Here is a 72,089-nt window from a genome sequence, read left to right on the forward strand (position 1 = left end):
AGGACTGAATTGTGGTCTACATTTTGACAGGACTTGGGCACTGCTGCTTTATGATGTTTGAAGAAACCACCGCCTCTGTGTGCACAAAGAATAAATTACCTTCCCATGACTGACTGATATGATTACATCCCATTTGTGCAGTACATGTGAGAATTTTGCACTTTTTGGCCTAATGTTGCTCCTGGTTTGTTGAAGCAGTAACTCTCTGGCCTTTTTTGTAAGATCTTATGGATATGCTTCTTAAAGGACAATGCCCTCCTGCCAAAAGATTTTACTCTAAATAAAACATACATTATGCTTTACCTTGCAATACTTTTTACTCTAACATTTAGAAGTCACCATTAAGTTAGCAGAAGTAACAAAAAAGTTTTCTTGAGGTGGGGGACTGTGCTGATGTGCAAGCCAGAACAAAGCTCTGAAAGAGGCCAGTGATTGCTTTTAACTAATCAGATGTTCTGAAAAAGAAAAACTATTGTTGCCAAAGAAATAACAACAATGTAGGAGGAAGGTGGGGGGAGCTACATTAAAAAAATGGAAATTGGAAAACAACAGCTCTCTTTCCCCATAAAGCAAGAGAGAACTCAGATACCTGTCTTTCCTGAAAGATAGGAGGTTGCTGGGTGCTAATATGAACAACTGAAAGAAAATTTAATGAAGCTCCACCTTTCAGGGACCCTGCCATCAATGTTTTGTTCTCATGCCAAACTCCTGGACTATAAAAATCTGCCTATAAGCCAAGAAAAAACACTTCCCTGAAAGGATTTTCAAGTTACTGCTCCATGGCAAGATGGAAATAAAAAAAGGGGTATCATTTTGGATCTTCTGCCTCATTTGGAGATGTTGCAAGGGCAAAGAACCTGTTCAGATAGGTAAGAACAAAATCTAATTCTCAGATTACTTACTCTCATATTGCTCTCCATAGGTGAAAAATAGAGTTAACAAATTAAAATGTGTAATATATTCATGTAAAAGCTGTAGATATGTCAGACACTGTTTAACATTGAACATTTTCATCCTTATTGTCAGCCCTTTAAGTATTTCACTTTTTTTACTTCCACCACTAGGTAGTGCATCAATTGTTTTATGTCCTAAGTGACTAATCTTTAAGAGGAGACCCTCTGGATGCAGGTTGCAGGTTGCAAATCACACACACACAAAAAAGGTGACACCCTTTTCAACACATGTCACTTATATTCTTTATAGAAGGAGTATATATCATAATGCCAGCTAGACTTGATTGGCCAGTAAGAAATGTTGCATTAGCAATAATCACATTTTTTGTGGTCTTCTGCACTCTTACCTCCTGGTTTGATTCTGAATGTCTTACACTTTTCCCACTATGCTTAATACACAACCAATTGATGTAACAGTTATTGCTGTCCTAGTAATTCTAGCAATTCCAAGAATAGCCAGACTTTCTCATTTGCCCTCATTATTGTGTAGAAAAGTGCTAAACTGCCCTACTCTACTTTAGTGCTGCGACAACCTATGGCAAATAACAGTCCCTTTAAAAAGTGACTGTTTCTGTAAGGACTTCATGGCACTTGAGTTTGTGTTGCACATTTCAAGCGTTAAGATCTGAATTTCTCAGTTTTCCCCTGGTAATTCTTAGGTAGGAATATTTAATAATATTTTAGAGTTCACTGAGTGCATTAATTTTTTATTACTTCAGTTTTTTTATTTGATCTGTAATGGATGTTACTCTGTTGATATTCCTAAACAGGCTACCTAAACAACACAAAGAAATTTGCCCATTTTCATTTGTCATTCTTTCAGATGAGCCTACAAGAAATGCTAAACGCATTTTGTAGCAAGCATATATGATTTCATTCAGGATAATTCATGTTGTCTTTGTGAAGCTCAGTGGCATGAAAACTTCTTTCTGAAGTGATATCTTATATGCACTTAGGGTACGTATCTGATTGACAGAGTTACAACTCAGATGTCCAAAACATGAGTTTTGGTAGAGAAGAAAGAACAACTAACTCTGAGCTGACTGCTGAAGGTGGTAGCATCCTCAGCCATGAGGCTGAGATCAGTGGCTGCTGTTTTGCTGCAGAGTCATGCCACCTGTGATATCTCCTAGAAGGGACTCAATGAAAGACTTTGGATGTGTCTACAGTGTAAATATAGACACAATCTCTATAGGCAATGGAGAGATGCATGCAGTTTTGAGAATCTTGCTAGGCAGATATGTAAGGTAGGGAAGCTGAACCTGTTCTGCTTCACTGTTAACCTAAAGGAGCCAGGGCTAATCTGCTTACACTGGAGGTATGTCTGTCATCAACTTCAAAAGATCGGGGAGATGAAACTCCTTCCCACAAGCTACTATCTTCCAGGAGTTATTATTTTTTGCCTTTGAAAAATCTTTCCTTTAATGTTTTTCAAGAGAAAATGGGCAAAGCACCTCATATGGGTGAATTTCTAAGCTCTCTTCCTATGACTTTTTCTTTAGTCCAGGTCTCTACTGTCAGTAGGAGTGAATGTGCCACCTGGGGCAATTTCCACTTTCATACATTCGACCATGTTAAGTTTACTTTTCCTGGAACCTGCACATACATCTTCGCTTCACACTGCAATGACAGCTACCAGGACTTCAACATTCAGATCAGACGCAGCGACAAGAATAACTTCCTGATCTACTTCACTGTCACCATTGATGGAGTGATCTTGGAGGTGAAGGAGACAGGCATCACCGTGAATGGGAACAAGTGAGTAAAGACTGTACTGTTGTTTTCTTGTGCTGCATTTTTACTGCTATGTGTCAGCAACAGGTGGCCTATCTAGGAAGTGGTCCTGTTCTGCAGAGGTGCAAGTGGCTGTGCGTGGTAAGTTCACAGCTCTTTGAATGAGGTATTGTGAAGAGTCCACCCCACAGTGATGGAGGAGGCAAGAATTCTACTTCTTGAACTACATCTCTCAGGGATCAACAGCAACAAGTTAAGCAAAAGGCAATGTATATGTTTTAAAAACAGAAGGTGTAGGTTTCCTAAATATTGCTTTGATTTGGGAGGCAGGGTTGGAGGGAAGTACATAAAAGCCAACAATTTATTTATAGAAAGTTAAGATTTTGTAGAAGCTTTGTGGGTTTCTTTTCTCAAAACATTATTTCTGTGGTACTAACCCTACTGCTGTATGTTGCTATTCAGGAACAGATGGTCCTTTCATGTTTCTGTTTCCAGATAGATCCAGTTTCCAGATAGATTCCAGTTTCTGTTTCCAGATAGATCAGTCTAGAAAATTGCACTGCTTTGCAGATCAGAACTTGCTCTGGGATGTTCTTATACAAGAGAGAGAATTTTAAGTCAAAATCCACACCTTTAATTCTAAGTCAAAATGAACCAGAAAGTAAACTGCAAACAGAGTGATAAAAATACTCCATAAGTCAAAAATCATATGCAAAAGTAGTTGAAAGTTGGGTACAATATTAAGGGCAGTCCCTGTGAGAAGCACAGCATATAACTAAGCCACTAGCATATAATTATGAGGGGCCAAGGCAATCTTTGACTCTGGGAAAACCCCACACAATCTTGTTGGAGAGAAAATTGCCAGCATATGGCTGTCTTCTCTTGACAGCCTTCTAGAAATAACCAAATAGAGAATAGCATCTGTCACTAGTTGTAATTATAGTACCAAAGCCCATATGTGTCTTCCAAATCGAAGGGACAAGAAATCTCCTAAATTTTAGCCATTTTCTGAATTTCTAATTTTTTTAGACTGTGGGAAAATGAACGGCAATTGTCCTGATAAGAGGGAAAGCTAATGTAGGTCTGAGTCACATCTGCAGGTGAGTTACAGAACAGAGCTCTTTTCACATCTCTTTGAATCCCAAATGTCAAGGAAATCCTGAAGGGATGATGATAATCTGCAGTGTCCTCATGTGGAGGGCATTTTCCCGATATTGTCTTCTTGTTCCTTATAAACTTTTGGGTTAGGTCCTAGGATATATAATCAAGCAGAACTCCTTTGGTATCAGTTGAGTGGGTAATGTAGTCTCAACAAATGACCAAGATACATTGTGTTGTGGATTAAGGTGGGTAAAAGGTCACAGTGGACAACGTGATCACACCTAAATTCAGTACATTCGGTGGATGAAGACTGACTTTGAAAAGAAGTGTTTCCACATCTTCTTTAGTTCCTTTGGACTCTAGGTTTTCTTTCCATATCTCTGAGAATTACATCAGTTTGGTTTTTTTTTTTAATGCAATCTGTTTTGTTCCCTCCGATTTCCAGGATCCCCACGCCCTTCAGCTTGAAGAGCATCCTGATTGAGGACACCTGTACTTACTTCCAAGTCACTTCCAAGCTGGGCCTGACACTCAAGTGGAACTGGGCTGACACTCTCCTAGTATGAACAGCCAGTTAGTTGTTTTTCTCCTGGTGAAACTCATCAATGATGAAAAGCAGAGCTGGATGCAGGCACTGTGTTGATAAAAGAAATTGTGGGAGGGCAGTGTCACTGTATCCATGAGCTGATAGGGAAATACCAAACTAGGTAATAGTTTCATGGGGCAGGGTCATGGAGTTCATGGAGTCACAACCTCTAGGCATTTCCAGCTGATTTTACGTGACGAGAATTGCCACTGCTAACTCTGGATGTAACGCATCTGTAGTTACTTCTCTGCTCTATGGGGCACTGGCAGCAACACAGCTCGTCCCTCCAGCTCTGACTTGCTGGTTACCCTCTGTCTCATACACATCTTGCATGGGAAACTAATCTGTGTGACCTTGTTCAGACCTTGGCCTATGTCATTTCAAAGCCATGCTATGAGGGAATTCCCCTCTAAAGATCTACCCTGTAGTATCCTCTTGTTCAACAGTGTATTTACACTTTTGTGTGTGAACACTTATCCTTCACTATCAGGACTGAGATTAATTAAGTGGAAGTTGTATGACATGTTTTGTGGCTCAGAGATCGAGAGAGGATAAAAAGCGACTAGAGAAAAAAAATATCAGGAAGCACTCAAATGATATTGAAACTCTGATTTATTGAAGTATTTGCTTCCCCCCTTCCCCTATACTAATTAATACCTAAAATATTAAATGCAGTACCTGTACATAACTGCAGACTGGACACAATTTTAGGGTGACACACTTGTAGGAAAAGCACCACCTTTTTTTGTGGACCTCAGTGATGCCATTACTATCCTCCAAGTACATAGGAGTGATTAGGTGCTGTAGTTTTTTATCTTTATTTCCCCTAAGTATGGGCACAACAAGCAATGCTGGGCAGATCCATTCCTAGAAGTGCTATAAAAGTTTCCATTTACCCTATGGACTGGAAAAACCCTTAGATATGGCTAAAAGCTAACTAGAGGCTGCTTCTTTGCAGCATCCATCATTAGAGCACAGTTATCTGACCTGCCTGGAGAGGAGCTGTGGTACCATGCAAGAGGTACAAAATGTCTATATACCAGTGTCTCTGTACTGGGAGGAACTGGTCCAAGGATTAGTCCAGTATTCAGCATGCTTCACTTAGCTCTTTAGTTGTTTGAATGGCAGCTGCTAGAGTATTATCTTCCTTATCTTGAATTCAACCTGTCTACAGGTGAGTTTTATGACAAAGCTGTAAAAGAAAAGGAGACTGCTACAAATTGGGAATGAGTATTTCTACATGAACGACTTTATAAAGTGTGCTGCTGATGTGGGGAAAAGCCTTTAAACTCTGTGTTTCCTCTTCTGTAGCTGGACCTGGAAGAAACATATAAAGGGAAAATATGTGGCCTGTGTGGGAACTATGATGGTAGTGAGAAGAATGATTTGATTTTGGATGGTAAGTCCACAAATACAACATATTCCACACAGAATAGACCTCTAAATACATGACATGAATCTTGATATCTGTATATTTAGCAGGGTTTTGGATTTCCTGTCAGGCACATTAATATCTCTATATACAGGAGATGTATTTTAAGAGTTTCTGTGATGATTTGGGCTTCCCTGCTGTTTTCAAACTTGCAAGAGTCTCAAACCACTTTGACCCAAATGAATTGCTTGGCAATCGTGCAGCAAACACTGCCAAGTTTTCCACTGATAATAGTTTAAGGAAATGCACAAGTGCATTTTCTGTTCTTCCATTTTAATCATTCTACATGTGATTATTTTCGTCTCTTTAATGAGATGAAAGTATCAGAGAAATCACAGAGATTTCACTGAGCATCTTGGAAGAAATTGTGGTGCCATCCACTGACACCTTGAGATATTACAAATAGCTGAGGCTACAGTCCTGCAGCAGGTTGTATGAGTGAAGAGAAACCTGCATCCTGAGATATTCACTGCAGGACTGGAGCCAAGGTAATAACAACATCCCTTAATATAAAACTGGGCTCCTTAAGTCACCAGAAGAATATTGCCATCTACCTCACCCATTCAGAAAGAATCCTGGGATTTGATTACAAATACCATTTGTAGTAATACATTTGGGTGTCATTTTCATATTTTGTATTAAGTATTGGAAACATTTTAATCGTGTTTGTGCCCTATACTTCACAAGTGCAATACATGAAAACTGAAGATGGCTCAATTTTTTCTGAAGAAACAGTTTTCTACTGAGAAGCATTGCTCTTAGAAAACCAAACTCTTCTCATATGCATTTTGTTCCACACAAAACAGGTTCCCATGCCTGAGGACCACATGTCCTCCCACATCTTTCCTTTCTGCTCTGAATGCATGCTTCTCTCTGGGATGAGCAGGCAGAATTCAGTATACTTGTCCAGGCTAAAATCCATTGCATGTAAGGGTCCAAAATTTCTCATTACCTACAGACTCTTTCCTCTTATCAGGAAGAAAAATCCCATATCTGCATGAAGTAGTTCTTCTTGAAACTTTGTTCTTTATGTTCTTTAATGTCAGTTGAGATCTTTGGAAAATCACATGGCTCCAAGAGCTCAGAGCTTTAAAAGACCTTCTGTTTCCAAAAACATTAGTGGTAAAGCACATGAAAACAATGATTTAGTAGAAATAACTAATATTTAGGGGACTGAGTTAGTATAGGAGAATAGATCTGGTCAGAAGTCTATCTATTAAACATGGGGGCGGGGGGGAAAGGTAGAGAATGTTATAAAACATATGCACCTAAGGCTTTACATTAGGTTCTGATAGTAGGAGGCAAGTTAAGATGTATGACTGTTATACATGCAAATACAAAACTCTGTAAGATCAAATACACCCTTAACAAACCCAAGTCTTTGGAAATGATGAGATGCAATAGAAAGGTCAAGAGTTTCATATGACTTTAAATGCCCAAGCTGACAGCAGACTTTGATACAAGTGTGCCATATTCCTGGCTCTAGCTCAACAGAAGTTATATCAAGTTTTCATCCTCTATAATATGGATGCTGGTTAAATTTGGGCATTTAATGAAGTGCATACTGCCTTAGAGCCCAAAAATTAAGTGCATCTTTATAGCCCATTAACTGATCTAAGGAATTGCAGGCAGTTACTGAGATGCATCTGGGGATTTTGCAGGGTATAAAATTCATCCAAGACAGTTTGGGAACCTCCACAAAGTAGAGGATCCATCACAAAAGTGTGCTGATGTGAGTCCAGATGACCACACTGGAAGACATCCTAGGAGGAAAGATGACAGATGTAGCATATATGTAAGTATGTGTGACCAAGAAGTACAACCCCTCCTGAACTACAGTGCTGGAGAAACTGTGTTGAAACAAGTGCTAGTTGCAGAGCAAGCACTAAACTGATTTTTTCAGAACTTTACACAGGAATTTGAGCAAAATGCTGATCTTATAGCTGAAAGAATATCCTATTACAGTGTTAAAGAAATAGATAGTGGGGGAATGCACAATTGAATGACAGCTTCCAGTCCAAGACCTCATGACACAAAGTTAGACTGGATAATCTCCTGAGGTCCCTTCCAATTTGAACTATCCTGTGGCTGTGGAATTGTGTCATCAAATCTTGTATATCCATAAACCTGAAAGGTTGTTAAATGTCAAGTATCGCTTTTCTTCCCTCCCCCCCCCTCTTTTTTTTTTAACAGAAAAAAAGATGCAAGAAACTTATGTCCCGTTTTGGAAACTGCCCTAAAGTGGTTGCATTTGATGACTACATAGAGACCTGTGCTGAGGATATGTGCCACTGTGCGGCTAATTCTTCTCACTCTGATCTGGTTTCCAGCTGCATATGCAGCACTTTAAACCAATACTCTCGAGACTGTGTCCTGAGGAAGGGAGACCCTGGGGAATGGAGAACCAAGGAACTCTGCTGTAAGTAACTACTGTTCTGGAGATTTCTCTCAGGTTAGACATTTATGCAAGTATTCTGATTCTAGTGGAGCAAAGTTAGGGTCTCTATTAACTACTGTGAATCAATCTGTAGAAATACTTCAGCAGAAACATTGTTAATGGGAAAGCTTCTACAAATTTAATTTGATTTTGCCTCTTAAATTAGAACGACAGCTTGATGTAGCCCCCCTCCTTCTTACAAGTGAGTTTTCTCCAGTCCTTTTTTTCAATTTTACCATGCACAGTTAATTCATAAATAGCCTTGGTTCAAATGTTGACAACTAGACAGAAGTAGTTACTCAGAAGTACAATGTGTTTGTACTTAGCTTATCCTCTGCTTTCTTACTCAGTAGTCCAGATAGCGAGCAGGAAATCAGTGTAAATCCAGGGGGAAAGCTGCAGGTAGTTCACCCAAACTGCTGGTGTGGATTGGGATAGAAAATTCATGCCAGAATGACTAATGCTTCGGGCAAAAATAAACTATTATGACTCCATAAATGAATCTGGTGTTCCTTGCTTGCATCATGGCATCAGCCAACCTTGAGCTAGTAAGAGAACATAAAATAGCTCATATTTCCCAGCAGTATTGTTTTGTCCACAGATAAAGTAAAAGTGGCCATAAAAAGTTCCTTTAGAGGTTAAACAAACATGACACATCTGGACAGAAGGTCTTGCAAACAAGATGAGGAAAGGAGGAAGAAGGAGTCAGGTAGTGATACAGTGATTTGAGAGATCTTATAAGTACATCGTTAACAGACTCCATTTTCATTTGATCCTGCAGATCAGGAATGCCCAAACAACATGGAGTACATGGAATGTGGAAACTCCTGTGCTGACACATGTGCAGATCCAGAAAGGAGCAAGATCTGCAAAGCCCCATGTACGGACGGGTGCTTCTGTCCTCCTGGTAAGGCAGTTCACTTCTCCCAGTGGTCACACACATCAGGGGACAAAGGGGTGGTTGTTGCCAGGCAACTACCAGTAAGACAAGAGGGTATGGTCTAAAGCTCTGCCAGGGGAGGTTTAGGTTAGATATTGGGAAGAAATTCTTTACAGAGAGGGTAATCAGGCATTGGAATGGGCTGCCCAGGGAAGTGGTGGATTCTCTGTCCCTGAAGGTTTTTAAGATGAGACTGGATGTGGCACTGAGTGCCACGGTCTAGTAACCACGGTGGTAGTGGATTAAGGGTTCAACTTGATGATCTCAGAGGTCCTTTCCAACCCAGCTGATTCTATGATTCCCTTTCATTTTACACAAGAAATAAACTGTTTCTTCTAGCATAATTTAAAAACTTTCTTCTTGGAAGAACCAGATATCTAAAGATTCAAGATCCTGACACTGGAGGAGGAAATGGAAAGATTTCTAAGGTCTAGACAGAAAAAAATTGTGCAGATGTAGAAAGTAAGAATGCAGATGAAGATGTCTGGTGGGATGACTGCCTGCTATGAGACTAGATCTTAATGTAGCTTAAGTGACACATAAAAAAAATGCATTTGCAGGTATGGGCATGTGTAAATTTGTACATGAAATAGAGTCTAAGATGAGGTTCTGTTAGATTCACTATTAGAAAAGAATGAAAACTGGCTTACATCCTTGCAATCTGACACTTGATAATCCTGTGACAGAGGAAAAATTTCATAACAGTAAATGTTCTTTGAGTTCTTCATTGCTTTCATTTGAGCTCTAGTAAGAAATATTTCCCATCCATTAATATCTGGGGTGTTTTCCTTAAAAAGTATCCCATTCATTCAAAGAAATGCTGAATACTCCTGAGGTTTTTCCTTACTCTGATCTTCCTTGATGGTGTTTCCCAGACTCACCAAAGGACTATTAACTAGCCAATGTGTCTGAACAGGAACTATCCTTGACGACCTCGGTGGCAAGAAATGCATCCCCAGAGACAGCTGCCCCTGTATGTTTCAAGGCAAGGTCTACTCATCTGGAGGAACTTACTCCACTCTCTGCCAAAACTGGTACTGATGTGATCCTGATTGCACTAACAAGGCAGAAGTATTTATTTCTGAGCATTGATGAGTCACATTTTGTACTTTTCTCATTTTTTTTCCTTTTCCTTTTCCTGACGTTTATCTTAAATAACAATGCAAAGCTTGGGTCTGAATTTCAACAGTACAGGAAAAGGTAGTCCTCAAACTCACATAGTTATTACCACCCTCATTGAAACTGATTGAGAAAACTGAGCTGAAGATTTCAGAATGCAGAAAAGTGAGTCTCTTTGCTGATTAATTCAGAGGCACTGGCCACTAGAGGGAGGCAAGAAGTCAGACCATGTTAATAAGTGACATTTCCAACAACTTCTGGACCTACAAAGACTGTATAAAGGCCTGGATCTCAAAAGTCATGGTCCTTGAAAATGATTTGATTTAGAAAAAAACTGGTAGCTTGAACTCGTCTCCACTCTGCACTAGTGAAAGTTGATACAACCTTAGGTACATTATTCTCAAAACAGTTTTATTTCTTGCTCTGATACCCATCTGCTGAATGAACAGTCGTAAATGTTATTTGAGCTCCTGTGACACAGCATCATTTCTTGACCATAAGCCTAACCTTTACTTTAGGGAGGAATGAAATGTGCTGTGATGCATGATGGGGTAGATGTTCTGCACATTCTTTTGGATTAAATTTCCTGCAATTTTGAGTAACTGAAATTAACGAGCTTTGGGTGGTTCCCACCTAGCCACCTCCTCATCTACTCTTCTGAAAGCCTGAGCCTATGTGGCAGGACTGTTTTCCTCCTGTGTGCACAGGTGTAAGAACTATCACTGCTCATTATCTCCAGTCCTCCGTAATTAGCTGTTGAAATGTTGCATCAGTAGCACAAAATGTTGCAAGATCCTGTTGGAAGGAGGTCTTTCTTTCCTTAGAAGGTCAAGTAAACAATTTAGGCCCTGGAAAACATTTCTTGTTTGACCATCTCAGTGCCTCTGTGAGGGAGTTTGTTCAAAGCCCAGTACATTTCACTCTCTTAAACTTCACACTTTAAGGGCCTTAAGTCTTCTTCCCACCGGGTTTTAATGAGAAGGCAAGGTAAAAAGACAAAGAGGATGCATCTGTGCAGATTCAAATGGTGTATCACCTTTGCTCCCTTGAAGCTGTGTTTATTCTAACTGCTGTTTTTTGGATTTTGCACAGCACTTGCAAAGGAGGCCACTGGAGCTGCATCTCTCTGCCCTGTTCAGGAAGTTGCCACATAGATGGAGGATTCCATATAACAACTTTTGATAACAAGAGATTCAATTTTCACGGAAATTGTCATTATGTCCTAGCTAAGGTATGAGCACTCTCCCATTTCACTCCTAAATCTCTCGAGTAGTGTAAGGCATTGAACTGTGCTGGAGCTTTATATGACTTAATTTAATTAAATGACACCAATCCAGCAAAACACTTCAAAACATATTCAGTCTTAAACCCCTAAAATTTTTGAATTTGCAATGAATTGCATGCCAATTGCTGATGCTTAGCTTCAAAGTTTTGCAGCTTCAACATAGTTGTATTTATTTTTAATTGAAATAGTTTTCCTAATGGATGTATTAGAGTAGATTTAAGCGTTTCTCCTGAAGTTTTCTTTATGTGTGATTGTGAAAAGGAAGTTGATGAGCAAAAATTTCTGCAAAAAGATTGACTATGACTGTCTGCAAATATGAGATCCACACAGGCTGATATCAAGGAAACAGATGATTGCACAGGAAAGTTAATGAACATTATTGATTTTGGCAATGAGAGTCTGCAGTTAGAGATCAAATACCCCTATTCTTTCTTTATACCATCTTAGCCTTAGAGACATCTTTTCCTCTTCTAGCTCCCATCCTGTAACAATGTCTGCACATCCCTTTTTTCATGTTTTTTCAGAACACTGATGACACTGTTGTGGTGATTGGAGAGATCATTCAGTGTGGGACATCAAAGACAATGACTTGCTTAAAGAATGTATTAGTCACACTAGGAAAAACTGTGAGTAATTGGCTTTAATTAGTGACACAAAATAGGTCACTTTTACTCAGGTTCAAATATGTGATTTCTCTAACACAGTGGACTTATTTTGGTCTATTGCTGTCCTGAAATGGGAAGATTAATACCAGCAGATAATGCAGTGCATGTGTTTGTTTGGCTTGTTCTGTAAGAGTTATTTCCTTTCCAATTCTTTTGGATTGTATTCCATTTTCTTTAGAGGCAGGTGTCTAAAAATTATCCTAGTCAAGTTTCCTTCTCTTATTCATGACTTCAAACTTTTTAATTTGTTTCTTTTTAAAAGACTGAGTTTTCTAAAAGAAAAGATCCCCTTTATTTTACTACAGTTCTGAGTCCTCAGGTTTTTCCTAATGCAGTGACTGATGTAGCAGAATTCTCCAAATGAGAAGCCCAAAGACTTCTACTGAAGATTATGGCATGATTCAAACTAAATTCGGAGGAAGCTGAGTTAGGACTAGTATTTATACACTCCTAAAGTTATACAGATCTATTTGGCACCCCTGGAATTTAGCCGTTGCAGTCCTAACCTTGTTAGGAGATTTGACATCCTAATCTACTTCTATAGTCAATAAAGGAAGATGGGGATCTCCAAAGGACAAGTCAAGTCAAACCACCTAAGGTATGAGGTGTTCTTTTGGAGGGGCCTGTCTCCCTCTATTGACTATTAAGGGAGTTTGAGTGAGTCATTTTGCATATCTTACATTTCCAATGAGATGGATCCAAACCTACACAGAACATCTCACATGCAGTTCTCAAAAAGATGGCTCACCTTTTAGGTGTGTGAGAGCACTCAGTCAAAGCTGTTGGTTATGGAGAGGGTTTTTCATTTTTTATTAAGGTCTAGAGATTTTCTCTGCATTATTTCATGGTGTCTGGACACTGAGTTACATTGACCACAGAGGTGATTTTGAAGACACTACTCCTTGATGCTTAATGAAGCTTTGCAGGTTGTTGCTGTCTGCCACGTCATATGCATTCACTACTGCAGGCTTTTTTTCTTTTCCCTGTAGATTATAAAAATATGTTCCTGTGGAAATATCTACATGAACAATATCATTGCGAAGCTGCCAGTAAGCAAAGGTAAATGTCCTTCTTCTCAGCTTTCCCACAGTAGCCTACATGTGTTTGTAGAGGGATTCCTGCTCCTTTCTCTGAAAGGAACTGATCCTACTCATTGTTAGGTGGATACTAGGCTAGGTCTGGGACTCTCTGTGAATTCCTGTGTTACACTGGATGCACTGGCAAATGGATATTCCTGTTTATTCAGTTTCATAAAAATTTTCAAGTGCATACATTCCTTCTTTTTCTTTCTTCTTTAGATGGCATCACCATCTTCAGACAATCCACATTTTTCATCAAAATCTTGAGCTCGGCTGGAGTACAGATTCGAGTGCAAATGAAACCTGTAATGCAGCTTTCCATAACAGTAGATCACTCTTTTCAGAATCGTACATCTGGTAGGACACATCATCCTCTTTCAGTTTTCTCTTAAACTGAGTTATAGCTGCTTGTCTATCTCTTTAAGTGAACAAAATATTTGATTTTATATTGACTTTTGTATGTTACAACTGCTGGTCAGGTCTATAGCTTTCTTGAAACAAAGCTTTGGATAAATCCTTCAATTTACTGAGCAAAATTAGATCATCCCTGTGATGTTTTGTGTGTGCAGGTCTTTTAGACTCTATCTGTTTAAATAGGACTTCATCAGAGACTTGTGAAATACAGACAATGTACTTGAGGTTGCCACCAATCTCTTGTTTACATCATTTAAGCTTTTTATGCTTCTGTTTCCTGTCTGTGAAATGGGATTACATCCTGTCTTTCTGACCCACTTTGTTTTCCTTTTGTTATTTCCTTTGCTTATAAGCCTTTCAGAAAGATATTTCTCTGTCTGCTAGTGTTTACTGAAGCACATTCAAGCAGCTTCCAATCTTTGTGCTATCACTAAGTGCTACTATAATGAAGAAAAATAATAATTACACTCTAAAGACAGTGTCCTATCTGATTTGTGGGAACATCAGGAAGTCTCTGAAGGAAAATGGGTTTCTCTCAGGCAAGGTTCATTATAGAGCTTAGAGTGTTCATCTAGAAGCCATTACTTTTTCCATGCATGTAGTAATTTCTTTTGCCCCTCCCCCCCATCACTCCCCAGGTCTTTGTGGCAATTTCAATAACATCCAGACTGATGACTTCAGAACAGCCACTGGAGCTGTGGAAGATTCAGCTTCTGCTTTTGGTAACTCATGGAAAACTAGAGCCAGCTGTTTTGATGTTGAGGACAGCTTTGAAGATCCTTGTTTGAACAGTGTGGATAAAGGTACCAGGCTTTTCATCCCTGGTTCATAAGTGCTAAATAATTTTCACATGATCAAAAAAGCTTTAGAAATTTCATAAACATCAAAACCCACTGCCTCTGAGGCTATTACTAGAGAGGACACGTTGGGTTTTGCAGGCCTTTAAGATTTCAGCTTTGGGTTTAATATAAGAAACGGCACTGCTTGAGAAAGAGAGCCAAAACCTTGTTCACTGATGACTTGAAAAGCACACACAGTATCAATCAGAGTGATTTAGGTTTTAAGGCAGAGCATACTTGGTTGTCAGTATTTGGGCAAGTTCTTCATCCAATCTGGTTGCTACAGATGAAGTCAAAAGGAAGAAGTTATCAACAATACTAACTTAAGCAAGCCTTGTACTGTAGTAGGTGCCCTGCCCAATTTATCACTCTGACTGGATTTGGATATTTATAGGGTTCAGACTGTGCTCTCCCAGGTATTGTCACATGCTGCAGCCCCTGATTATTACATGCTTGATGTTATTGCTTGACTATAAAAAATTACCTGACTGCAAAGAATTAAGTGAGTTTGATAAAAAACGATGAAAATGGGAAGGTTTTGTAGATGTTCTGCAAATTCAGCTGCAGTAATAATGTTAGCACTTGGAAAGTCAAACCTTCCTTTTAGGAAGATGGCTGCTCACCCATCAAACTATGCTTATCACCTTGATGTGTTAATGACTTGTATTTCCATCCAGCACTATCTAAATGCTTCAGGTCATTCTAGTTCTGTGTGGTACCAGATAAGAATATTGATTCAGATAGTAATGTGGTTTAACTGACTATGGACAACATTTTTGCCCACTTCAGAAAAATTTGCCCAGCATTGGTGTGCTCTTCTGTCTAATACAAGCAGTGTGTTTGCTGCCTGCCACTCTGTTGTGGACCCTTCTGTGTACATCAAGGTAAGGCACTGGTCTAAATGGGTTGTTTAATCTAGTCCAGAGACTGAACTGCCATGAAGGTTGCCTGGCCTAGAGGAGTGAAATAGGTCACAATAGTGCCTGTTCCCAAAGAAGTTCACTGATGCTGATTAGAAAAATAACAAAATGAGAGTTTATGCAAGATCAGATGGACCTTTTTGGCTACTGCCCTGGAAATAATTGTGACTGTCACCACTGACATCTGTTGTATGACCCAGAAGCAAATTAAAAATATGAGTTCAAGATTTCAAAGTTTCAAAGAGTGAAAACTGTTCACTCTTTGAAAAGCAAAGTCAATGCTCTGTGTTTCTGTTGCACCTGTCATATAACTGGGTGTATCTTATCTACACTCTGGATAGGTACACAAGTGCCATCATCACTGTGCAATATTTTCAGTTATGTATATTTTAAGATGACATATTCTGACATGTCCTAGAGTGTACATCCTCATGGGAGACTGGTATAGACGTTTCTTAGTGTTTAATGAACTATAGATGCCCTTATCTTTCTCATTTTTCATTTCTTCATGAGTGTTAGACGCAATGTCACTACAGTGTCTGTCATGGATTTGCTGTTTCTCAGGTTTGCATAGTATTTCATTCGCATACATTTTCTCTTGGAGATATTAAGTTTCATTGGTAATAATGCTTTTAAAAAATGTATTTGGTGACTATCTTATGAATTGCTATATGTTTCCCTGCTTCTTCTACGAGCTGGACATAATAATGCCTATGTCCTTTCCTGTCCTTTAGAAATGCATGTATGACACCTGTAATGCTGAGAAGAGTGAAGTTGCACTGTGTAGTGTGCTCTCCACTTACTCCAGAGACTGTGCTTCAGCAGGAGTGACCCTGAAGGGCTGGAGGCAGGGCATCTGTGGTATGTGTCCTAGAATACCTTGGGGGAACAGCTTCAAGACAGCCCAATTTGTGTCAACCAGTGTCTTTGTTGTTTAGTTATCAAGTTAGAAAGTCTTTGAAAGACAGAATAAGCATATATTCTATAAAGTTCTTCTGCCTGCCAAAGTCAGTTCATGGCTGCTTCATACTCTTATGAAGCATTTTCCTTGTGAAAATATTAGCTGAATTCAGTAGTCAGAGAAGCAAAATAGTATAAGACATATTAATCATATCAAAACAGGAGTTAGGGTTGATTTCACTCTGGGTTTAGCTCGCAATTAAGTTACTTTTGAATGCATGGGCTTCCCCATGTATATTAATTCTGATATTTTTTTTGCATTACATTCAGCCCTCTTGTCTCAGACATTCCCCATACAAATGATATCACTCTCATTAACTGCATTTTTCCATTACAGTAAAATAGTAATTTCTTAAATAAATATGTATTGGTGATATCTGAGAAGGTGAAAGTGTTTGAAGGCATTTTCAACTCAGGACTATCTAACAAATGAACAAAAGTTTCTTGCACATACAATTTGTCACTAAATCCTGAGTCCAGAGTCCACATATGTATATATCGTCCTTTGGCACTGCCAGAATTTATTATAAAATGGTATCAGAGCTGAGAATATAACTCGAAAGTCCCGTATTCTGAATTTTACTTCAACATTTCCAGTTCTTCACTGATGGTCAGATAGTTCAAGAGGGATTTGCCTCTGTCAAAAAGAAAATAGATATATTGGTTTCCTGACTAACAGCACATCTGAATAGCAAACATAGTAACAGTTATGTTTTATGCAACTTTGATGCAGCTATGTTCTATTTAATTGGCTGACTTAGAGGCTAGCTGGGATACTTAATAGAGACTAACAATTTAACTTGTATAGTGTGTTGTCAAAGGCATTTAAGATTGTGGTAAGAACAATTTCACAAACCTGTGCTGAAATATTCAAAGGAACACAGTATGGTACACAGCAAATTGTCCTAGAAGCACGCAGATTTATGCACTAGACACAGCCACTGTTTACTGAAAGATTTGTTCCCAACATAGAATTACTGATATTTTTCATGGCAAATCAAGACTGGCTTGCAGCATGGGTTTGGCTGAAATCTGTGGACTTAAGTCACAGTAGATAATATTGACTCAGTGCAGTAACCTTGGGAAAAATGCTAATGGCTTTATCAGCACAATCATTTTAGGCCTTATTTAAGAAGAAATAATCTTTTGGGAACATGCCTGTGATAAGAGTGAAGGTTGCACTGTTCATGAGTAAATGAACAAATGGGCCACAGCAGTCACTCTCGGTGTTCTGTCCCAGTGTGGGGGTTGGAAAAGCTGTTCCAACTCCTGCAGCTGTGTCCACTCTGCTAGGCTGCAGGCAGCATCCAAGGCAGGTTATATCCTAAGTGGATGCCTACATTGCAGTAAATAGAGTGTATGTATCTAACTGTTGGCTGTGCCTGTGTGTTACACAATCTTCAGCAGAGGCACGAACCATTACTTGAGTTACTGGTTACCCAGCACACTGTTGGGGTTTGTAGTCTTTGCTAAGTCATGGCACTGCTTTTCTAGCACTCCTTGTGCAAGCTAGCTTAAAGATATCTTTGGTATGCTCATGTTCTCTGCACTCTTGCCTCCAGTCGTTATTTGTGTAATCTAAGATGGCAAATCTCTGACCATGAGTACTGTAATCAAATAACCTTCCTCCTACATGATCTTGCTTTACCAAAAGACATCTTTTTCCTCCACAAAAGGGAGAAAGTAAACACATTCTTTTATTGCATTAATAGCTACCAATTGAGACAGATATAAATTCATGCTCAGCGTCCTTATTAATACCTTTCTTATTTGGCCTATTTTGTTTTACAAATACCAGTTGCTGCATCTTCAAAGGATGCCTATAAAGTAGGAGAATATGGCTTGCCTGATTTATACATGGGATATTGTGTTTGCTCCAGCTAGGACCAGAAAACCAAATGGGTTTTGTTGGTAGAGGTGCTGGTTTTGAATGTGTACACAAGCCTAGGATGCTAAGTAATCTAAGAAAGTGTACTATGGTCATGGACTGGAAAACCATACAGAGCTTTGTTTAGGCATGGAACATATTGCCGATATGTTTGGTAGTATTGCTGGAAAGTTGATTAGCACAACTGCCCATGAGCAACTCCTCTGTACTTTCTAATACATCTGAAAAAGGTCTGTGGGGTTAAATCTGCAGATGTGAGTTAGAAAGAGGCCCAAGATGACTAGATCTCCATTTTTCGTTTCATTTCAGAGGAATCTGGATGCTAGACTTTCTTGAAAACCACAGCCTTAATGTGGATGATTTTTCCTGACAGAATTTGATGTCATCTCTTTGGATCACTATTGCAGATTTTATGGCAGAGTTTTGAAGGTGTTGCATGTTGGCAGCCTATGAAAATTAAACAGCTTTTCACTGTTTTACAGGGTTAGTTGAGCTCTTTAGATTTTGGTATTTAACTGTTTGGTCCATTCAGATGTCTTAGAAATTGTTGTTTCTCATTTCCCCAGAGGATGACAACAAAAGTTTTCTTCAAGACATCTATGAGAATTGAAACACACTTTCATTGGCAGCATCAAATGATTAATGAGTTCCTTGTCACTGCCCATTTAACATCAGAATTTGCCTCTTACAAAATATGCTCATTTCCCAGTTATTCCCAGACAAAGAAATCTTTAGTAGAGGTCAGAGAACTAATTTTTAACTACAAGGACAAGTCAGAAATTACTGGTTTCAGTTCTTGGTGTAAGATAGAAAAGTAAATTCTTCATATTACAAAATATATACCCTGCTGATTATCTCAGTATTCAGTGTAATGTAGGTCAGTCTATGTAAGCAGATTTCCCCCAGAACACTGGGAGACAAGGTCTTCTAGTTTGGTAACAGCACATTTATGGTTACCAATGTGCAGAAACAGCACGAGAGATGATTGCACAAAGGCAGCCATACATTCCTTTTATTTCTTTTGCAAAGATCCCTCTGAGGAGTGTCCTGAGACTATGGTTTATAACTACAGTGTGAAGTACTGTAACCAGTCTTGCCGCTCGCTGGATGAACCTGATCCGCTGTGCAAAGTTCAGATCCCTCCCATGGAGGGCTGTGGTTGCCCTGAAGGGACCTACCTAAACGATGAAGAGCAATGTGTAACTCCAGATGACTGTCCCTGCTACTACAAAGGCAAGATTGTTCAACCCGGCAACTCCTTCCAAGAGGACAAACTGATGTGGTAAGCTTCTCTGGTGGTGCAAAGGCTGCTGCATGCCTGGGAATAGCAGGGCTCACTGGGAAAGTCTCTGCTCCAATCCATAAATGGTATCATTTTACAGTAAGGAATAATGACTAATTTCTCCTCGACTGTACCAAAGCAAATATTGCCCTGGCAGGAAATGCAGCCCCAGCAAATGTTAAGATCCTATATTCCTGCTAGCAAGCAAGAACCTGAAAACGTGTTAAGTAGAGCAATATTTGTTACCTACCTCTATGCAAAGTTAATTGTTCTGTCAAATTATCCCTGTACAATGCGAGCAAGGTTTCTAGAAGACAGAGGGCTTGGGAAAGTTTCAGGCTTTGAAATGAAATAGCAAAGTGAAAACCATCCTCCAATACACCATACTGCAGACTGTTTAGAAACCAAAAATGGTCCAGGAAAACAATCTAAAACCAAATCTCAAGTTTTAAAGTGAAAATACTAAAAATAGGATAATTAATCTGCATCTATAATGAAAAACAATTGTCATTTCTCATTTTCAACCACTTTAGGGCAGCAATGCAAACAAACACCGGGAGAAGGCTGTTTTATTATCTTTAGATGTTTATATATTCTCTCTCTCTCTGTTTTCCAACTGAGGACTCTAGATTATTTTATAAACACATATTCATTTAGTAATTTAAGAGGTCTCTTATTTAAGAAAGTATTATTCTAATCTCATGGAGTGGAAAATAAATGCTTAGGAAAAGCTTGATTTAGGGAAAATACACAGTAAATCAGTGACGGATGAAGGAAGAGTATTTAAGAGCAGGATCTCTTAATCTTCCTTCAGGAAATGGTAATTTATGTCTGTGAAACTGACAGCTGTACCAAATATTCATTTTGATAGGAATTTGTTATTCATGTGACTAGTGAAGCTTTGCAGTGCCTTTTTCTCTTGTGAGGGAGAAATGGGCAAAGAGCTGATGTGTTTCGTTTTATGGAATCTCTTTAGCAAATGCATTCAAGGAAGATTAGACTGCATTGGAGAAACCATCCTGGTAAAAGGTGAGATTCTATAAAATAATGGCATTGTGATGTCAGCTAGTATTTATAATGTTTTTCTGTGTTATCTCTCACTTTCTGTAACATTTGGTATTCTGCACATTCTTTTCATTCTCCTTGAAACGTGCTGGTTATTGATAATATTTGTCTTTGTAAAATGTCACCATCCTCACTGGATTCTTTAAAAGATGAGGATACTTCCCAAACCTTTGAAGTTATCTGTCTCCTTCTTCCTGCACTGTTACTGAGCAGAAGCAAAAGCTATTAGAAACTTTAAATGAGAGACTCTTACTGCCCTCTGAAATGCTCTGGCTAGTTTTACAATTGCTAGTGGCACCTTTATTGCTTTCACTAAATTACCTTCCTAAAATGTTTTCTTCCTACTACAGATTGCCCAGCTCCCATGTATTACTTCAACTGCAGCTCCGCAGGTCCCGGTGCGATTGGATCGGAGTGTCAGAAAAGCTGTAAGACGCAGGACATGCACTGTGTAAGGGCTTCACCTCCTAGCAGGAACATGGGACAGCATGACTGTGCGTGTGTGACTGTCCTTAACAAACTCTGCTGTTCACAGACTGGCTGCTTTACTGATCACACAGCACCTATAGCCAACAATGTAGCTGTGATACTTGTAGCTTGATTGTCACTCGCTTGCAGTTAAGGAACTTTGGTTTTGGGGAATCCAGGTTTGGCATCCAGACCTAGCACCTCTGCTGGTTCCCCGTTCTTTCTGTGCATTAAGGAACTGATTTCTGTTTCATCTTTAAATGTGCAGTATGTCACAGAATGTGTTTCTGGCTGCATGTGTCCTGATGGACTGGTACTGGATGGCAGTGGAGGATGTATTCCCAAAGATCAGTGTCCGTGTGTACATGGAGGACACTTTTATAAACCTGGGGAAACCATCAAAGTGGACTGCAACACATGGTATGTTATTCCAAGGAGTCTTGTTTTATAAGAAAGTATATTAAAATTGTCATTGCATAGTGCACCCAGGGGGCAGGATGCACTTTGGAGCCATGCTCTTCATCATTAGAGCCATCAGGCTTCTTGTAAAAATAACAGGGGGGAAATATTTCTCTGCAACCCATTGCAGGAGCCTGCACTTGGGGAGAACATGTACCAAGATCTTCTGTCAAACCATTTCCATCCTTTTCTACTTTCACATCAGCTTCAGAAATAACAGTCTTACCCTAGTTGGTCTGTGCTTGCTTATCCAATAAGGGGGAATTGAGACTGCATCTATTGGGCACAGCTGAACTCTAGAAAAGGATTGAATTTACATAAGTGAGTGAGGAATTGCAATGCTCCATCCTCATCACTTGTGGTGCTTCCAGTTGCATGGTTCTCAAGATAAATTAATTCTCTAGTTGCTCCAATTTCTGGTATAATGCTGCCATAGATTTCGCTGTTGTTGCTAATCATGGTGGGTAAAATGCTTTGAATCCTCATCCATTATTTAGTGAGGATGAGACTGTATAGTTCTGCCAAGAGGAAACACTTTGGTCTAATCACCATTGCTACAGGCAATCAAGTTTCACATGTAAAGTCAAAGCCAGGTAAGCAGTTGCTGCTATCACAGAGTCATTAAGAAGTTTTATTGCAGCAATGGCTTTGTTTTCTTATGAGAACAGCACACACATGGGAAAAAAGATGCATTATCTGTGCCAAGGGTATAACAAACAAAATTTTCTGTCTGCAGTCCTCCTGAACTAGCAGTAAGGTTTGTCAAGGTGTGGTGGGTTGACCTTGGCTGAATGTCAGGTGCCCACCTACCTGCTCTATCACTACCTTCCTCAGCAGGACACCAGTGGGGAGAAAATAAGATGGAAAATCTCATGGGTCAAGATAAAGAGAGTTTAATAAAGCAAAAGCAAAGGCTGTGTGCAGAAGCAAAGGAAAACAAAATATTTATTCCCTATTTCCCATCAATAGGTGATGTCCAGTCACTTCTCAGGAATTAGGCCTTCAGTATGAATAGCAGTTGCTCCAGAAAGCAAACATCATAAAACAAATGCCCCCTCACCCCCCCACACCACCCCATGCTCTTAGCTTTTACTGCTGAGCAGACATCACATGGTTTGGAGTATCCATGGCCAGTTTGGGACAGCTGTCCTGTCTCTGTCCCCTCCCATGACCTTGCCCATCCCCTAGACAGCTGGTAAGGGGGGAATGCTGAAGACACAGCCTTGATGCTGTTCCAGCAACAGCTCAAACACTGGGGTGTTACCAATGCATTTCTAGATACCATTGCAAAGCTACTGTGGGAAAAAATTATCTCCATCTCAGTCAGACCCAATATCCAAGGGAAGACAGAGATAACATTTGCGCACAGCACTGTAGTCAGGAACAGAACTGACCACATGGTCCCTCAAAAATTAGTATTCAGAAATGGTTGAAATATTCAGTTCTTCATCTTGAATCTCTCTCCTAAATCCCCACTGTCTGCTGTCAGGACTAATTGATTTAAAATATTTTTGAAGGAAAAAATAGACTAAAAATAGACAAAGTTCAAATGTGTCTGGGTAGTAAATATGAACTTTCTGATTAATATGCCATCTCATGGCGTGATCTCAGAACAGTTGAGAGGAAATGGCTGGAAGAGTGGGAGATGATCGTTTTCTTGGAAGCACTGCAAAACCCAAAGATTTTCATTATTCTGGCCCTTTTTTGGGGGTTAAGGAAAACTCATGTTTCATACAAATATTGTGATTCTTTGCATCTTGCCTTCCAGCACCTGTAACAAAAGGCAGTGGAATTGCACAGACAAGCCCTGCAAGGGAACCTGCACTGTGTATGGAAACGGGCATTACATGAGCTTTGATGGAGAGAAGTTTGATTTCCTGGGAGACTGTGACTATATCCTAGCTCAGGTATCAATTTTTTTCACTTTTCCATTCTTATGTTTTTCACAGCTTAAACTGTATGCCTCACTATGAGTAATTAAAAGGCATTCCCATGTTAAATAATCAACACTGATGAGCAAGGTTTAGTCCCCTCCTTTTGTACCTAGAGCAGATACAGTGAGATTTTCCAGATAAAACAAAGGAAATTGACCTTCAGAAGTGACACAAGAGGGCACTGTGTGATCCCAAAAGATTAACTCCTGGATTGGACAGCCCTTTCCCAATATTATTCCAGCATTTGCAAAGGAAAGGAATTAGTGTGGTGTTGAAAAGTCTTTCTCTCAGCCATCCAAGACTGACATTATTTTTATTGTGATAGAAGCATGCAGAGGTTAAGGTGTGAGCCTCATGTATAATAATTTCATGTAATGAGACAGTACTCAGTGAGATATTTTGTCATCCCCAAATTACAGTTGGTTTTGTTAATTAAAAAAAAACCAACAAACTTTCTTCTTTTTGATTGGGCAGGACTGCTGCTATGAAAAACTCATTTTTTCCCTTAGTTTTTCTTTTCGAAAATCCTGGTCAAGTGTGAACCTGCCACTAGGTCAGCTTTCACTGCATTCTTCTAAAATTTGCAGTTTTGATGAATAAAGAAGTGACAAAATAATAGAAGTCAAACTAGAGTGTCATGCACTTAGGGCTCCTGAAAATGTTTATGACTGGAGTAGTTGCCTGAAAAGATCTAATAGAACATTATCTATTTTTCTAAGGATTTTTGCCCCAATAACATGGATGCTGGCACCTTCCGGATTGTAATTCAGAACAACGCCTGTGGAGAGTCACGGTCCATCTGCTCCCTAAAGATCACATTGATTTTTGAGGTTTGTCTAGAATAGATTATAACCAAGGAGTTGTAGTCTTGATTTTGTAGCAATTAGTGTATCATCCCCTTATATTCCTTCACAGTTGCCTCTAGAGAGTACCTATGGAAGTCAAACAGCCAGAAAGCAGAGGCAGGCAAGCTGGGAAAGGTTTAGATGTTTGGTGTTAACAGAGACACTGAACACTTCTGCAGGTGAGGGGATAGATACAAGGAGTCCACAGCGCTCTATGTGTGTGCATCTGTCTGTGTGTATTTGTATCTGTCACATTAGTGGTCTAGGAGTGATGGTGAAGTTTTTAGAGGAGCACGTTTCTGTACCATGCTCTGAGCATAGGGCAGAGTTTCTTCCCTCCAGCTCAGGCTTAGCATTTCCTCAAAATGTGCACTAAAGAGATTTCTCCCATAGTGGGGAGTAAGGGGATGCTGAAGAAAGGCAGTGAAACAAAGCAGTGTGGCAAGGGGTGTTCTGGCATGCCCAGTTGCCTGTGTGCTCAGGAGCTGCTGTGCCAGCAGAATAGATTTCTTCTAGAATGAGGACAGTTCATGTGTCCGTGAGGTAAGAGTTGTCATGCAAGGGCAGACGTTTCCCTTCAAACTCAGTGGGTCTTGTCTGTGGCTCACATGTCTGGCAGCAAACCACAACGTGGTGCAAAGACTACAGAAAAATAAGGCAAAGAACACGAGGCAGAATACCAGTGCTGTTACACTAAGTTTTTACTGTATTTCCTTCCATGCAATGTATCTGTTCATTTGTAGAGCAGCGAAATAAGGCTCTTGGAAGGAAGAATTCAGGAGATAGCTACTGATCCAGGAGCTGAGAAAAATTACAAAGTGGACCTCAGAGGAGGTTATATTGTGATTGAAACAAACCAAGGGATGAACTTCATGTGGGACCAGAAGACTACTGTTGTTGTTCATGTGGCACCATCTTTCCAGGTAGGTATGGGATGGACCGAGAGTTATGATTTCAAACTCAAAGTTCCACATCCAGAACTGGAGTCCCAATTTGAAAAGCGGTGTTCGGAAAAGAGTTTGGTTTAGTTTTCAAGAAGAAGCAGCAAGCAGGTCATAATTTATGTTTTATTTCATTGTTCAGTCAGTATGAAACACTCAAAATATTTGGAAAAAAGTAAAAGTAAAGCCAAACACTTTACAGTATTGGCAACACACTAATACTGTTCTTGCCAGTTAAGTTCAGCTTTTTCTAGGCTGTTTTTGATGTCTGTTTCGAAACTTGCAGCTATATTGCCTTGACCTGTTCTATAGTTTATTTCTGTCAAAAAGTGGGCTGCACTCAAAATAACCAAGCCATTTACTACGCCTACACAAACTTCCCAGGGAAAAGTCTGTGGTCTTTGTGGGGATTTTGACGGCCGCTCAAGGAATGATTTCACAACCAGAGGGCAGTCCATGGAGATGAGCATCCAGGAATTTGGAAACAGCTGGAAAATAACAAGCACCTGCTCAAATATAAACATGACAGACCCGTGTGCTGATCAGCCTTTCAAGTCTGCCTTGGGACAGAAGCACTGTAGCATCATTAAGAGTAACATCTTTGAAGCCTGTCACAGTAAGGTAATCCTGTTCTGTCATCCTCAGTAGTTCCCCACTAGGTATTTGTTGCTAATTGGCAGTACATTTGCATGAATATTCTTACTATAAAGGGCTACTACACAGAATCCTCGAGTACAAGGGCTACCTTAGTCAGAACCTCACTTGACAGCTATGCCAGTTAAATCCTGTAGCACAGTATTTTATATATATTAATATATATTACGAGGAAACAGCAGTAACTGTTTTGAGTAACTGAAGATAAAGAGGATTATACTTGGCCACCAGAATTAAAAATTTAGATAGCTGTTTTTAAAACCTAGAGATAAGTTGGTGTAAGTCTGTTTGTGTGGTGATCCTTATAGAACCATAGAATATTCTGAGTTTGAAGGGACCCATCAAGTCAAACTCCTGGCCCTGCCCAGGACACCCAAAGAATCACTCCATGTGCCTGAGAGTGTTGTCCAAATGCTTCTTGAACTTGGTGCTTGGTGCTGTGACCACTCCTCTGGGGAGCCTGTTTCAGTGCTCAACCACCCTCTGGGTGAAAAATCTTTTCCTGGTATCCAACCTAAACCTCCCCCCCTTCAGCTTCATGCTGCTTCTTCTAACCCCGTCACTGATCACGGGAGTGAAGAGATCAGTACCTACCCCTCCACTGCCCCTCACCAGGAAGCTGAAAACTGCAATGAGGTATCCCCTCAGTCTCCTCTTCAGTCTGAACAAACCAAGGGACCTCAGGAGCTCCTCATAAGGCTTCCCCTCCAGACCTTTCACCATCCTCGTGGCTCTCCTTTGGATGCTCTCTAATAGCTTAATGTCTTTTTTTCATTGTGGTGCCCAAAACTGCATACTGTACTTGAGGAAGTTCATTCAAGTTATCTAAAGAGATTAATTATTTGGTTTATTTCAGACACAAATTGAATTAATCTAAATAGAAACAAGGGTACTAATTATTAATTAGAATGTGTATACAAAGCTTCAGTGCACTTTAATAAGCCATTTTAAAAACAAACTGGGCTTAATTTCCTTGGTTAGTTTATGTTAACACAGGTTAAAACACAAGAGACATGAAATTCAGTGGAAATAGAATTTCCTTTTATACTCACTTTACCAGGTAGAGAATGCACACTATATGGTTGGGCTAAGCCAAAGCAAGGTAGTTCAGTCCCACAGAAATCACACTGGAAAGACATATTGAGGATAAGTGACAGTATTACACACATGAGAATGAGAAGAATTAGAGTCCAATTCCACCAGGCAGGTGAAAATAGAAAACTACCTGTTGTAAAATATCATAGCTCCTTCATGACAATCCCAGTCTGTCACAAACCTCCAGTGCATGACAGAAATTCAGAACCTTTTCCCTCATTAAAACACAGTGCAGCCAATACACCTGTGGTGACAGATCTGCTGCTATTTTGATAGGTGAACCCAATACCATATTATGAATCTTGTGTTTCTGACTTCTGTGGCTGTGACAGCGTGGGAGACTGTGAGTGCTTCTGTACCTCAGTTGCTGCTTATTCAAGAAGCTGTAGCAGAGCTGGTGTCTGTATAAACTGGAGAACACCTGCCATTTGCCGTAAGTATTGCACTGAAAATGCACATAGAAAAGCAGTGCTCCATGTGCTTAGGAGCACAGGAGATAAAGAAGAGCAGAACAGTGACATTGCCATGCGTGTGTGACTAAACAAGTTTTTCAATCTTGTTTATCTTATTTAAATCTTTTAAGCAAGATTTAAAAATAACCCCCATCCAGTGCCTGAGACCTACAGGTGTTTTATTCTTCTGTTCCAGCTGTGTTCTGTGATTATTACAATCCACCTGACAAACATGAATGGTTCTATAAACCCTGTGGAGCCCCTTGTCTAAGGACCTGCAGGAACCCACAAGAGAAATGTGGGAACTTGCTGTATAGTCTAGAAGGTAATTCTTCCTTTAATGCAGTTTTTAACAGCTACTAGTCTGCTTTTAAATGTCTTAAGCATCAGGTGACTGAAAGGTTATCCCATTTGCCCCAGAAGCTCACTGACCATGCCTTACCTAGGCTAATTCTCCATGTGATGGTACCATTCATAGCATAATTTACCTGTTACCTTTAAATATGGGGAGGAATAAGAAGCCATTCAATATAAATTTGCAAAGAATAATTCTCTGTTGACAGAGTTAATTAAAACTTTTGGGAGAGAGAAAAAGGAGGAATGAAAAGATAACTGGTAGTAAAAAGAACATTCATACTGGAATCACATTCATTTTTGAAAGAAATCTCTATCTGATAGAGGTATTTATGTTTTTTCCTGTATCTGTGTAAGGCAGACTAAGAATGCTTTGCTTACTTTCACCTTCCAGGCTGTTACCCAGAATGTAGTCCTGACAAGCCATATTTTGATGAGGAGAGCAGGGAGTGTGTCTCCCTCCCCAACTGCACTTCATGGTAGGTCAGTTGATGGAGAGAAAGGTAGAATAGGACTGGAAAGAATAAGCTAGGCAATGTTTTGTGACTGATCATAGGTGGGACAATTATTATTAAACCCTTCAGGAGCAGGTTCTTATGTAAAAGTATGTTGCAGACATTGCTATACCATATACTGATTCAAGTCAATAAAACAAGTCTTCTTTTCTCTTTTCTTCAGTGATCCTGTAGAGAAACTATGTACTGAAGACTCCAAAGGTAACTCTTCCCCACCTTCACCATGCATTGAGTGATGATAGGACTGAAACACCCAGTATCATATATTACTGCAAGCATATTGGTAATAGGAATCCAGATAGGTAGTTTAATAGGTGGTTGCACAGCAGTACAGATATACTTTGATGCAGAAAGATATATTTTGACCTCAAGAATTGTCTAAAGGATAGTTAGAGGGAAGAAGGAGAGAGGTATGACATGTGGGATTCATTCTATCCATGTAAATAACACTTTTTCCACTTTTACACCTCCTTGGTGGTCAGTGAAAACAGACACTAGTCTGTAGCAGGCCATTCATGGTACCTGTTTAAATGAGTACTTTTAGAACAGGACATATCTCGTAGAAGTCCTGTCCATTAATTTCACAAAATGAGCCAAGACAGCTATCTTATGAAGATACATTTGTGTGCCTAAAGGATACACTTGAAGTATGATATTAGTTCAGTCCCATATCTGGGAGAAACCACATCCCAAAATGCAGAGTGACACAGCAAACACCACATTTTCAGGTTTGCAGTAATAGATATATTTCTTTTGGTTCCTGAACATACATTCTCCAAAATCTGTAGAGCTTCTAATGTATTTAAATGAAACTGTTTATCACTGCATGCTTCTCATAAGTGGGTGGAAACAGCTGTGCAACACCTTCTGAGCCAGTGTTTTGTCACTCAGCAAGGCAGTAATCCCACTCACATTCCCTGCCAAAAGGGAATTCACCTGTATTCCCTGTGGGGTTAGGGCAATACCAGTTCTGATTCTTTCAGCAACCAGTTATTCCTCTATGCAAGCTGACTCCAAGAAACACCAGCAACCATAAAAATCCAATCCACTTTAAAATAAATAAGACAGATTACCAGTGCAGCTTCTTAAGTAGAAACTGAGAAAGTTTTCCAGCCAGGTAACTCATGTTTGATGTTGTGAATTTCAGAAGTATAAACACAGAGTTTGGTTTTCTATTCATTTGTGTTTATATTGCACAATATTGCATATTGTCCTCTGTTACCGTGGTATTTGCTCTTTTGGTGCCTCAGTTTGCCTTTGCTGTTACAATGGAAAGACCTACACGTTAAATGAAACTGTGTACAGCTACGTGTATGGGACGGAGTGCAGTGAAGCTGTTTGTGGCCCTAATGGAGAGATCATTAAAACACTTAGGACATGCAGAACACCATCTACACCAGCACAAGGTACTGGATCTCTTAAGAAGTTTGGTGCTGATTCTGTGGAAGTCTGCAATGGTAGTAAGATCTATCCATCTTGGGAAAAGACTCCTACTGCGTGTCTAGGATAAGCTAAGAATTTAAGACTACTGAAGCTTCAAAAATGAGGGATCAGAGCTTGTGGATCTTGTAGTGAGGACCAAAAGTGTAATTTTTATAGAGTCTTACTAACCTTACTGTCAGTGAGGTAAAGAGAGAATAGAGAGATTCAGCCGTTTTTCTGTACAGCTTTTACAATAATTTTGGGCATATCATAGTTGACACCGGTGGTGTTAGTCTCAATATTTCATACACCTAAACATTGTTTTTCTCCTTCTTATCACCAATATCACACTATGGTCCCTATTGTACTGTTTTCTTCATTGGAATAAGTGAGTCTCAAATGGGTCACTGGAACATGAAAATAAAGCTGGCTGGCAGTTATTTCCCTTTCCAAAAGATAAATTGCAGAGTGAAGAGACTGTGAAAGAGCAGAAAACAGGAAGTAAAAAGAGAGGAAAAAAAAGTGGAAATTTTGTCTCGTGATTATGGCAAATAAAATAAGTGGCCAAAAAAAAGGTGTATAATGCTGGTAGCAAGTTATGCAAAGACTACAAGGAAAATTAAAAGTTAGCATCTCCACTCACATGACTGGAAGGACTAAAGACTTGACAGTGACCCTGTGTGTTTGCTATTTGCAAAGTGTTAACAAATGGAATAAGAAGTATGATGAAGCAGTAGGTAGGAAAAGACTACTAAAAGCAGAGTGTAGGTGTAGGTGGCATAGTAAAATGTCTGTATGATCTGTCTGTATTTAAACCAACAGTCTCTTTGCAACAAGGCTTAGAAAAGCCAAATGGAGTGCCAGCTGGAAAGCACCTCTGCAAAGTCAGGTGAAGTACTGAAGCATTAGAAACCTTAAACTGGAATGAATGAGTGACAGTAGAAGGGGAGGTTATTGTATTTTATGCATGTGTATATATATACATATATATATGTATATATATGTATATATATGTATAAAAAACTCCCTACAAGGGGGCATGTGTGTGTATTATTATAGCACCACACTGTGTAATAGAGAGAGTGTATATAAATACAGAGAGGGTGGTTTTTGTGTATACATGTACAGAATGTAGTGGGGGTAAAAAAAAGATTATGTTTTCCTTTTTTTTTTTTTTTTTGTGGTTGTAAAGAATGTAATAGATGTCTTAGGGATTGAAAGGAGAGTATCAGAGCATTTGAACATTAATTGATTTCATTTCCTGCAGAAACACATATGCAGACTGTAACATCTGCACCTCCATTGCCAGTGGTAGCCACTCCCTGCTTCTGCAACGACAATGGGCAGTTGATACAAATGGGTGAGAAACCATGCACATTTTTGTTCTGCACCATTGATGTGGAAAGATGTACTGTTAGATAAAGATGCTTCAGCAGGGGCTCATTCTGCCTGCTGCAGTCAAACATTAGCAGAAGTTGTTGCATCTTTAAACTGTAACTAACAGCTTCAGAACTACAACTCTCTCACGTTCAATAACTTTGTTGGGGTTTGAATATCCCTGCTGTAAGGAAACTTACAGCAGACGCTAATGTCAGAAGAGACCTGAATCCCAAACTGATGAACACAAGCTTGTAGCTCACAGTAATATTCCAAAACCAGGGAAGGAAAGACTGTTCTTCATCTATTAGTAGCTCCTGATCCACTTATTCTGTTTATGAAGACCCCAGGTGCACTCTGTGATGTCTTGAGTATTCTCTCCTTTTGTATGCATTTTCAACTCCTGCTAATGTACTAAAGAGCAGAATTTCAGATTAGCCACTTGTGGCCCTTCCTCAGCCTTTGCCATTTGGATGAATTGAGCTCCAGTTTAGTCACTAAATTCAAGGTGCTGCAGACAGACAGTCACACCTGAACATGGCTGTTGGGTAGAGGCAGACCCAGACAGTTAAATGCAGGGCTAAGTACAGAGCTGATCTGTGATGCATAGGCTTTGGGAATGAGACATTTCATGTACAGTCTGGTGCTAATTTGTTGGGTTTTGGCCTTGCAGGAGAAAATGTTTCTCTGCCCGTGAATACATCGGATCGTTGTGCTTATTCTGTCTGCAATAAATTGTGTCAGATTGAATTAATTTGGGCAGAGTGTAAAACTGGTCATGCTGAGACCCTCAAGAGCTGTGATCCAGATTCTGAAACCTGTCCACCAGCATCTACTCCCAGTGCAACAAACCAAGTTCCTTCTTCCACAAGGGCTCCTGTGAGCGATTGTCTTGCACTCATTCCTCCCAGAAAGGTGAGAGACTTGGAAGAAGTCCAAGTGTTTCATCACTCATCATACATGCATTGTCTGCAGCCAAGATTTGGTGTTCTCCTCTGATGCTGGTATCCACCACTACAGCTGGACTATACATGTGGCAGAATTAGATGATTTAGAATTATACCAGAAACCCCCACTGAGAGAATAAGTTGAAGATTTCTCTGTTCACCTGAAACGTCTAAATGATGTGGGCAGAGCTTCCCAAGCTGAACAAAGACTAGGAGATCACATCTGGACATATTCCATGACCAGAAGTGGTCAGGACCTTAATATTTAGTCCTATACAAAAAGTAGATATCAAGGCTCTGTTAATTGCTTATGTTTCGTATTGCCTGGTTTCGAGACACAGAGTAGGCACCAACTCTTGCCATGCTAGACAATTAACTGAATAGAACACAGTTGCTGTGTGTGATTTTAAAGATTTTGTTACATTATTTTACTCTATGCCTCTCCTTTTTTTTTTCCCCAATCCATCCATAGTTTAATGAAACATGGAATTTTGGACACTGCCAGACTGCCACTTGCCTGGGAGAAGGAAACAATATCAAACTGTCCAGCATGACTTGCCCTCCTCAGCAGCTGAAAATCTGTGTCAATGGTTTCCCGTTCACGAAACACTACGATGAAACTGGGTGCTGTGAAGTCTTTGAGTGTCAGTGTAAGTGGCAGAAGAATTCCTGAAATTGATGTTATGTATCCAAGAAGGATAAGTCTGTGTGGTCAACATCTATATTATATTCATATTATTTCAGTAGGTTACAATGGAACAGAAATGCCATCTAAAACATCGGCTGTTAAAAGTGGATAGGAATATGCTTGTTAGGCTAGTCTTTCTTTATGAAACTGGTTATTTTGGCTCTCACTGGAAGCGAGTAAAAGAGTTAAATCCAGCTTGTACTTGCAGGAAGCTTATAAGCCAAATTTGAAGACTGTCACTCTGTCTTCCAGGTATTTGTAGTGGATGGGGAAATGAGCATTACGTGACTTTTGATGGAACATATTATCATTTTAAAGAAAATTGCACCTATGTCCTTGTGAAGTCAACTCATCCTGACTCTCACAATTTCTGGATTCACATAGACAACTACTACTGTGGTGCCATTGATGGAGCAATTTGTTCAATGTCCCTTATCATTTTTCACTCCAACTCTACTGTTATTCTGACACAAGCAATGGAGCATGGAAAAATAACAAACTTGGTAAAGTATTGTATTAAAACAAATGTTCAATATTATTTTGCTGTAGTTGCTGCCAAATGTCCTACCATGACAAAGGATGAAGCTTGTAAAATAACGGAATGGGTAGGAAATGTAATTGCATCGTTTTCTCTCTCTCTTTTTTGCTTAGTATCAACAAAAATTTTTATATTCTAAAAATCCAGGAAATTATGACATAACTGAAAATTGTGGGTTTTATCCTGATATGAGCATTCAAATATGAATTATGACATATTAAAAAGAATCTTAGAAACTGCTTAAATGACGGTCTTTGAAAGAGTTAGGTGGACCTAAGATCCGAATTTGTACTGCTCTGCTTTCAAGTTGCACAGATCATTAACCTTACTTAACAGAAGAGTATTCACAGAGACCTTTTTGTTTCTCTTCTTTTTAGGTTTTGTTTAACAATAAAAAAGTTGTTCCAGACATTTCCAAGAATGGTATCAGGATAAGCAGTTCTGGACTTTATGCCATAATCGAAATACCTGAATTAGAGGTTTATGTCTCCTACAGTCAACTTGCATTTTACATAAAACTCCCTTATGGAAAGTTTTATAATAATACCATGGGACTATGTGGTGAGTGTCCTCATCAGCTGACAATAATCAGTGCAATAAATTTTCCTCCTTCTTTCACTCATCCCCTTATAAACATCTATAAATGCTTGCAACTCCATTGATTTCTATTTTTCACAAATTGTAATAAATTTATCACTATTTAGGGGAAAGACACTGTCAGGAGATAGAGTTTTAAGCCACATCCTTTCATTCTGTTTGCAGTCTGTTGGTGAATGGAGGCAGACTTTTTCTAAGCCCTTGCTCTTGAACATATATATTCCATATGGGAACATAAAAAAGTCTGGACAGTCCTATCCTAGACAGAGCCATCTCAGTTGATTTGGCCACTGGGAGAAATGTATCAACCAACATGCCAATTCTGGTTTTCATGAGTAACTGGCAAACTGTTTCTTCTAGCCTTCTCTTCCTATGAAAAGTTTTTGTGAACTTATCCAGGATCCCACATGTTGTTAACTTCCCACAAGGAGATGAACTTCCCTCCAAATGTTCTCTAAAAACAGCTTCATCGGCATCAGCTGACCTTGAATTTTCACTTTGCTTTGATATTACTACCAGGTACTTGCACCAACCAGAAGTCTGATGATGCTATGAAGAGGAATGGTAAAGTTACTGAATCCTTCAAAGACATGGCATTAGATTGGAAAGCACCATATCCTACCAACAGATACTGCAATCCAGGTGTCTCAGAACCAACTATGATTGAGTATCACCAGCATTGTGAGCCTTCTAATCTGTGTAAAATCATCTGGTAAGACAACTCCTGAAGGTATAAGAAGAAAAAGTCCACAAGATAATTTAGTGTTTTACTACATAGCTTGGGTGAACTGATTATAGGATATGATGAAAATATGAAGTCTTGCATACCTTGGGAAACTGAGCAGTGAACTGATGTGTGAGTGTTCCTGAGACTGGCAGATATTTTTCAGCTGCATCATCAAAATCAGTCCTCCCTTAATAGTGTCTGCCACTTGGCACTCCCTCTGCCTGTCAGTTCTGGACAAGCCAGCAAGGAGCTAGCTATGATTCACTATCTGAAAGCTCTGAATGTTACAGAACAGAGTCAAAATATAGTGAGCATGTGTGTCTGTTTGTAAAATAATTTTCTGCTTTAAAACAGGATGTATAAACATGCTAATATGAAAATGTCAGCATACAGATTTATAGCTATGAGCTGTGCAGGAGCCTTTGCAGGTTGCAGTCTAACATAGAAGTGCTTGCTTTCAAAGCATTGTAAAGAATGGGAGGTAAAGCTCATTCTTATTTAAGCTGTGTGGGCATATTGCCTACGAGAGCCATTTGTAGTTGTATCTTTACCTTGAGGCTTTGCCTGGGTGTGGAGGGTTTGGTTCTTGAATTCTTTCTTGAAAGCCACCCAAGGTCTGTCTCCTTGCTTTGTGAAGGACCCTGACTGAGTGCCACGGCGTGGTCCCCCCCCAGCCCTACTATGAGGCGTGTGTGGCCAGTGGGTGCTCAGAAGAGCAGCCCAGCACCGAGTGCCAGAGCATGCAGACGTACGCAGCCTTGTGCGGGCTCCACGGGGTCTGCGTGGACTGGAGGAGGCAGGCGAATGGCCAGTGTGGTAAGGCCGGATGGTGAAGCAAGTCTGGTCTGTTTCTCACCTACGTGCTTGTTTATATTCCTCCACATCATCGGGCTTCAATCTTTTCTGAGCTGCTCTGGACCTGGGAAAAAAGCAGGAACAATTAAAAAGGTTGTTCCAGTCCAGAACTGATGCAAAACAATGGGGAAACAAGCCCGTGTTCTCTCCTGAGTAGCTCAGCCGGGTGCGGTGTGTTTCCTAAAGCTTCGGCACTAGATGGCAACACACCGCTTCTGTCTGCGTGCTTTGCCCTGCTCAGGGGACCCCGCGATTCGGGGGTGAGCACTGTTAGTACTACTATAGCTAGAGCTTGCTGAATCCATTGGCCACTCTTGCCGAAGCTGCAGGGACTCCCTCCCGGGCAGGAGCCTGGGCTGTGAGGACCCACGAGATGTGGGCTGTGATAGCGCGGGTGCTTTGCCCGCTGTGCATTGGAGGGTACACGTGGGTCTGGACTTCTTAACCTATGTGTTGCAATGCTCCACAGAGGCCATCTGTCCTCGGGATCAGGTGTACAAGCCATGCGGTGAAGCAAGAAGAAAAACTTGCTTCAGCAGGTGGGTCATTTCCTAAGGCATTTTTCAAGTCCATGATGTGAAAATTGCCGGGGAAATTTGAAGTTCACATTCCCATGGGATTTAGGTGTCTGATTGCCCTGGGCTACATTTCTGCCTCTCATTCATTCCTGTTTATATTCTAATTGTGCAGAGAAGTCGTTAGGGACACCCTTCCCTCCCCAAAAAACACATCAGTGTTTGTTGAGGGATGCTACTGTCCTGATGGGAAAACTCTGCTGAATGATCATGATGGCATTTGTGCTTCTGTTTGTGGTAAGCAATAATTTAAATGGTGTGATGGGAAGGCAGAGGAGGGGTTGGGGGCTGGGTAAGAGCCTGACTAGAAGTGCACATTAAGGGGGATATTTTGGGTACAGAGGAAATGGGGGAGACCTTGATACTGACTCTTTCTAGTTAGGCTGGAAGCATTTCAGATTGATAGTTTCTGTCATGTTCTTATGCAGAATGTGCAACTTTCAAAAGAACAAAGGGGAGAATGGTTTTTTGGGAAGATTTTTTTGGGTATACAGCCTGTGACTTTCCACTCTGGATTCCTCTTTGTGGTTGTTTCTCAGATTTCAAGACTTTCCTTCTATTCCTTCTTCCTGCTTCTCTTGTTTTCCCCAGTTCAGTTGCCATTAAAGTAACATGTAATTCATTTTATAGGCTGCACTGCACAAGATGGGTCAGTGAAACAGGTAAGAGAAAGGAAAATACTGTCTTTATACTATATCTGGGTTCTGTGACCTCCTGTAAAAATGGCTGCATGAGTTGTTTCTTTTAATTCTAAGCTTAAAAAACAGTGAACTGCAAAGACACTAGGAACAAAACCAGCAGATTTTATTAACTGTAGAAGTTTTTTAATCATTTGAGGCACAGAAGCAGAAATAGCAGTTTGTGGGAATTGGTTTCTTGGTAGAACTACCAGGCTTCTCTTCTGGAAACACATAAACTAGCAAAGGAAGGTGGCAAGTAATAGCATTTTTTCTTACTGTTCCTTTCTCCTCCCTCTGGAATTTGAACTCAGCCCTACACTGTCTTGCAGCAGGCATTCATTGATATAATATTTCCAGTTTTTGCTCTCTGAACTGCAATCCTTATTGTTTTCATAGCCTAGAGAGGCTTGGGAGCATGACTGTCAATACTGTACTTGTGATGAAGCCACCTTGAATATCTCTTGCTTCCCCCGCCCTTGTGCTAAATCTCCACCCATCAACTGCACAAAAGAGGGCTTTGTACGCAAAATAAAACCACGTCTGGATGACCCATGCTGCATGGAGACTGTCTGTGGTGAGTAGATAATTCATATGTCAAAATGTGGCATCATGCCTTCAGCAGTTGTCCTTGACTGAGATCTGGTATCCCAAGGATACCAGATTCAAATAAACACACTGAAGTGGTCATTTCTTCTATCTACGTGCCAGGAGCTCTTGCTATCAGAACAGAACTCCTCTGGTCCAACTTGTACTCTAAATTAGTGCCATGACCTGACAGATACTTACATTGGAATATCCCCCTGGATCATTTGGACCACCTGCTTCACAGGATCCTCTGGCTCTTGTCCTTCTGAGATGAGAGGGTGATCCTTTCACAGAGACCACTCCAGTAAGGGAGGATAGGTTCATCTTTCAGACTCCACTAAGGCTTCCTGTGGACATTCCTGATATATGTTTGCCCTCACCTTTGCATTTTCATCCTCCCAGTCCCAAATGCCCACCACAACACAGGACTAGTCTGCTCCTAATGCTGACCATTCCCAGCAGCTATACCAAGATGCAGGACAAGGGATCCTGGCAATGGTAGTGGGATGTTTTTTCTGTTCCTCATCCCTTCAGCCTACCAGGAAGAGGTCCATTAGGCTCCTTGGATGCCTTAAGGGAGCAGTGGACATTGTCAAGGTCCTTTGCCTTGCATGTCCCAACCTTTGCATCTTTGGCTCTCATCCACTGCCTCTTTATTTTTTCACTCTCAGACTCATTTATCTTTACTCCAAGTTGTTTCCCTGTCACTTGTCTAAGTGTGTTTAGTTTTTTTAGAGATGACATTCAGTGGGGGAAGAGAAGCAGGAACAAGGGCCATAAATACATATCCCAGGAAGAGCTTTACAGTGGAGAAAAATTAGAGATACTTCACCTGAACATGTCTCAAACTCCAAAAATGTGTGATACAAGAATCATCCATCTATTTCTACACAATTTCTTGGATGTTCAAGCTTTGTCTGCAAATAATGCTGCTGGATGGGATGCTTTGGCTTAGTTTATCTGTTATCTATTGCAGAATGTGATATAAAAACCTGCATTATCAACAAAACAGGATGTGACTTAGGTTTCCAACCAGTGGTTGCTATATCTGAGGATGGTTGTTGTCCTATCTTCTCCTGTAGTAAGTAGCTTGTTTCTTGAAGGTGTTTTATTTATTCCTTGAATTATTTCATTTTTTGCTGAATGAGGTAAAATCATAAGCGATAGCCTCTTCCCTTCCCTATCAGCCTTTACAAGTGGTGATTTTTTTTTTTCCTTTTTCTTTTGGAGTTGGAGTAACTGGTGTAGGTTCTCCGTAGCCAGTATTCAGTGAGTGTAAGCTATTGATCAGATAATGAATGATGGCTAAATTGAACCCATCCAGAAGCTCTGCTCTAAGTTATATTTCTAGATTCACATATGAGCCAGTTTCCCACTGGCTTTGTTACCAGGAAGGTGGTTAACAATGAAGAAAAGGTCAAGTAATTTCAAGTGTGGGTAAAAAACCCATGAGGTAAATAGATTTTACCTTATGGAAAATTCCAGGATATAGAATTACCTTCCACTTCATGCATAACATCTAAGCAGATGTGGACTTCTGAATAATATGTGGGCTTCTGAATAACAATTAGCACCATGTACTATATACTTTTTTCCCCTTTGTGTGGGCTATTGAGTTCTGCTCTTTGACTTCTCTGAATCACTTGCAATTCAGAGATGACTATAGTAACTATTTGCATCGTTTCTAGCACATCCTTTTCATTTTGTTTGTTCTTACAGTACCAAAAGGTGTATGTGTTTCTGAAGGAGTTGAATTTAAGGTAGGTCTTCTTCCAGATGCCTCTTTTCACAAGTTAATGCTGCCTGGGTCAGAATTTTCTGAAGTTGCTATTGCCAATACTTATACAAAAAGCAGGATTATGGCCTGGCATTTTTCCCTGCCAATAGTCTTATGTACTATTGGAAATGGGCATTGGACCAGATAACCTGCAGAAGTCCTTTCCAACCCCAAGCCATCTGTGATTCTGTGATAGGTTACTGAATAGGTAATGCTAGAGACCAGTAACTTGCTTACTAAATGAGATCTTACCTATGTTTTAGAGTCAATAGGTCAGAATTATGATTGAATACAAATTTTAAACTTCATTGAATGTTGAAAGATTAATTTCTATGTCAAACTGAGCAAAAGTAGATGCACGGAATTTATGAAATAACTCATTTGACGTCATTGATGCACTTGGAGGTGTCAGCCTTGTCTTCATTTTGTGATATCGATTGTGAGTTTTTAGAGATCTGGAAATATTCATTTCAGGAAGTTCTTCCAAAAATAAACCTCATAAGCATTAATTTTTTGATAGTCCAAGGGAATGTTTATTCTAGAACCCTCTGAATTCTTTTCATGGCCTGCCTTCTCTCTCGCCCTATATTTCCAGCCAGGAGCAATAGTGCCTAAAAACTCTTGTGAGAACTGTGTGTGCACAGATGAGCAGGATCTCGTGACACAGACCAACCTCATCCAGTGTCTTCCTGTGAAATGCCAAACCACCTGCCAGCAGGTCAGCACCTCCTTGACCAAAAACAATGGCTATAGAGGGGATATACTCTGAAACCAGCATAGTGTAGCTGCTTTCTCACTGCAAGATAGACTCTTTATTATTTTATTTTTATTTTATTTTTTTAAAATTTTTTTTGTATTTTGTATTTTTCCAGACAGTTCTTAGTACTTGTGAGCTGAGAGTACTCTGCCACTTCTCAGTATTTGTGAGAATCAGCACAAAACCAGCTCAGTCTATTACTGAATATAAACAGTGGTTGCTTTTTCATTCATGTCCAGATAAGACCAGACCCACGACCAGTGTTACAAATGGACAAAACCTTTCTTTGTCCTTTACCCTGAAGCCAGCCACACCCACACCCACACCCACACCCACTGAGAGACCAATGGATACCTAAAACACAGGGGAGGGAATCTTAACATGTCTGACAGCAATAGTTCTTGTGGATAATGATATCAGACCAAGCACTGGTGGCAGAGTAATCATACACTGAATTAATGTTTAAGTAATCATATGCTGAATTAATATATCTCACCTTTTGTGTTAGCCAGAAGAAGCATAGCCAATGAGAGAGTCTTCATGGTAACTGAAGTGTCCAGTAGTCACTGCTCAATAGGGGAGAAAAATTACCAGCTTTGCTTGTCAGGCTTAAAGTGGTTCCAACAGTTTTCTAAAGACAACAAAGATGAAACCAGGAGATTGGCTCATTTCCTCTGCCATCTTCAGTGTAGCTCTGATCCAAAGATGCTTCATGACTATGACATCAGTTAACATAGTTTAAATGGAAACTTTATTTCCACAGGGCTTTCGCTATGTGGAAGAGAAGGGTCAGTGCTGCAGCCAGTGCCAGCAAGTGGCATGTGTGGCAAATTTTCCATTTGGCAATGTGACCATTGAGGTAAGCACTCCCTTGCTCTGCACACAAGACTGAACTACCAAAAAGACCTCAGCACTTTTTCACCCAGTGTCATGCATTTAAGGCTGGGAGGATCTCTAGGAGATGTAAAAATATCTGTGTTTCCAAAGTAAAGGTAGATGTTTATGTAGCTGCTCTCTGCTGTGTGCATCTCACAGGCATTAGTGTGTTGAAAATTATATATCTTGGGTAGGAATGGAAATCATGTTCCTTCCCTCCCCACCTCCTTTATCCTGACATGGAATAGCAAGAAAGAATTTGGAAGGAATGATGACATCGTGTAATAGTGCTCTTGCAGAGATACATGAGCAGGCTTCAAATGATAGTGCTCTAATCTGGAAAGAGTTTTATTTTCCTTCCCTGAACATACAGGGGTAAATAGTGTGAGCAAGCTCATATGGCTGAACTACCACTAGTTCTGAATTTGCTGAGGCAGAAATTAAGTGACATAGCTGCTGCAGTGTAGTGTGACTTGGTATCACCCTGAGGTAATACACCATGTCTTGTGAGTGTAGAGTTGTGTAGTCATGAACCAAGCCTTTAAAGGATGGACTTGCTGATCCTGGAGGTCTTTTCCACCTTTAATGATTCTATGATTCCATGGTTCCAGCTCTTTGGTTTTATTACAGTCTGCTACTCCTGTGAATGGTTAATGATGTTGGTTCAACCAGTGACTATTGTCTTGCATGCTATTGCTTTCTCTGGTAGCTCTTCTGCATATTTTCTATTTCAGCGTTTTATTGTTTGATAATTAATCTTGCAAACTAGATTCTCCTGCTCCAATATACAATTTTTATCTTTCCATAAAGAGGCTTTGCTGTTACCCATTAACCTCTGTTGCAAAGACTTATGTCCTTTTTCACACTTTTTTGTTTTCTTCCATCTACTAAAAGAGGAAACTATTCAAACCTTTTAAAAGGGTTGGTTTTATTTTTGTGTATATTTTAACCCACAGACATTAAGACACATACCTTCTGGCATTTCTGCTTATACCTCTATGCTCATTCTGCTACCAGCTTCTCATTCTTTCCTCCTGGGTGGCCACAGAAGGGATTTTGCAGAGGCTGGGGGGAGGGAGAGCTTGGTACGGAATTTAAAGATGTGAGCTGCAGATATCTCAGCCCTTTCAGAGGAATATGAACAACCCAGTCCCTCTGCCAGTTCATTGGTTGTGTTACTGTCGCAGTATTCTATTTCTATCGCTTTATTACATTGGCATGTGTGGTTTTTTTCCTGTTTTATCAGGTTGGAAAGAGTTATAAAGATCCATATGATAACTGTACTCAGTACACGTGCACTGAATCAGCGGGCCAGTTTTCCTTGACTAGTACAGTAAAAGTCTGCCTACCATTTGAAGAAGCAAACTGTGTGCCAGTAAGTATTTTACAGCCAGAAAAAGACTTCAGGTGTGAGCCATAATGCTGCTGGCCTGGGAGTTATCTTTACTGTTTTGAATGAGTTGCTTTAGTATTTCTTGATCTTTCTGAGCTGATCATCCTTGTTTGAAGGAAATGTGCTTTTTCAGCCTGAATGAAGTGTGCCATGGCAGTGAAACAAACAAACCCACACAGTTCACATTGCTGTGGGATAAGCACTGGAACTTGAAAGAGAAGGCTATTAGGGCAATAGCAAGGTGGCATTTTTCATCACTTGAGAAACATCAGTGTTACAAAATGCAATTGAACAAATGGTAACTCACCATAGATCCTTGGGGGTCTGATGAACACGAGTGTCTTCTGATATGTAGTGTATCATTAAGCTAAGAAGTGGAACGTGAATGAGCAAGGGGTATCATTCACAGCCTGGTTTTCATCTATTAGTGGTTTTCAGTAACTTTCAGAAGCATTTTTGGACTTCACAGCAGATCTGAAAATCAAAGCATGGACAAAAACAGCCATGTACTTGAATTAGCTTTGGTGTAGGATCTGTGTAGGCCAGGCTGTTCAATTCCAGGAGCAGCTGTTATTCTCTGGGGCTGGGGTTCTTAAGCTGCCTTCAATAAGACCTGCATAAGGTCAGGCCAGGACATCTAACCTGGCTTATAGGAGGGTATATAGTTTTAAGAAAATTTAAGAAAACCTTCCTTGCTGGATGGTTTGTTTTGGTTTGGTTTAGGATTTTTTAAGCAGTTTTATATGTAATTGGTACACAAATAGGTCTGATGAGAGATCTGCATTGATTAGAGATAAGGGAATATAATGGAACTCTCATAATTGCTACTCTCTCCTTAACAATACCTGCATCTTACCTAACTGTTCTGGTTACTTTCAATACAGGGGACAGTTGATGTGACTTCAGATGGCTGTTGTAAGACGTGTGAGTGCATTAAATCACTGATTCTCTATTCCAATACTGTTTGGTTCTTTCTGCTTGTAGTCCTGTTTCTGCATGCTCTGAGAGCCTGCAGTTTCCACAGACTAGAAGATAGTTTTACAGCAGCAGAACTGGTTTTTACCTCACAGATGACTAAAAATGTGCCACATTCTTTCAGTGGGGACATTCATTTTTTTTAATCTCCTTTGAAAAATACTCTTGATACAAAAATTTGTAGAAAATATTTTTTGTGTTATTCCATTGGAAAATTGCATAGAAAGGAAGGTTTTTTTTTTCTGTAGCATCCATTCAGAAATCTTAGGTTGCAATAGAGTCACAAATGTAATTTATAGCAATTTTAGTAAAACCTGAACCCTTCATGTCTCCTTTAGATCTTGGTTCAACAGTATCTTTGCATGATAAAGCTAGTCCATAACTGGAAAAGTACCTGGACCAGCGGGAAGTTGTTTTACTCAATTCCTGCCTCTTTGCACTCTCAGTTGTGGTTTCAGTTATGCATTTGAACTGTAAAAAGTTTTACTAGGATGATTTACCCCTGGTTTACTAGCAGATACCTTTCAAAACATTTATTCCCCAGTCTGAGAAGGTCTAACAGAAGTGTTCTTCTGCTCAGGTACCGACCTGCCGCACAAATGCAAACGCAACGTGAAAGAGCAGTACATCGTGCATGACAACTGTAAATCAGCTGCTCCAGTCCCAGTGCCCTTTTGTGAAGGGATGTGCAGTACCTATTCTGTGTAAGTAGGAAACCTTTCTGTATCCTCTCCCATGGCTGGTCTTCCTGGGTTCTTGTCACCAGTGGGCTGCAACTTCCTGCTTTTTAAAAGGACCTGGTTGGGAAACTGAGAGTGCAGAACAGCAGCCATTAGCAATGTCTTTAGTGTGATAGGAGGGCCTTATCTTAGCTAGGAAAACAGGTCCTTCTGGAAAGACATCAGCTAAATTTATTAAACATGCTCTTAAATATGTCCTTGTGTGGTTTTTGAACAGCTGTGGTGTTTAGTGAAGTTTTTTCCTGCCCTGTGTTCTCTGCATGAGTTGTTCTCTTCTGTCTTGCCAAAATAAGCCTAATCCCAAATCCACTAAAGTTACTGGGATTTTCCCCATTGGTGTCAGAGGATCTGGCCCTGCATAGCCAGTGGCATCCTGAGGAAAGGCTGTTATGAATAAGCAGAAAAATAGATGGGAAAGTTTGTTCCTCTGCTCCTTAGAAGTGCTTCTATTTGGAGCAGCAAATATGGATCACTTTGGGAAGATAACAGGCAACATACTGATGTGAAAAACCTAATTTCTGTAGGTATTCCTTGGAGACCAATGAAATGGAACACAAATGCATTTGCTGCCATGAAAAAAGAAGTCACAAAGTGAAGGTGGAACTGGTTTGCTCTAAGCATAAGACGGTCCAGTTCACATATGTGTATGTAGATGAATGCGGATGTGTGGAAACAAAATGCCCAAAGAGGATAACATGAGTGTAAACGAAAGGAAACATTTCGTCTCTCATTTACTCCTTCCCTAGCGAGTGAGTAGTTTAGAAAACTGCTGTGAGTAACCTTCAAATGACCATACTAGAGCTTTTCCTTTCTGGTATTATATGCAGTTATGAAAATTAGCTAAGATTTTACTCTAAATGTTTGTAGAATAAACTGCATTTCAAAGAGGACTTGTTCTCCTGTTTCAGTGATGCTGCTAATGGGGCAAAGTGGCTAATATCTTTAATCCCACACTGGTGTATAAACTAAGGTTATTGCCAGACACTCTCAAGACAGTGATGCCTTTCGAAAGGCCTGCCTGAAGAAAGTGCACATTGTAATACCATAACCACATTTATCACTTCATTTCCCCTAGAAGAGAAACAGCAATCACTTCCACAGCTGCAGTTCAGACAGAGGCAGGACTCGGCTCAGGGCCACGTTTGTGTTCTCCCCCAGTGGTCCTGAACCTACTTTGGCTATGACTGGCTCATGGGAGGAAATCAAGGTGCTTTTTGTTTTCCTTCAGCACAGTGAGCACTGTATCAGAAGTGTAAAACCATGTTTTTTGCATACACACTGCAAAACAAATATATGCATCCTAATTGGGAGTCCTTATCTCACTAGGTTTTTTATTATTTGCCAGCATCAAACTCTGAGCTGTTACTTCAGTCTCACTACTGGTTACATGACTGTGATTTGCATTATAAATAATTGACTCCCAGCTGGCATGTCCAATGCCACTGGTGACAGTATCTGATGTGGACAGTGACCAGAATGTTCCAACGATACCTTCAGAGTACTCAAGGAAGGCAGATGCTTCTGTTACTTGAGTAATTTGGTCTTCTGTGACCTGAAAGAGAATTGAAGACTGTGACTTTCTTAGACAGTGTCCTGGAACCTCCTGTGCAGGGGTCTTCAGAATTGTTTTGAAGCGAATGCATTTGAACTGACCAAGTAGATATGATATACATTAAACTTTAGCTTCTCTTTTAAAATGTTGCAGCACTTGAGCCCAAATCAATATTTAATTTGCTTCTTTTTCATAATAAATTATTTCAGCTGATGTCAGGTTACTTTGAGGTGTACTGTTTCATTATGGTGTTACTGATCTTAAAATTGTGGGAATCCTTAACTTTAAACAGGCATAGGAGACCAGCCCCTTTCTGGAATGGTTTATCTCAGTCTAACACTGATGTAAGAGCCCTTGGAAAGTTATCAGTTTCTCAGCACTAGAGGTTCTGAGAGCCAGGGTAGCCAGGTTAGACAGCTGAAGTCAGAGGAGGTGAATTTCACCCTTTGCTTTTATGCTGTTTCCTTATAAACAATAGAAGAGAGGCTGTGTGTACCTAACGATTACAGTGGAAATAGGTGCACCGCAGGTATCTTTGGGAGGGATGGACAACAAAATCTGAAAAACAGACGTTTGTGATAAAGTTTGAATTATAGAATCATAAAATATCTGAAGTAGTAAGGGACCCATACAGATCACCAACTTGAACCTAATTCTCCCATTCCCAGCCCCTGCATTGGTCAGTGAACCAGTTTGCTTGATTATAAATTACAGGAATCTCCAAATAATTTGGTTTACTGTCAGTGCAATGCAACTCCCTTGGAAGGCACATGTTACAATTTCTTGACACTGAGGCTCATGCATAAATTTCACATTAGTCCAGAAAACTGTTTTTATTGATACAAATCAAGTGCATGCATGTTATTACAATGCAAAGAATAGCAGCAAAACAACAAAAAAAAGGCATTCCTTCTTTCCTCCTTGCCTTTCCCTAAGGGGGAAGAGGTCACTCTTGAGTCATTTTGTCATCAGAATAGGAAACAGACTCTGTAAGTAGTCATATACACACTCATGCAAATCGACCTGCAAACCAACCCCACAAATCAATCATTCTCAGCAAGATGACTTAGCAAGAACATGATCACGAACCTTTCGCATCTCTCCCTTATTTTCAGGTGGGAGGAGGGAATAAACCACAACCTCATCTTATCAAAATAGATTTCTATTCTCCTATCTGTTTTAGTGATGATGAGATTTTACACAGAAGCTGAGAATGGCATTGATTTAGAGGCACACTTTCGTGTTCATTTTCGGCAGGTTTTTTGCTTTTCAGGCAAGTGAAATGCTGGAAGCAAAGGTGCTTTTGATCATATGAAATTTCATATGCTACTTCTTCATTTCCACTTACACCTGGCACTTCGTCTACTCACTCAGTCCAGCATCTAATTGGCCTGTGCAATACTACCTAAAGCTCTGATGGCTGGGTATTAGAGAGAACTCGCTGGTCCTCTCTTTGCAGGTGTAGAGTCCTACTTAGCTACAAGCAAGGTAAAGTCTATTTAATGAGAACTTCCAGCTTCTTCACCTGAGAGACAGTCAACGGGTCAAACCTTTCCCCACCCTCCACTTCCCACCTGCCACACCCCAAATGCAGAGAAACAAATCAGCCTGAAGGCCGTTTGACCAACCCCACTGACAAGTTGGCCTTTCTTGCACAGTGACTGCCTCTGCATGCAACAGCGTCACTGCTGTTTGCACAGACCAAGCTGGACTGTAACTAAATTCAGTGTGTCCCTCTTTAGGTTGTTGCCACAAGCTCCCCACCAGAATGGGCAAAGTTAAACACAGGTGGCTCTTCCAGGAGAACTTGCGTGTAAGAGCTTGATTTGACCATGAGGCAGCTGCTGTTGCTGTGTGGCTGCTTCTCACGTGTGCACAGTCAAGCCTGCATCTGTAGCCCAAAGCCATCTCTTCCTGTTACTGACTGGTCTCTGCAAGTCAAATATTTCCCTGTTGTAACTCAAGAAAAATCAGTGGCATTGCTCCAAGTACTGTTTCTTCCTTTTGCGTGAATTCTTTACGCGAGCGTAAACTTCAATAGGGTAACCCCACGAGAACCAGTGCTCAGCTGAGCCAGTTGGGCCGGGGCTCAGCTGGTTTCAGCCTGTAGCCATTCTTTTCTTATCATGCAAGGATGGTACTCCCAAGTCACTGAGCAGTTCTGAAGCAACACACCAGGAAGTACTGTTCCATATTGCTAAAATAAATATTTGTTGGAGATACTGCTTCATGTCATGTGAAAAGTCCTAAGACACTATCATTTTACTGGTGTGCTCTGAGTCTGGGTTGCCATGATGACATGAACTCTGACTTACCTATTGATTTGAGGTTTGGAAAGGTCAGTTCACAACACCACTTTAATGCAGTTTAGGTAAATTTTGGTTTGGCTTTTGTTACCAATTTTTAATGTTTGCCAGGAGAACAAGAAAATTCAAGGTGTGCTCTGGATTTTTATTTGGGGAGAGGCACTGTTCTTTGACCTAGTTTTTCACTGAGCAGATCCCCTGGCTGTGGAATAGGACCTGTAGTGTTATCTACAGCGTGCTGTATCGATAACAATCTATTCTGATATCTAGAATCTCGAGCTGAAAACAAAGACTGTGAACTGTAAATGCCCTCTAATACAGAAGGGATTGTTTAAAAGAATGCTGCACCTATTTTGTTTCAGCGTACTAGCTTAACAATTAGAAAGTTGCAAGGTAAACATGAATAAATTTGTCTAAATATCACTCAGGAAAGTTGTCTGATTAGTAAGGAACCTGAAAAGAAAGTAATCTGGCAAATTCGACGGATTCTCAGGTAAGGGATGAGACTAAGCACTGAGTGGTCTGCCTAAGGGGAGACTAAGGACTGAGAGAGTCCTGCCTGATGCTTCTACAGGTGTGTTTAAAGGCATGTTCTTGGTCTTGGTTATATTTTCTTCCTATCTAATATAAGGATAAGGGTAGGCCTTTGTTTCTTGCATGTGAGTGCAACATTTAAATTCATAAAGCCTTATTGCAGGGATGTACAACATGGTGTTTGCAATCCCAAGGCTACACACTTTTGTCTGGCATCCCAAACATATTTTAGCAGAAAGAACTGTGACAATTTTCCAAAGACACCGAGACAAAGGTATCAGTTGTGAAAATCTTTCTTGTTTTTACACTTCAAAGGATCTGATTATTCAGTATCTTTAGGGCCACAATAGAGTCTCAGTTTGCCGTGTACAAGGCCATTCTCACATCCATTTAAACCTTTGACAATCGAAATCCCTCTCTTAGGAAAGTAACCCCATCAGAGATGTGCCCAGGTAATTGGCTTGTTGTCAGGAGTAGACCAGAGTTTCATCATGGAACTACAGAAAGGTTGTAATTTCTTATACACTTAACTTTTCTCTAAAAGGTGTGTCCAGGTTTCATCAGTAGTCTGTAAAGCTGTTTAATTGATACTTACTGGTTTTGATATATACATATTTTAATTCAAAGGGAATCTGTACAGTGGATTTATGTAACTGTGAGCTGACACTTCTGGTCATAGATATCCCCGTTTCACTTGAGCTTGATTTCTGTGAAGGCCTGTTTCTAAACTATCCTTGTTCCAAAAAAAAATTAAATTATTTAACTACTGATTCTCCAGAGGATCTGGTCCAGTGGGGTCTCCCAATGATATGAATGAAGGAATCAAGGAAGACTGAGTAGGAAGGCTCTGGTTCATCCCATTTACCTTAAAAAAAAAAAAAAAAAAAAAAAGGTATATGTAAATCAGGACTTGAGGCACTGTAATCTCTCTGTGTAGTTACTGAAAATTGCTATGCACCTCACCTCAGCTCAACTATCATCTGGAAATGCCTCCATCTCTCCTTCTTTTGACTTTCTAGGCAGTCTGAGTACAGCCCTCCTTGACAGAAATCTTTTAAAGCAATGTAAGAAGTTGATCCCAAATGCTGTGTTATATATTAGTAATAGGAAGCACCACATATTTACTGCAGATTCTGTCAATCCTATATCCTACCTTGAATATCTCAACCATCATCATTTTCAGTGAAAGACCCTTTCACCCTGATTTTTAGTAAGAGTAATGCTAAGAACAGTTTAATTAATTTTTATGTTCTTTGTAGAGGGCTTCATCTTGTTTGTAACATTTGTAGTTGTCTTCTGAATTTTCCCTGTACTCTTTTTTTGGTGTTTTACGTGTAGTCCTTAGTAACTGATCTCATTCTAAACCCTGACACAGGATGAGTCATATCTTGACCTACATCAATGTCCTTTAGCATGACACCAGCAAATCAAAGAGAGCTTAAAACTGGGCTAAATTAGCACTGAGTTTAGTGTCCTTCCTATGTGTTTTTAAGTAAGTTATAGTCAGCTTCAATATCTGAAGGCCACTGAAGAACTGCATAAACACTTTCATGTTCCAGCTCTGAAACGTTTTATGTCACAATCTCTCCCTACATTGCTGTTCAAAGAGAATCATGAGGCAAGTCCATTACCACTCCTTTACAGCATCTTGACTTCACTTCTTTACATATCCAGACATTATTCTATATTGACTGATCTATTTCCTGTAATGCTATAAAAAATTGGCTTAAATCCAGAGTTTAATCTGACCTGCAGTGAGCATTGTTCTATAAACAAAAGGCTACTAAAGTGCAATGTAGCCATACCAGCTGCTACTTTATGGCCTGGAATTAACTTTTCTCCAATAGCTATTTCTCTCAAGGACCAGTGCACACACCTTAACATCCCCAAGCACCCTGACTTAGTTCTAGCTTGTAGCTTAAACTTTCTGCTTGCTATTGATGATGTTCTCTGTTGTTTTCAAATTTCAGGTTAGGCATGGAAAAGATTTCCTGGGTATGTGAACTATGCTATAAATCCATCTTTCTTCACTGTTACCCCAGGAAAATTTTCAGGAAGTGTTACAATTCATCACACTCTTCCTAAATAATTACTTTAGAAAATCCTTCAAAGCATTTTTATAGCCTGCAATGCTGCTCTCTATGGGGAAATGTCTGTCTGGAGTCTGTTGCCTGAGAACCAGAACAGCCCTTGTAGCACCAGTGGGAAAGTTTTTTCTTGTCCATCACCAAATCAATTGCACTGGACACCTTCCTAGAGACACCTGTGCCTTTCCAGGAGCAAGTAGTTAACTGGGTGACATTTTTGTGTCCTATGTTGTGCTGTTCATACTAGATGATAATAATGACCCTCAGAGCCTTTGTAAAAGGCAAAGCAGTTTCAAGTACATTCTCATCCTGCAACCATACTTTCATAATGGAATAATTAGGTATTCAGTTACTAGCCATGCAAAGATTTCTGGCAGAAACAGAAGCCATTCCTATTAATTTACTTTTCCCTCAAACTCAGTGACTTGAAAAACATCAGAAAAAAACCAAACAACAACCAAGTTAAAAAAACCCAAAGGTTTCCCAGCAGTCTCATATTTTGTTTTCACAGCAATGCTTATGAGTGTGCTCGACTTCACTGATGTGTTTTTATTTATAACTAATGAATTAAGCTGCTTACTTTTAATGTTGATTTTTCACTTCAGAATATGACTTGGTGAAAGGAGTTTCTTTTCATCCTGGACATGAGGGTTACCACTCTGTCTTGGGGCTACCTGACTGGTATTTGTCCTAGAATAGCATGGCACTTCTGGTAACAAAATTGTCTGTTCTATAAAAATGAGTAGTTATTTTATTTGATGAACAGTTCTACTTCACTGTGTAGTATCACCCTTGTTCATGGATACTGGGGGATTCCATAATATAGTTCCATTTCAAGGGTACTGTACCACTTTGAATTCCCTGGTTTCTAATAGCTTTGGGCCTGATTCTCTTCTACTTTTTTTATACATATCTGACTCTTGGGGACAGTCCTGTGCAGAGCTAAGAGTTGGACTCGATGATCTTTGTGGGTACCTTCCAACTCAGCATATTCTGTGATAATTCAGGAATCTTTTTTTTTTTAAGCAACCTTTTGATTGCAACTTTAAAACTGAACTATACTTTTAGTTTTTATTTCCGTCATAAGGTGGGCTGCCTTGCCTGAGAAAGATTCTCCCAACAAACTAATAAGTAGCAAATTTTTCATTATCATCAGCAAAGATAAATTACTTTGTACATGGAGCTTGTAAAACACTGCAGGCTCCAACTATTTGAACAAAATAGTCTGTTAATAATGCATTCAAGGGATTATTAGTAATTAAGAACTGTTTCTCCTTGTTCCCGCAGTCAAAACAACAGAGCAAACATTGAAATATGTAATCTTTGTTGCTAATGGATTCTGACTGGACTGGCAGGTCCTGCTTTGTCTGCACGATTTTCTTTGAGGGAAAACCAAATTAATTATGTATTCAGTCTGCACTACAGCTGGAGACATGAGATGGGTCAGTACTGTCCTTTAGAGTGAAATCTATGCTTACACCAGCAGAATCTGAAAGTGAGAAAAGCCTTTGTTTTCTCTGAAAACCCCAACCTGTCATTTGATACAAACAGACATTGAAAGTGGTGTTATGATGTGGCAGTAACGTGGTGTGACAGGATCCCTAGGCAGCCAGCTCACTGAAGTGAAATGTTTTTAAAGTAGAAAGGGCTCTCCCTTGGGGAAAAAAACCAAACAAAACCAACCAAAACCAAAAACACAACCACAAAACCATAAAAAACCCCAACAAAACCCACCAGATACTTATAGCTGGATTTTACTAGAGTACAAAATAATCATCTGCAGTAGGATGACCCTGAGAGGGACTGCAGAGCTGTTGGGCAAATCTGATTTTAAAAGGTTCAAGTAAATAGGTCCCCTGTCAGCTGTGTTCATGAAGAGCAAGTGCTTCCTCCCAGTCCAGCCCCTGTCAGCACCTCTGAGTTGCCAGGTCTCTTCAGGGTTCCTGGGAAGCCTAATTCTCTCCCTCACCTCTCAGATTTAGCTTTAGGTCTGCTCTTGGCTGCAGGAAGCCCCTGCTCCTTCTCTCCCTCCCTGCATTCTTGTTGCAGGCTCAACCCCTATCTTTCATACCCTCTCCGGATCCGTTTGCCCTCCCAAACCTTCTCCAACCTGTGCAGTTACTCTCAGGAAAAGAGCCATTCCTGCTTCCTTGAGAGTTGTACTCCAGGCTGCAAGATGTATTGGGTAATTCCTGGTATCAGTGCAGACTGGGTGATTGATTAATGGCGAGTAGCCCTGCAGAGAAGGACTTAAGGCTACTGGAGGATGTAAAACTGGAAATGAGCCAGCAATGTGCACTTGCAGCCCAGACAGCCACAGCGTTCTGGGCTGCCTCCAAAGAGGTGTGACCAGCATGTTGAGGGAGGTGGTTCTCCCCCTCTACTCTGCTCTGGTGAGACCCTACCTGGAGTGCTACATCCTGAGCACAGGAGTCCTGAGCACAAGAAAGACATGGACCTCTTAGTTCCAGAGAGCCATAAAGATGGTCAGAGTTCTGGAGCACCTCTCCTATGAAGAGAGGCTGACAGCTGGGTTTGTTAAGCCTAAGGAAGAGAAAGCAACATTTCAATATATTAAGGGGGCTGATAAGAAAGATACAGAAAGACTTTTTACCGGGACCTGTAGTGACATGGCAAGGGACAGCAGTTTTAAACTAAAAGAGGTTAGGTTAGGTTTAAATTGGAGATAAGGAAGGACGTGTTTTATAATAGCAGTGGTGAGACACTGGAAGAGTTTGCCCATGGAAGTTGTGGATGCCCCATCACTGGCAGTGTTCAAAGTCAGGTTAGATGGCACTTTGAGCAACTTGGTGTAGCAAAAGATGCCCCTGCAGGGGTATTGGACTAGATAATCTTTGAAGGTCCCTTCCAACCCCAAACACTCCCTGAATCTGTGACTCTATGTGTTGTTCTTTTCTACAGAGACACGCTCTTTATCAGAACATGCAACAAACAGCAATTACTTTCACCAAACTAAAAATCACTAATAGTTACTTTGGGGCCTTTTATGTTTAATAAAAGTGAAAAACATGGCAGTGTTCTTCATGCCTTTTAGGAAAAGAAAGCTACTCCAGTACCTCCAGGGCCATTATCAAAAATCCCTCCTTGCTTGTTTTCTGGGCCTCTGTGTCTAACCTGGCAAGGCATACTGATTGGCTTTGTATTTGATTAACTTGCAGCTGGTCTCTATCATTTTGAAAAGCCATACTCCAGGCTTTTGTGCCACAAAATATTAGCCAAGTAACTGCAAGTTACAGCAATTCGTTCATAATTACATCACTGGAACAGAAACCTCTTGCAAATCTGCCTTTCCCCTTCAGTGACATTGTTACTCCTGGGCTCACTCACAAACGCTCAGAATGTCATCCTATTTGTTTACACAAATCCTGCTTTTCTTTGAACATAGGTTTGAAGCATTGGGATTTAAGAGAAATGTGGAGAAAAAAATATTTTTTAAGCCAGTTTTGAAGGTAAACCACTTGATGGTCTTCCATTTCAAAAAATAGCAGAATATTTAGCATGATGAGAATTTTATTTATAATTCTTATGGGTAGACTTAACTATTCTAAAATGGGCTATTATTTTTGTAGATATAATTTATGATTTCCTAAATGTATTTTGATAATATTTTTTTCCTTTTGCTTGCATCAGAGTCTAGTACCCTGATTTTACTAATGGTATTCTCTCAATACATTTACATCATCAGTTTTTGAACATCTTAATGTGGACAACTTTGCATCACTTTTAACATAACATATACATATAGTGATAAAATATTAAGTACTGCTGATTGTGTTACCCTTTAAGTCTATTTGAAACCATCCTGTGTAGTTATTGTGGGTGTTGCTGCTTTTACTTAGGCCAATATAAACCAGAACAAAATTCACTGAAGTCAACAGAACTCAGACAATAAAGAAATGGTGGGAAGAGAGAGCTATTCTTTTGTTTATAGTGAAACATTAGATTTATTAGTTCTACATCCATTTGACTGTATAACAATCCTGTTATTTTATGTGTTCTGCATTATATTTCTCCTAATTCTTGCATACAACCATGGTCCTTCTGTAAAATGTCTGTAAATATGAATGTTTGTAGAGAACCAAATAGATCTGATGCTGACAGCTTTCTCAGATGAAAGATAAAGAGTCCATTTGCATATTTTGATGCACACACCATCTGTATCCAGAAAGTCAATACAAAGAAGGGTGGAACAATCAACGGGTTTTACAGAGGTATTTGTTTTTTCTTCCTTAATTTGAAATAAGATATATTTTGTAAGCCATCAAACATGTAAGGCCCTGTAATAATATTTCTTAGGGAACACCAAAAAACCTATTTGGTTTAAGGTAGAGATACACTTATGAGAGATTACCTGATATAATTCTTTCTAGATACAAGAAGGGAATCTGCTGACCTCAGAACTCTCTTCCACTTTGAGGTTCACAGTAAATTTCTTGGGTAAACCAAGTGCATGAGTTTTAGTGGCACAAGTCAAGAGAGACATGTTGATACTTTCAGTGCACATTAAAGTCCATGTTGCCTGTTTGAACGACATGTTCTGGACTGTTGGTGTGTTTCTGTCCAGAGAGCCAAATTAAACTTCATCCTCTTGCTTTCAGTACCTGATTTGACATAAATCATGACTACAATGGCATGTTCAGGACCTTTGCCAGATTGAGCGTTTAATGTAGCTTTTATCCTGAACTAGTGTTCCTTACCCAGCTCCCACACTGGATTTTTAGCACTAGCTTTATAATTTCTATTATAATTACAGTAATGACACTGAGTGCCCCCTTAACTTATGTGTGACTCTTTCTTTACCATGAATGTGCCAATCTCAAAGCCTGAAATTAAATCAGGTAATCTGGCTTTTTTTGCTGTGCCTGGCAGGGAACTGTGGAGGCTTGTAAGACTCTCCCTGTTTCATGAAATCACGTGTTGTTTGAAATTCACTGTCAGAAATTCAGACTCCCTTCAGTGCTCATACTGCAGAAACCTTGACCCCATCTTCTTCATCCTATCTTAGCCATATTTTGTTTTCAGGATTACATGTCCTGTGGGACCAAGTGTTACTCCATTGGTATTCTGCCATGTTTCATGAGGTCCTAAAGGAAAACACTAGAGAAGCAAACTGCTGTGTGTCACTAGTGGTGATATTGCACTGGACAATGTTTGCTTTTCAAAACCCATGTTCAATAGAGGTAATAAATCATTAAATTGCTTTCCACATTTCTGCTGCAGCACAGCTAACCTCCTGCTTAACTGGCCAGACAGACTTCAGCAAACACTCTACACAGGAGGGGTGAAAAGGGGCCCAAACATAATGGCAGGAGAAAATTTGTTTCTGTATTGGCAAAAGCAACTATTTCTCTCTAAATCAAATGCCAGCACAATGGAATCACCCCAAAATACAATATATCGTACTGCTCTTAGGTTTTAGCATGGGAGTCTGTGCTCTCATTGTTCTTTCCCGTATACCAGTAAGCAGCAGTGTTTACTGTACAATTTCCATGGGTCCAGCTTTTGTGCTTAGTTAATTACAAGGAAGCAGCTACAAATTAAAGTCACTGCATTTCTGAAAACAGGACAAAGCACTACCAGACAAAACTTACATGTTCTGTAACTGATCAAGAGCTTTTGAACAGCTTTTAAGGCGCTAGAGTCCTCATTCTTCCTATACATGTCCAGCCCTGAGTCTTCTTCATCACATACCAGTGAGCTTCACGTCAAATGTGAAAAAATGTATGCATTTGGTAAGTTTGCCGTGTCAGTGTAAGTGACAGGAGTGACCTCAGGAGAAGCAGATGATCTACATGGGATCTGGAGAAACCCTGCAGCCTGTTGCTCAAAACACTTACAGTGGAAGATCATAAGGGCCAACACTGCAAAAAGGTATTGACGCAAAAGGCTTTCAGTGTGTTCACTGGAAGTGATAAAACAGTAATGATACAAAAACAGGCCTACTGTACAAGGACTGTTCTCCTGTAAAAATGACCCAGACTTGAAGAAGCAAGTTTGTTGCAGAGACAATGGACCCATCTCCTCCCTCTTAAACTGTAACTCAGGTTCAGAATCCAGAAGTGCTCCTGTGCAACAAACTTCCTAAGAAATAGTTTAAAACTAGCAGCATTCAGGTTTTCTTCTGAAAAAATAAGGGACCTTTAGTACCATCAGTAGGAAAACTCTCCAAGTGTGAGTCTCTGCAGAGGCAGGTGTTTGGCATAGTTGCTGCAAGGTTTTGGTTGAAGCATATCAAATGTATTGCAAATCACCCAATGTCCTGTGTGGTTCAAGTATATCATAATTCTTCAGCCGTTTTATGTCTTGGTTCTTAGTTGTTTTGGGTTTTTGTTTGTTTGTTTGTTTGTGGGTTTTTTGTTTGTTTGTTTGTGGTGGTTTTTTTGTTTTTTTTTTTTTTTTTTTTTTTTTTTTTTTTTTTTTTTTTTTTTTTTTTTGGGTTTTTTGTTTTTTTTTTTGACTGAGCTTATCCGCAAATGCTGGTCTGTTAAAAAAGAAATGTTTCTGATGTAAATTAGCATGGGAGGACTTCTCTTGTTTTACCTTTGATTTAAATTAAATGCAAATCCTGGAAAATAAACTACGTAGTGAAACTACACCTCTCATTCTGCTTTCTCCATTTATACTGGTTGATAAGTGAACTCACTGAAAGCTTATCTCCTTATGGAAGTGAATTTGGATTAAGGGTGTGTGTATGAATTTAAACTGTGCTGCTTGTCATTGATTGGCTTTCTGGGTAATTGCTCTTATCTGGGAAGTAAGAGTGGTCTTTGCACAAAGCCAGTGCAGAGTAAGACACTCTTTCCAGCTTCAGAAAGATTTTTATTTTTTTTTTCAATTGCCTTCATCTACAAAGTACTGGGATAACAGGGTCAGACAGGGAGTAAGTGCTAGAATGAGACATTCAAAAGAGGCAGGAAGGGTTGCAAGGCTAGGGATGTGCTGTTGGCTCTGTAGAGCATCAGTCACAAACCCACCACCTTTCCCATAATCCACAAGAGCTGATGACAGGTGAAACAGTATTTACTGCTATTAGGTCTCTATAATGCCTTCTGTGATTAATTTGGAATCTTGGACAACATATAAAATTCTACTTTATTTGTGGCCAATACAGTATTTATAGCATTTTTCATAGAGCTAGAAGTGCTAACAACCTGGCGTCCTGGATATATTCCAGCATGCATACTTCCAGTTTGTTTACCCATGTTAGCCCTGTAGTTCCATCTCCTGTAGCCAAACCATTTGCTGCTTGTTCTAAACAGGCAAATAATTGCCATGTTGTCAGTCTGTTGACTCACAGGGCAGGGCGTTCCTATGGCTTGCATTGTTATTACACCTGTCTTGTAAAGAAAGCTTGTTATATCACACATGAACAAAACATTTAAGCTGTCACCATCTTTCCCTCATTCTTTTAACTATTTAAACATTTACCTAAGGAATGGTCATTTTCCATTCTTGGCCAACAAGAGATTTGGGGTTGGTTTTGTTTGTTCTATTTTTACTGGAAAAACAGTTTCCCGATTTTTTTTTTTTTTTAAGAAATGTAGTTTGACTGCTTCATCTGACTCCTTTTCTTTTGTTATGAGTCACTGACATTTTTTTTTTCCCATTTTCTGATTTTTACATATGATTAAAAGGGCCAATAAGTACAACCAGCATACTAACTCTTAGATCAGAAATAAAAATCTATACTAATAAGAATAGAAATTGATTTAATCTTGACACTGGGCTTGTGAGCAGTGCCAATATTGACTACTTTTACTGTGTACATTGGCTAAACATAATAATAATAGACTCACAGCTCCTAAGAGGGAAAAAAATTAATGATTTCTCAGCATTCTCAGGATAGTACAGATTCTCTATTCTTAGCCCCATTGCTCAGAAATGCTGAAACAATGAAGGCAGTGAAGGGACACACTCCATTTACAGTGGCTACATACCATATGTGATGGAAAGCATTTTACTGCCCAGTACCCCAGAAATTCCTCCAAAGCACCTATGTTTGACACTTCAGCAGTAAGAGAAAGAGGAATCATTCAAATTAAGTTTTTATTGGAAGGCTTTTATTTTTGGATTTAAAGAAATATCCAGTTCCCTTAAATACTTCTCCATGTGTCAGTTTCTGATGTGAATGTCCCCATGGACCTAAATAAAATGACAAGAGCCTTGCAAGCCTGTCTGAGTTTATTGAGAATTAGGAGTTCATCTACATGAATACATAATTACCTATGTTTATTTTTAATTAAGATAGGTGGCCTAAATTTCTAGGATGTATAGTCTAATGATATTAAGCAGCAGGAGCTACTTTTAAGAGTGTTTTTCCCAGGGTTGACTTCACATACCTTTCTTGACTAAAACCAGCATGCACCTTCCTGCTTCACTCAAGACTGGGCAGTGAGGCCTTACCTCATATTTTCTGCACACCCAGAGTGTCAACAATAATGGCTGAATGGAACCATTGAAATACCAATTTTGTTTATTAATTAGTCTCTCTTCCGCCACTGGTTTTTTACTTGTTATTTTGAAAATCAAGGGAAATCAAACTTAAGCAGAATACCTGCAACGTTGAAAACAAACACAGAGTTCCCCTAGGAAGGTTGCCTAATGCTGTAGATTTATCACAGATTCATTTTGGTGGAGAGCATTTTATAAGGTCTGTGGAGGAACTAGCAGAGCCATATTTAAAAATAAAAAGGCATTGAAAATGCAATTGACTGGTAGGAAAATTAATCTCCTAATGTTTTAAAGCATGATTTACAGCAGAGCTGTGATGTCGGGTATGTTTTCAGGTAAGATATCATACACACAGTACAATCACTTTATTTCATAAGAACATTAGGATTCTTGGTGAAGAAAGGCTCTATTATAAAAGCAACACATTATTATAATTATTAATATGTCAACAATTGTAAGAATTATTTCAAGGAAGTGAGCTATTTGTTCAAACAATATCATTTTATCATCAGTTCCTATCTATGTACAAGAGAAATGGGATTGAATCCAGTCGACAATAATGTCAAAGTCCAACTGAATTTCATTTACCGTGCATTAAGCAGGAAAGAAAGATAATTTGGGAAGTGTGGGATGTTTGCACTTTGCTTACCTTGGCAAGACCCGTTCCTGTATAATACATTCCTGGCTCTCCCATTTTTGCAGTCAACATATGTTGGGTTTTTTTCAGTACCAGGAGATCAGCATTCTTCTTACAAAACAAGGTTACTTAATGCTCCTAACACATGTGAGCCAAGGGGAAACCCCCTTTATTCCATGTTGTACAGCCTTTTAAAGCATTTTTTTTTCTACTGCATGTGGTTAATTTTTTAACTCCCTGCAAGTGAAAAGAAAAAAGCAGCCCAGTGTTTTCAATGAGAGCACATGTCACAGAAGTAGATGGTGCCCAGTCCGATGCATTTGGGCCCTACACTGAGCCCATTTGCCTCTAAACTTTCCAGGTAGATGGCAATATTAGTCATAGTTTTGTCCTTTATCCCTCAATTACATATTCTTGGCATGGTTTCTCTTCCAGAAGGAATGAAAGAACTCCACCACTGCTTTTTCATCACCACCCCCAGCATCACCATCTGTTCTGCACAATCTCCAGCCCAATGGGTGCTCTGGATTTACAGCAATCCCAGTTAGATTTTGCTAAGACTTGTCAACACATTTCCTTTTAAATAGCACAAAAATCTACACAGTGGGGGGAAGGAGAGGGGAGTTCATCTTGGCTGATTTTGCAAAAGCTTGCATGAATTGCCTATTCTCCTTCCCCTCACCAGTTGGGAGCACTCTGAGAATGATTCCTGCATCCCAGCTGCCTTGTTTGTGGTAGGAGTGTTTAGTGGGGTGAGAGAGGGAGGGAAGGAAGTGGCAGCTACAAACTGTTAAATATTTTCCAAGGACCTTCTCCCACATTGTGGATTAATTTCTGGCAACTCCAGGTATAAGCAATACAAGCCACTACCTGGAGTGCTGACCTTCCGGAAGTCCTATAGAGTATCTCTATCCCTGTCCAAATTACATCTGGCTACCAACTTCACCACATGCATAGAGACTCCTCTCCCCCCTTTCTTTTGGTACTTTGTATGGCCCCCATCCTGGGTGTCTGCAGACAGAAATTGCTGTGGAACAGCTGAAGCTACAGATACAAACCTTCTGCCTGTACACTGACTCACATATTGTGGGACTTGTGTCCACTGGGGAAACTTCTCCTTTCTAAACTGGTGTCTTCTTCCCTAGAGAGGTGTGGGTCAGACAACATGAGGAGGGAGGAGTAGGAAGAATGGAGATGCAGGGAGATGGAAGTTCAGTTTGAGAAGGCGCCTGTGTGGTGGGACACTGTGGGCCCTGTGTGACCCTGGACAGCTTCATGTAGAACTTTAGGTTGTGCCTCTTCACCATAGCATATACAGGATCTTTACCTGCAGCTGATCTTTTAATCATTGTCACACTGCCCCACAAATAAATCTTATTTGACCTTAATTGAGTTTGTAGTCAGAAACAGGCTTCTGCATGACCAAAATTTATTTGCTCTTTCTCCTCTTGCTGTTCTCAGACATTCAGTATTATAAGACCTCTCACACACATCTGGAAATTTTTGTTCTGCTTTCGGAAAATTCCACTGCTCCAAACCCTAGCCATTTTCAGGAAAAGGCAAGTAAGTGAAAACTAATCACTGTTAAATTTTAGTCACTGTTTGTTCTGATCTTGGACCAATTGCTAATTGATAGTTCTTTATGCTGGTCTCTTTTGAAACCGGAGTTGTAGCTGACACTCCTTTGCTGCTTAGTGCAAGTAGCAGGAGGTAAGAGGAGGTAGAGGCAGTTTTAAGTAAAAAACCCCAAACCCTCATGTTGCTTTTACAGAGGAATTTCTCTGTTTCTTAAAGGTTCACAGCATGCAGTTCTGTGACTTCAAAACATACTCAGTACCAGGAAATTAATTAAATTTTTGCAGTTACCATATCACAAGTATTGAGTGTTGGATGGACCATGTCTGTCCTAATAATGAAAAATCCCTAGTTTGTCGACTTACTGCCTTTATAGATCTTAAAGCCAAGTAAATTTCAGAAAACAAAAAAAAAATTCTCCTCTAAAAAGTTGATTACTGAGCTTCTAGTCCATCCCCTCTTGATTGAGGTTTTTTCAAGAGTCATAGAGGGTTGGTCTTAAACAAATATCCCAATGACTTTACTACGTCAAAGTCATGTTCACTCCATTGTGTCTAATGCCAAAGGTATTAAGGAAATTCCATCAACAAAATCGTTTTCCAGTCTCCTTGTGTTCATTGCCAAGAACAGCATCAGCAGGGCTGATAATCAGAGTTACCACTGGTCTGTAACATTCTTTTAAAAGGAAAACCAGAGCAAAAAGAACAGAGCCACTGAAATATAATATAAATGGAGAAAACAAGAAGTGTAAACCCCCACTTTTCTGGTCCTCAGTTGAATGAGACTTTATGCGATGTTAGTGGAATTTAGGCCTAAATTGAAACAGATGCTAAAATTTGCTTCTTGAATAAAGACCCTGCCCTGGTTGGGACCTGCTGCCTTTGGTGTAATTAGGCCCATTCAAGGATGTTCAGAACTATGTTGTAAATGAAAGGCTCGTCAGGGTCCAGTGCCCTTCCCAACCAACTTCATGCATGGTTGTTACCCTTATAAGACACACCCATGCCCCCAAGATTACTATTCTCCAATGGCTATTCCTGTTGTTGTTTTGGTCACTTCCAGCTTCGCAGAAGAATAAGGAGGCTGGAATGAGACAAATATTGTTCCTTTGTATCATATGAGATTTATCTCCAGGGAAGCTGAAGAAGAAGATTTAGAACTCATGAAGTTCAAAGTGAGAGTAATTAGCACAGCTTTCACTACACAGCATCTTCAGTTACTGAATAAACAGAGGCCCTATGTGTACATACACTGTTCTTTTATGCCTAAGGCCAGAGCTTGTTCTCCCAAGCAAACCAGAAGGACTTCAGGTGTTTTTCAAACCAGATGCTGGAACTGAAACCAGCCAAACTTTAGGTAATGTTCAGATTCTGCATTCTGATTTTCTATATGGAACCCTTCCCTATTTCACAACTCTAAAAGAGAAAATAGAAGGATGTGATGCATTTGCATTGCAGAAGCTAAACTCCTTTTGAATTGCCTCTCCCACTGCTTATCTTCATTCCTCTACTCATTCTTTCCTATATCATGTGCTTGTGATGCAATTGCAGGAACAGCACGTGGCCTCACAGTCCACGCTTACAGCAGAAATGTTATAGCCCCAAGATTATGGCATTTGTAGAGCTGGAAGAGTTAATGAAGAGTAAACGGCAACAGGCAACTTGAGAGGAGGGAGAGATGTTAAGAATTGAGGTATTGTTTTCTGGATTAATGGTTCGTACATAGAAGGGAAAGTCAAAACTTTTCCTGTTATAGGCAGTTGGGATTGGTAGAAGCTGGTCACACCTTTAGAAAAAAGAATCTTAGCAATTTACTCCAAACAATTCCAAGTAAACTGAAACTTTCCAGGTTACTTAGTCTTCCTCCTGACGTATCATTCAGTGAAGACTTAACACTTGTGATCAGAGTTGTAGTGTTTAGCACCTGAGATTGGAGTTGTAGCAATGGGAAGGGAGAAGTGTGCTGGATGGATATATGTAAGCCTGAATCTTCCTGCTCGGCTCACTGTGGAGGACAGTAGGCAGTGACTGATCAAAGATGGAAGGGGTGAGTGTTAGGAGAGGTAACAAAGCACCTTGAGGAACACATAGGAAAAACAGTCTTAAGAGTGAGTCACTAAAAATGGCTATTCACTGTATCTTAAATCCCTCTTCTAACAAAGATCTTATCCAGTTGGTGAATATAACATTAGCTGCTATGCAGAATTATCTGTAGAAAGAACTTAATCTCTAGAAGAAGAAATGAGTGCTAAAGAAGTGAAAAGTGAAAGTGTTACACAGATTCCCAATATGAAACAATTCATGATAGTGTCTTCACTTACTTGTGGACTAGTAGATCTCATTTTCAGTCTCTTTTTTTCCCCACATCAAGCCTTGTCTTTTCCTAGATGAGTGCTTCTTCCAGAAGGTAACTAAGATGATTTCTAAGTATTTGCATTTTTCATGAAGGTGCTCAGCAGTTCAGTTCCATAGGAACACTGTTTTAAGTTCATTTAGTAAGAAAATACAACCTGCTGCTTGATCTACCTTGCATATTGTAGGTTGACATAATATAAACATTGGTCACAAATTTTGTGGAGCCAGGTGTGCAGTAACATGTAGATCCTTGCTCCATTTCTTCCTATGTTTACAGGTGCCTGAGAGGAAGAGCTGGGGCAGGAGCTTGCTTGGTGAAGCAGTATAATGTATTGTATTATGATGGAGTGTCAGGAAGTAATCAAATTAGATTTTGCTTCCCAAGATCCTCTTAAAGTCTTAGTCTGTATAGATGAGGTCAGACTCTGAATACCCCAAATGCCACCTTGAGCTTATACTATCTGATTTCATCCATTTAAGTGCATTAGTGAGCTAAGGAATTGCCCACCAAGTCAATACCCCACCAAAGCAGTTCAGCCAGTTAGAAATACAAATCTCCTTGCGTTATTCTCCACTGACTTGGGTCCTAATTTAAATATCTCACCTGGGTGACCACATCAGATTGAGTGTATTTAGGGCCCTCATATTTTATAGGGAAGTTATCTTTTGACATCCATTAAAACAAGAATCTGCTGTGAATACCAGTTTAAAGAAACCTATCAAGGCTCCTTGACTTATTGAGCACAAAGTGTTTCTCAGCATTCCTGCCTGTAATCCATCAGACTTATGGTCTGATATGAAGAGAGATCCCATCAGGAATATGGTCCAGATTTGAACAGTCTTTATCCTGCAATTTATTATCCAGATATTTTGCAAGTCCTTCTGTGTGCTCTTTGGACGATCTGAATGCTTTGTAAACCCTCTTGTCCACAGAACTCACAGTCTAACCTGCAATTACATTCTGCAATTACAACCTGCAAATGCATGACAAATCCTGCGATTGGTCTGCTTGGAGATGACAGACTCTCAGTGATGACTGGAATGACAGCATAGAAATGGCAGTAACTTCATGCCCAAGAAAACTTTCCATAACCTTGGGGAAGCAGAGTTCAGTTGTGCTATCATCAAATGTCAGGTTAAATATTACTTGGATTTCTGAAGGCAGTAATTGATTCCATCTGTTAGGCCTGCAAAGCTGCCCAGTGTTAACATCATCCTTGTCATGTGTGCTCTTGGGATCAGTGGCATTTCATGGAAGACAGCTCAAACCAGCAGACATGTGAGCTTCCAGGAAGGACCATATTTCATTATCTGAGGATGGTTTCAGCATCCTCAGTGAAACAGTCCATTTCATGCAAAGCATCAGATTTCAAGGGCAGAGAAGTCAAGGGGAAGATCCTTACTGAATACAGCTGGCTTTGGATGCCATCTGTCATCTCGATTTCACTGCTTTTGATGGTTTTGTGTATCAGGTGACTCCAAAATAGTGTTGTAGCTACATGTAATACAGGGTGCCAGGAGAGAAGCCCTGTTCAGGGACAATAGGAAATCAAAGGACCTTCTTCAGCAGAACTGTAGGAATAACTCAGCAGCAGAGAGTCACCCATCAGTCAGTATGATAAAGGTCAAATGCCTCCATGTCTGCACTTAATGTCCATAGCTGGCAAACAGTGAAAGTGGTTGTAAACAAGTAGGCACTTCCCATAATATGACTGATTATTGATTTTTCGCAAAATGTTAGGGGTCTTTATCTTTATTGTCATCAGTTCACCCAGCATCCTTATATCCCATGAAGAACTTAGAACTGTGAATTTCCCTCTCAGCTCTTTTTCTTCATCCCATCCATCACTGAAAGCTTACAGTTCCTAGGTTAGTTTGTTGGTGTTACCAGGACACTGAGTATCATCACACTGTATTTCATGCTACTCTATGAAGTGTCACTTAATGAAGGCCAATCCTTTTCTAAAATATATGACCCACTCACTAAATTCAGCTGCTGGACTTTTATCCTACTTTTTTTATCATCTACCTGTTTACCAACCTTTCACAAAGCCTTTAAGTATTTCAAGACCCAGGAAAATGAAACCATTCTTTATGGATTAGAGTTGTTATCAACTCTGGGAAATACTAGTATAACGTACTGTTTAATTGTTGACTTCTAAAACACTATTATAACCCACGATTTTTACATGTTATGATTTTGCTGGGGTTTTTTTCAGACACCATTTCAGAAGAGCCCTTCTTTCCTTGACTTTGTTTGTTTTTTAGATGAAAACCAGCCTGATTAAGTAGAACTTAGGAAAATGCTACCATAGCTTTATATAATCGCCAAATTGTTATACAAAATTAAATGTGCATTGGTGAATAAAAATAAATTTCTTTTGGGGTGAGATGAAGTAATAGCTAAATAAAAGGGAATAGTTAGATAACATTTCCACAGTGCTGAACAATGGTTGTATGTTTACATAGCTGCACTCACACAAGAAGATTTCTTTTGTTGAGGCACTGCTACCTATTTAAAGATAAACTTGTTTAAGTCTAGGCTAAACAGTTTGCTCTGAATAACTGGATGAAGCAAATCCAGAGGTAATCCTAAAGGGATGATCTAGGTTACTCAGTTTAGACCTCATCAGTTCTTATAACTGGCTAGGGAGGTAGATGTTTAATAAGGTCTGTTCTACCACTTTGAGTCTCTTCCCTATACTACCTTCCTTAATCATCATGAAGATACACCCCTCCTATCCCCCATGCTGCTTTTGCATAAGGATTGATGAGGAATGAAAGAGAGAAGTTGCTGAGTTGTAAGCACCAAGTTTCTCTTAGCAGTGAATGTCTCTATTCAGCATTTTTTTCCTAACAGGTCTTCTTAATTTTTAAGATCACATTTGTGCTGCCAGTAGAGAGCACAGCAACATTCACTGGAGGGACGTTTAATACCAGGACCCTGGCAGCAGTGGGTCTACTGATACAGAACAGATTGCAAAGGCTTTAGTAGGATCAGCAAAGAGGAATATGGAGTTCACTGTAGAACAGTTCTGCCAGGAAGAAATCCTTGTCTTCTACTGCAGGAATGACTTCGGAGTAGGAAGGGTTGGAGATGAATAAGAATAGAGGCAATGGTCAGCTGTTATGCCAAAATCCATCAGACGTGTTCAAGAAAAACTGGAGTGAAGAAAACGTGATCTACTGGGGGTTGAGGAGGCTGCTTTTTGCCTGAGGAAACCATTCCCCAAAACCCAAGCAGTTAAAATGCAAAACGTATTGTTTGCTTCATAGTCACTACTTACGTGACAGCTCTCAGGGTTAAAGCACCATAAATCACACTTTTTTTTTTGTCAGAATGCTTAAAAATCTGATACAAACAGGCTCCTGACAAAAATGTTACACCACTGGAATGGCCAGGAGTCATTGATTTTGTATGTTTACAGCTTCTCTTCCTCAGAGTCAAAGCAATGCAATTTACAGATAAATGCGAGTTGTCATGGGAGCAATTTCAAACGATGAAAGCCAGTTCAGTGGCTTAACAGGGACAGATGAGCTAGCTAAAGAGAACTGAGGTCCTCATTCCTCATGATAATAATAACCATTTCATTCCAAATTATTTTTCCCAATATTTGTATAAAACCATTAACCTAAAGGCTAAATTGCATCTTACCTCAAACCAGTCTCAGTTTGTGCTGGAGCTGTCATAGCACCACTACAGAGCAGGACTGGCAAGTCCACAAAGATGGGGAAGGCAGAACAGTAAAACCCTGATTACAGAGCAGCTGAAACTTTTACCCAAAGTATCTCTCTTTTTCTTTATCTGAGAGGCACAATCCTTTTTTGTATTAAATTAACAGAAGGTAGCAGTCCAGAAGAAAAAGTACCCTAAGAACTGTTGGAACAGCTGTTACCCCAAGGCTATGAGAAGTGAATGGATTAATGAATGGGTTGAAATGAATGGGTTAAAAGTTCAAGTTCTACAGGTGCTAAGGAGTGCATAGAATTGCACAAAATTCTAAAAGGTTAAATTTCAGTATGATATTGCATTTTGCAGATTTAATTCAGAAATATGAAGGGGATGTTAATTTGGCTGAAGGGCAGTGTAGTTTCCCTGAGTAGTTAGGCCAGTCTATGTGTGTGCATCTGTGTGTGTCTGCACTTTGAAGTGGGGGGGAAAGGAACAGACAAAACCTAAGCATTAAATTGATGTGTAAAGAGCTAGCAAAAAAATCTATCTATCTCAAGCATAACCAGATTACAAGAGAAAAAACATGAAGCATTTATAGCAAGTTACATGCCTCAGTGGTGCCTTATCAGGTTATGTGAATACCAAAGATCGGAAAATTGCGAGTTAAGAGTGCAATAAAGTCTATAGAATATTAGTCTTTATCAATATTGACACTTCCAGAGAAGCAGAAGGTAGGCTGTCTTATTTATTCTAATAAATCCCATTTAAGTAAGCACTGTTTGCTTACCATAAAATCAAATCACTAACACAGCTGTCTGTGCAGAATATTATCCACATGGTTTCAGATAAAGAGGACTGTATCTTCATCCCTCAGTTTTCCTTGACATATGGACAGAGCCACACTTTAGCAATTTGTCTTTTGTCAACACCTTCTAAACAATGAAAGTTTATAAGCAACACAGATGAAAAGTGTAGCTGCTGGGACTTCAATTAAAAAAAAAAAAAAACAAACCAAACTAAACCAGATAAGATACCCAACATTCAGGTTGGTTTAAAGTAAGTTCTTTGATGTGGTAAAAAGGAGAAAAGTATATTTTTTTTGGTTCAGTTTTCAGTTTATGTGTTACAGTATTATAGTCTCAATTTATTTAAATGTCCTCAAATGCAAGCATACAAAGCTATATACACATTTCTCTTAGTATTAAATATAGTATTTTGTATAAATATTTTCCCATTAACATAAAACATAACAAAAAATTAATGCATGATAGAGCCACAGAGTGCTATTATACTTACATTAATTGTAATAATTAAAATAGAAATATAATAATTAAAAATGTTTTGGCAAGGTTTTAAACCTTGCTGAGACATCTTTTTCTTGATTCAAAATGTCATTTTCTTTAACATGGTCTTGCAATGTATTTCCCTTTTTCTTTCGTTTCAGGACCAAAGTGCTTCAATGGTATTTTCATTATTGTTTTTCAGATTAGCTCAGTTTATTACCTTTGAGTGATTATGCCTTTAGTATTCTTTATTTACTCAGTTTGGGTTAAAATTATTGCATTCTACTGCTAAATAACACATTTGCTCTGAACTTCTATGGGATCTTCTGAAAAAGGAACTGGTGAAAACCAGAATAGATTATGATTCCCAGCGTGAAAAATAGATAGCTTTTGTCTTAAAAACGCATTCTTTTAACTTAATAAGAGAACATATTAACTTTTCATGTTGGATAAATGGGTAAATCATCTGATAGGCATATCAGGCATATCAGAGTGAGTAATAAAGCTTTGTGGTATTCTGTCCTTGCTGTCCCTTTATTAAGAGGAAGCCACCTGTGTGGACATCATCACTCAAAAAGTACAAATCTTTTAAGTTAATATTGGTATTGTGTCTTGATTTGTTTAATTCTCCCTAATATGTATGCAATTGAATAGATAAAACTTTTATGTGTTAACTTGTAGCTTTATCCTACAGAAAATGATGACTTGATAGCTTATATAGATCACCGTATAAGCACTGAGCAGTCACTATAGTGACTATATAGATTTCCATGGAAACCAGAGGATAAGTCAGAGGATCCAAATCAAACACTGAATGTTCACTGCAGTGTCTCATCAGAGAGCTAACTCTCCAGCTACTGGCTGCAAGAGGATAAGGAAGAACTCAAGTCATAAGAGAAATCAGATCTGGATTTCAATCACTTTGGAAGGGGAAGTTTAGTTTCGTTTGGCTTATTGCACTGATGGGGTCCACGAATAAAACAAATAAACACACGAAAACTACCCAGAGCCAAAAGCCAGATTTAAACACTCCTGGCTGTGAGGTAGGTTAAGACAGAAACAAACAACCAACAAAAACCCATGCAAAAGAAATTCCCAACTGCTCTCAACTGCTTCTCAACTAATGCCATTCCTGTGAAGACGGCCAGCAAAATTTCTGATTTTCAGTATCCGGAAACAAAAAAAATTTGGTTTGCCTCAGTGTAGGTGTTTTCTAACTGCAAACGAAATCAGAAATTTCTTGTCTTGCTGACTCTTGTCTGGACAAAAATTACTGAAGGGTAATGAAGAAATAGGCAGTGAATTTGATTATCTTCTAACATTTTAAATTTACATAACTTCTTCTTGTACTAAAACATCATGTTCATAGCTTTTCTGTATAAGAGACTGAGAAAGTTAATTGTGTAAAATATCTGTTTATATAAAAAGAAAACCAAATTTGTACATAAATGCACTTGTACATATAAATACATGAATATAAATACAGATGGCTTCATGTCTTTTCCCTAGTCTTTGACTTGTCTGATCTGCTCGATCTTTCTCTTTTCCTGTAAAATGCATGTATTTTAGCACCTGATCTCTTTTTTCTTGAGTCTCTCTTACTAAAAGGAGTAAGAGCTATGAAATAGTTTATTCAAGTTAAAAGAGGATAATCTATTTAACCAAAGATTTGGAGGGTGTTATAACATTTCTTTGTATATGCAGAATCTGAAGTGGGGAGAAGAATGATGAAAAGAGACTGATGCAAACTGGAAACTGAAGTAGCCTAAATATCATAATAGTTTAAAATATCATAAAATTTATGATAAACTGGTCATGACCTTTAAAGCATACCAGATTTGGCACAGGTCTTCCAAAAGGCCATCAGAAAATAAAATAACTTGAAGATAGAGCTCAATACCTATGGAAGGATTGAGGTAAATTTGGAGGAGAAATCCTGGAAATATACTTTAAAGTTGTGGTATCTTGCCATTTCCCTAACCTCTCAAAAGCTCCAGGGACTGCGAGAGTGTTGAAGGAAAGAGTAGGAAACAGTCATTTCCCCTGTGCCTATTGATACACGATTTGGCTTTCAGGTGTGATTCTTAGACTCCACTGCCCTGGAAATTGGACAGAACTCAGAGGGTGCAGCAAAGCTTATGCAGCATTCCCCTCCCAAGGTACCCAACTGCTGTAATCTGTTTGCACACAGATTGTCAAACCAGATCTTGAGCAGAGAGAATTTTTCTTCCCTCTGAAGTATACTGGAAGGGATTGCTGGGTTGGGGGTGTTACTTCTTATTTCTCGGCTATGGGTGTGATTCAGCAAAGTCAGTGTACATAGCAAAACTTAAAACCAATTATTTTCTGTATTCTTTGCTCTGTTCCTCATTATAAGATGTCTTTAAAGAGATAGGTTTTGTTTAGGCTGTTTTGTTTATGCTTTCCTGATTTATGACCTGCAGGTGAGTTTCCTCTGGGAAAGCAGTATTTCAAATTCGTGTCTTTAACGTGATATCTCTCCAAGAGGCAAGGCAAATGTTTTTAAGAAATAAAATAAAGTAGGGCACAGTGACATTTGAAATTTATGCAGCAGTAGTGACAAGCAGACATCTGCTCCAACATTTCCACAAGGTCTTCTGCCTACATAGGACTGTTTATTTTATTGACAGCTCCATGCTGACTTTGGAGCTTTATCCCGTTATCACTGCCTTGAATGGAAAGTTGGGATTTTCATGTGATCTTTCATCATCATCTATGGTTACTTTAAGACAGGCACCAGAGGACTGTGAGGCTTGTCATGATGTAGTGAGTGATGTCAAGCCTGACTTTAAGCATATAGTCTCTTTGACGTGAGGAAATTTTATGCAAGTGGAACATAGTCCCTGTTTTCTACATATATTTCTAATAGGTACATTGTGTTCTGATTGATTTTTCTTTCTTTTATGTATATTAGCATTACCTGTAGCAAACCGGTTAGCCTCTACAAATCATTTTCTACATGTTCTTGGAAAGATATCAAGTCCAGAAAGAAGTTTAATTAACCTTTGCGGTCAAGCTGATAAGGCACAAACTTATTTGCAGCAGTAACAGTGGCTTAATACAGATGGTTAATCTCGATGAAGACATGAGCCATCAATATGTCCTTTAAGCTTTTACTTCCCTCTACATATAATTTTGGCTATGATATCTCCCCTGCTATGAAATTTTAGATAGATGTGAATTCCTGGGAGGTCTGTGGCACGCGATTTAAATCTCTGCATATTTCTGCCCAAGGAATGAGAAATTATCTGATGTCTGTCTCTGGCCTCATGTTGCTGTTTGAATGAGGATGTTTCTGGCATATATCTACTGGTGAATTCACTTAGGAATCCTTTTGGATGAAAGGTATTATCCAAATGTAAATTTTAACTTTTAGCAGTATCACTTCTAACTTTGGGCTAGGAATTACATGAACAGATGTTTGAAAAGCCTGGCTAATTATTTTTGAAATTCAGGAGAGCAAAAGCTAGTGCTGTTGCCTGCATAGTTTGAGTCTGGAACGATAAGAATACAGGGAAGCCAGGAGTTAAAACCAAGGAATACTGTAAAACACAGGCAAGGTCTGTGAGTGTCCCCACCTGCTTCCTTCTCTTTTTTGGAAAAAAAAAAAAAAAGAGGCATCATGAAAGAAACTGATTGTTGGCTTCATTTAAAGCCTATCACATCCCCA

General features: G+C 39.6%; 1 protein-coding gene across 1 annotated transcript; it reads left to right on the forward strand.

Moving 5' to 3' along the window:
* Positions 1–778: 778 nt before the first annotated feature.
* Positions 779–44,813, forward strand: LOC126650602 (mucin-5B). Its single transcript, XM_050335588.1, has 47 exons — positions 779–869; positions 2,456–2,711; positions 4,234–4,348; positions 5,686–5,773; positions 7,468–7,601; positions 8,000–8,225; positions 9,025–9,150; positions 10,100–10,217; positions 11,395–11,533; positions 12,112–12,213; positions 13,242–13,311; positions 13,551–13,688; positions 14,384–14,548; positions 15,374–15,468; positions 16,239–16,365; positions 19,382–19,634; positions 20,611–20,663; positions 21,050–21,150; positions 21,436–21,587; positions 23,395–23,533; positions 24,280–24,390; positions 25,149–25,328; positions 25,731–25,967; positions 27,372–27,528; positions 27,744–27,872; positions 28,296–28,380; positions 28,580–28,617; positions 29,667–29,822; positions 31,106–31,198; positions 31,889–32,130; positions 32,635–32,812; positions 33,103–33,353; positions 33,766–33,949; positions 34,505–34,697; positions 35,350–35,528; positions 36,037–36,106; positions 36,258–36,379; positions 36,773–36,804; positions 37,219–37,396; positions 38,384–38,488; positions 39,127–39,167; positions 39,780–39,902; positions 40,705–40,800; positions 42,064–42,192; positions 43,095–43,134; positions 43,766–43,889; positions 44,450–44,813. Exons 1-47 carry the CDS (start codon positions 788–790, stop codon positions 44,622–44,624), a joined length of 6,327 nt encoding a protein of 2,108 aa, XP_050191545.1. The 5' UTR covers positions 779–787; the 3' UTR covers positions 44,625–44,813.
* Positions 44,814–72,089: the final 27,276 nt, after the last annotated feature.

The sequence above is a fragment of the Myiozetetes cayanensis genome, unplaced genomic scaffold (genome assembly GCF_022539395.1).
Source record: "Myiozetetes cayanensis isolate MyiCay16 unplaced genomic scaffold, myiCay2020 scf6-25, whole genome shotgun sequence".
NCBI classification, from domain to species: domain Eukaryota; kingdom Metazoa; phylum Chordata; class Aves; order Passeriformes; family Tyrannidae; genus Myiozetetes; species Myiozetetes cayanensis.

Bases quoted from the DNA above. Each gene is read 5' to 3' on its own strand.
- LOC126650602 (XM_050335588.1), top strand. From the start codon at position 788: ATGGAAATAAAAAAAGGGGTATCATTTTGGATCTTCTGCCTCATTTGG. The intron at 5,774-7,467 runs GTAAGTCCACAA...GGGATTTTGCAG, and splicing joins GAATGATTTGATTTTGGATG to GGTATAAAATTCATCCAAGA. The intron at 16,366-19,381 runs GTATGTGTCCTA...TCTTTTGCAAAG, and splicing joins CTGGAGGCAGGGCATCTGTG to ATCCCTCTGAGGAGTGTCCT.